We start from the raw sequence: 70916 nt of genomic DNA, 5'->3' as shown, positions 1-70916 counted from the left end.
AATTTATTTTTCAATCTGCCCATATACGTCATTCATTGGATATGAATTCAACCTCACATTATCAGAAAATGATGCAGTGAAATAAGTTGAAAATCACTACAGTGGTAGCTGGGGACATGTAGAACACGAATCTGGTGGAGTTTGCAGAAAACAATTTGATTTTGTTTATTTAATTATTTTTTTAATCTGCCCATATACATCATTCATTGGATATGAATTCAACATCACATTTTCAGAAAGTGATGCAGTGAAATAAATTGAAAATCCCCACAGTGGTAGCTGTAGAGTATGCGGAAAACAATTTGATTCTTTTCTTAATTAAGTTTTCAAATCTGACTATGCAGAAATGAGTTGGATTCTGAATATGCTTCAATAATTATGTTCTGTCACTTAGTTTTAATCATTAAATAGAATGTAGTAAAATAACAACAAAGTAATTACTGATATATGTATTTCAACAAGTGAAAATAAGAAGAAAAATATAGACTTCCGAGTTTGCGGGATGCACCATAAAACCGCTCAAACGCTTTACCGTCCGATGCGATGTAGACGGGCACTTGATTTTCAAGTGTAGATAGCGCGACCGTGCCTCGCCGAAGCGCAGATGGCGTGACTGCAGTGAAATGGGAAAGGTCTACCAGACCTTGTGATGAAATAACAAATCGTCTTTGTGCAGGGCATCCATCGTCTTCTAATGATCCTGTTGCCTTCTGGGTCGACCCTGAGGAATGCATTTAATAAGGTGAGTTCCTCAGCAAAATAAATGGCATGTCACAGTGTCTGATCTAATTATTGACCCTTATGATTCAAATCCCCCCTCTCCCCCCTTTTGTGCAGCATTAGCTAACCCCAGTTTGATGAACACTCAGTAGACATTTGAAATCTGGTTACATGGTCCAGATGAGTTTTGAGGTGAAGGGGAGGACACTCTTGAACAAACTTTTAATGATTTGCCTTGGAAAACATCTACTGCTGTCCTTGAACTCAAGCGTGAAAGACCTTTTGAAATATTAAAGTCAGTAAAATTGCATGAAAATGCTTTAGGATTGGGTGGTTTCAGTCTTTCTGGATTACAACTGTATACTAGAAATATAGCTATAAAGTATAACAAATATTTGTAATCAACATTCTCCATTAAAATAACACAGACTTCCTTGTAACTTGGCTCTATCCACATTCAAGATTATGCTTATTAATTATTGCCAAAAAAATATTTGCTCCTATTCAAGCCTGATGCAGAGTTTGGTTGGGGTTCTCTGCAATGCCACCATTCAAATCAGTTGGTTAATCTTGTTTATTTTCAATAAACTCCTCCTAAGGAAGTAGGTAGGTTGTACCTTACAGATGAGCTGTTAATGCTTTATTTTAAGCGAAACGATACTTGTGGTACAGAGAACGGATACAGTCTCTGTTATCGCTATCATTTTGTTATTGAGCTCCGGACATGATGCATAAAAATTTCTGAGTACCAATGAAGGTCTTATTCATACTGTCTGATCGAGAGCTCCTGCAAAGGCAACTGCTTATGGCCCATTAGTTGATGACCACTGATCTGACATGTGTTCCCAACGCCCCTGCTCCTCTTGTTCCTCTCTAGGCACCCTGATCACTACTACTGCCTGCAAAGGAGAGAGCTGTATGCATGGCCTCAGCTGCTGCCCCGTATTTGCCACTGCCTCATCTCACAACTACAACATCTGAGAGGTCTACACCTTTTTCAGACCCCACATATCCAGCAGTGTTCAGGTAGGTAGCTCATAACTGGATGTGGGAGGACATGTGTATAGTTCACCAAGTCAGAATTAAACGGATCTTGTGTCTGGACATGATGACAAACCCAGCTCATTGATTCACAATGATACCTTAAGTTCCTATTATTTCTGATCCAGATTTGTCAAGACTGTGTTAGGCTGTGTGTCAGTATTGGTATTGTTTTGGGATATCGACACCTACTGGTGACACAGAGGTTAAAAATAAAAAGGTCTACCAGATGTGATTAAATAACAAATCATCTTTGTGCAGGGCATCATTGTCTTCTATCTTCGGGGTCAACCCTGAGAATAACTTGAGAGATGCATTTAATGAGGTGAGTTCCCCAGCAAAACAAATGACATATCACAGATAAACATCCTGATCTGATTATTGACTCTTTTAATTTAAACTTTAAGTCCAAGAAGTGTGATAGTTTGCTATAAGGGAGGCACTTCTCTAACAACAAACCCTCATTAAAGCCAGCCCACATAAAAGTGAATTGTGCTTCAAGCTCCTCTGGCATGCTGGTTGTATCAGGGCAAAATATGGACAAATATGTACTCCACACATGCACACACAAACACACAGGTAACTTTATGTTATTACAGTTACAGATACACTCACGAAGAGTAGTAGGATGTACAAACATGCGCGGAAAAGCGTGCATTACTTTCTCGCACACAGGCTAACTGTAAGCTAACTTTGCTAACTGTGGGACATGTGGGTTGACTGAACTAAATGTGCTAACTGTAAGCTAACTGTGCTAAACGTGAGTTAAATGTTCTAACTGCAGGTTAACTGTGCTCACTGTAAGCTAACTGTGCTAACCATAAGCTAATTGTGCTAAATGTAGGCAAAGTGTGCTAATTCCCATGTTGGCAGAGACCGTACCCCCGGCATTAGCTCCCGTATCCCCTTCAAAATTTCCCGGAGGGAATTTTCTAGTTTTCAATAAACTCCTCCTAAGGAAGTAGGCAGGTTGTACCTTACAGATGAGCTGTTAATGCTTTATTTTAAGCGAAACGATACTTGTGGTACAGAGAACGGATACAGTCTCTGTTATCGCTATCATTTTGTTATTGAGCTCCGGACATGATGCATAAAAATTTCTGAGTACCAATGAAGGTCTTATTCATACTGTCTGATCGAGAGCTCCTGCAAAGGCAACTGCTTATAGCCCATTAGTTGATGACCACTGATCTGACATGTGTTCCCAACGCCCCTGCTCCTCTTGTTCCTCTCTAGGCACCCTGATCACTACTACTGCCTGCAAAGGAGAGAGCTGTATGCATGGCCTCAGCTGCTGCCCCGTATTTGCCACTGCCTCATCTCACAACTACAACATCTGAGAGGTCTACACCTTTTTCAGACCCCACATATCCAGCAGTGTTCAGGTAGGTAGCTCATAACTGGATGTGGGAGGACATGTGTATAGTTCACCAAGTCAGAATTAAACGGATCTTGTGTCTGGACATGATGACAAACCCAGCTCATTGATTCACAATGATACCTTAAGTTCCTATTATTTCTGATCCAGATTTGTCAAGACTGTGTTAGGCTGTGTGTCAGTATTGGTATTGTTTTGGGATATCGACACCTACTGGTGACACAGAGGTTAAAAATAAAAAGGTCTACCAGATGTGATGAAATAACAAATCATCTTTGTGCAGGGCATCATTGTCTTCTATCTTCGGGGTCAACCCTGAGAATAACTTGAGAGATGCATTTAATGAGGTGAGTTCCCCAGCAAAACAAATGACATATCACAGATAAACATCCTGATCTGATTATTAACTCTTGTAATTTAAACTGACTCATGTGCTGTGCCAACTTACCACACTCTTTGATGCACTAGGGTTGCATGATAAATCATTGAAAAATCGCAGTCTCGATTCACACATAGACGTGATCTGATTTTGAAACGATTCTTAAGCATTTTATTTCACGAGCAGCATCACAAAGAATTTTTCAAGAGCCCCTAAAGGCAGCACTGCTGCTGACTCCTCCCTCAACCTATGGTAAAGTGTTTTTACAACACGTGATTCTGTCAGTGGGGGAATCTTGCCTGCAGTTGAGTGTGTGGAAACAGTGAGGGAGAGAAGCAGAGAGAAGTCAGCGGTAAAGAGAGTTAAATGGATGGCGAGAGTCACCCACAGACCCGAACTAAACTCGTGCCCAAAGAGTTATGCTCTACTTGAATGACCATTTGATAGTTTCTTTTTGTTTTATTATAGTTCATCAGTGCAATAAACATTTTGTAAAACAAGTAAACATGCCAAAGAATCGTGATCTCAATTCTAAGCAAAAAAATCATGATTCACATATTTTCCGGAATCATGCAGCCCTATGATGAACACTCACTAGCATTCCAAATCTGATCACACCGTGCACTTTTGAGAAGTGTGATAGTTTGATAAGAGAGGCAAAGACAATATTTGCCATTTCTCATTAGTTCTTGCTTGATCTATTCTAAATATGGCAAATGTGCATATTTGGTTTACCCAAATTTCACTCGTCTTACAAGTCAGTTCTTTGTCTTGTTCTTGTGTTCTTTTTGTGTTGTCAGCATATGAGGGTTCTAAACAGTGAAGGTTTATGTTACTGGAGGACTGGATTGACTGTTGCACGCCCTACATTTACAGTATTATTCAGGTAAGTGTTGGGCAATTGCCATGAAACATGTTGATACTTGACCAATTCAGAATTGAGCAGAACTTGCGTCTGGACATGATGACAAACCCAGCTCATTGATTCACAATGATACCTTAAGTTCCTATTGCTTCTGATCCAGATTTGCCAAGTCTGTGTTAGGCTATGTATCAATGGTGGTATTGTTTAGGGATATCGACACATTAAAAATACCAGATTTGATTAAATAACAAATCATATTTGTGCAGGGCGTCATTGTCTTCTATCTTCAGGGTCAACCCTGAGAATGACCTGAGAGATGCATCTAATGAGGTGAGTTCCTCAGCAAAACAAATGACATGTCACAGATTAACATCCTGATCTGATTATTGACTCTTGTAATTTAAACTTTGCTCCTGATGTGCAGTGCTAGCTCACCACACTCTTTGATGAATACTCACTAGACATTCGAAATCTGATCACATGGTGCAGATGAACTTTGAGTCTGAGAAGTGTGATAGTTGGCTGTAAGGGAGGCAAAGGCAAAATATTTACAGAAAGGCATCATACAGGGTTACTTACCATAGTTGATGATATGCATGTCCAGTCAACGTTTGGTTCGACCACTCATGCTCAAGTTTTATTCTCCTTTCTTCTGCATCACAGGACAAGTTTCCGATTTGAGATAACTTTCCAGTGCTCAAAGCTGCCCCCCACCCGGGTGTTTTTGTTGTCCTCCTAACCAGTCAACCAGCTACGCAGACACACCCTTCAGATCCTTAAAAGACAGCCAGAATTTTACATCACCTCATTCTTTGTGTGTGTTGGTGTTTTCTATTTCCATTTAAGTAGGATTCATATTATTTGTTCCATCAAGCTGCCAAATGAGAGCATCTTCTGTGATACACTTTTTTGTATTATGCTGGAGTCTAACTTCCAGAATTGCCAAATTCTAAATCAGTAGAATATTTTTTTTTTAATTGGATAATATAATTCAGAAATGCATAGAAATTATGAATGGATTAAAGTAACAATAAATGTTACAGTGTTAGATAATCAAATAAATTGTAATTAATAATAAATTTATTTTATAGTAAGAATATATAAAGTAATGTAAAGCTTCAATTAATAATTATTAAAAAAATAAAGAAATAACAAAACAGACATTATGCAAAACAATTATAGTGATAATAATCACTATAATGGAGGGATGGGGAAGGCAAATCTCTTGAGACTTTTACAAGGTGTCAAGCCCCTGCCAACCCACTGGGGACCGGCCTAAGACTCCCCACACTCTCCAACCTCCACCCCCAGATGCAGAGCACATGTGGCATTATGTCTTTTTGTTTGTTTGTTTTTTGTTTTGGTCAATAAATGTGGTGCGTTAAAAAGATTTGGGTTGCCATGTACTTTTGTTTGTTGGGTTGCTTGTAGTTTCCTGATTTTTGTTCCGTTGATGAAGAATAGTAGTGGTGTGCAATGTGCCACACGAGAGCAGTCCGGGGCAGACGAGGAGGACAAGAGGCCAGCAGGGGCAAGGAGACCCCAGGCAAGGGTCTACTGGGTGCAGCCCCACAGGGGCCCGAGGCCTTGGTATTAGAAGATAGCAGCAGTTCCAATAATAATAACCATCATAGTTGTATCTGTCATCCGTTCTTTTGATGTTTATAGGGTTAGTTGGTTACAATAATAGCATTATCAATGACAACAGCAAGAAATGTTTGGAAAAGGGCAGTGGAGGACAGATTGCTCTTTGTAATACCGTAACACTTTGGGTTGGAGCTGCTGTAATTAAAAGTAATTTCCCCCTGGGATCAATAAAGTGATTCTGCTTCTGATAAGCAAATTATAACTAAAAGGAGAGGAACACTGTAATTCATTATTTAGGATACTATCTATATAATATGACAATTATGATGCTACAAGTATATTTTATGTCAATGATATTGTGGCTATTATAATGAGGTGCAAAGACTAGTGTGACATGTAATGATATTGATGCTTCTAGTGGAATTGGCTCTGGGACATCATGAAGAACTGTTTTGTGAGGAGAAAATAAGTGGTGACCAAATAGAGAAGGGTTCCCTTGCAAGCTGTTTGAAGTTTTCCATTGAGATGTAGTCTGTTAAAAGATTCATCCAGTTAGTCCATGGGCCAGACCAGATTTTGGTATCACTCAAAGGGAATTTAGGGACCGAATTCCATATATATTTATTATTCCACATATTTTTTTAAGTACAGACTATTAAGCTTGGCTGCTGTCGGGGAAACCAAAGAGCAGTCCCATAGAAACTAAACAAAGCAACCATGTTGCCATGGTCGGAAGAATTTTTAATCTCGTTAGTGTTGAGATATGGTATGTTGAGTGTGAGCCTTGAGCTCATACATGAATTTACATCAGATCCTGCAGTACTTGAATACGACGGGTTCTTACAATTGAACACCTTAACACTTGCACTCAACATATAAAAAATGTGTAGTTTGGGGAAGGGTTGGGTGGTGATTGTGTGAGATTATTGGCAAGATAAAACACAATTGATATATATGGAGACAAAGTGACCTGGCTCTGCATCTGTCAGTGTTCATTTTCTGAATGGCATTTGTGGCTGGTGTAGATCTGTGTGGTCTTTCCTCAGTAGTGCAATAAACCTTTGTTTAATCAGTATGCTCTTTACTCAGATTTCAGATTATGCACATACTGTACGTGTTTGGGTTTTGGAGTCACTGATTAGTAATGTACAAAAAAATATATTCTTGTAAAACAAAGTAATCTCTCTTAAACACCCCAAACATTGTTTATCTGTGCAGATTTGTTTATCTGAAACAAGCCTCTTCTTTTTTTCTTTTTTTTCCTTTTTCTTTTTTTTTTTTGCTGCAAATCCTTCGCCCAAGGGCGGCCAATGGTGGAATTTTGCACATAAGATGGAGGACTTATGATATGGTTGAACTCAGGGCATCTTTGTCGATTCTGGTTCTGGTTTGTGTTGGACCTGTGATAAACCAGCGACCTGGTCAGGTTGTATCCCACTTCTCACCCTACAACAGGCTCCACCAGCACACACCCCACGACCCTAGTTAGGATAAACAGCAGTGGCGATTTTGTAAAATCTTATGATGCAGTCCAGAAATAGTCTAATTAGCTGTCATCATTTCTTACACCACTGCTAAATGAGAGGCATGTGTCTGATACACAAAGTAAATATTCTTAAAGTAAATCTTCTCTGCAAGTCTGTAATTCTGTTCATAGACACTCAAAACACTTATATCTGGGTTGTGAACATTAAAACTTTAATTTCACTTCTGAACCAAAGCCCACAAAAACCTCTGTACAGTAGTAAATGTACAGGAGATGAGTAAAACTTACATCTAGAAAAACATTATTTAATCACTTGATATACAGACAGAGGTTACTTTGTTCATGAAAAAAAAGTTGTTAGTTTTAAAACTTCTGTACTCAAAAGACACGGGCCTTAACAGTGTGCATTTAGAGTTAAAAAACTATTTTACCTTTACAACATAAGAGCTCTGTATATTTCTGGAGTAGGTAGTGCAGTCCAGAATAGGATCTGATATGTACATGAGGTCTCCCAAGAAGTTTCACTACACCACTCTTAAATTCTAGCCAGAACAGAAAAAGGGAAACAGGGAAACGTCTTCTGACACTCAAATTGTTGAGTGATTTAAGCATCTTCCGTGAGCCTGCGCCCCGTTTATAATAAATACAGTGAAGCTGAATTAGTAGTTGTAAAAAAAAAAAATCCCTCCACAGTGCATAAGCACAAAATCAAAATCCTTGGTAAACTTAAACACTTCAGAAACCCAAGTAAGTATAAGAGATAAAATATAAATTTTACTGTATATGTGTGTGTGTGTGTGTGTATATATATACACACATATATAGATGCCCCTTCCTTGTTCCAACTCATTATATATCTTATCTGTTTGGTTTTCGACTGACATGGACATATATTGCATATGCACAATATTCAGTTATTTGACCCACACACACACTCACCCTCACATCCCCACCCCAAAACACACACACGCAAACAAAAACCTACTCACACAGAAGACTACTCCACCCTGATTAAAGAACGAGCTGCTATAAAGACTGGAGGATTGTAGGTGTCATAACACTTCCAAAGGGGTGATTTTACTGTTCATGTTAATTGAACCTGATTGAATTGATAGTCAGTTATGCTGACAGTTCGTGTCTACTAATGGCTTGGTTGTTTCTTTAGTGTTTTCTTCCTCTTGTTGCTTCATGGCCTGGATCACAGCAATCTCTTTGGCCTCCTTCTTCTTGTTCCTTGCTTCAAATAGCAGCCTTGATCACACAAATGATATACAGTATGCCATATCACAATTTATTGTATTGCTTATTTAAAAAATAGCCATTAATGTCCAATTTGTTACCTTATAAAACTATGAATGTAAGGACATGTACAGTATATTTATGATAAATGCAGATTTTTTAAAACCTGTTTTTGATTATCCTTTGCACAATGGCATCAGTAGTGAGGCTGTTCCCACTGTCAACAGAACGCAAGATTCCTTTCCTTCTGGGCACCTAGGTAGAAAGAAAAATTTCCAAATCAGACTCTTGAAGAGTTACTGCATAACGTGGCTATGACTGAAGTCTTACAGCATAAGGGTCAAATCCATCCTTATCGAGGCATTTTACTGTCCTGCCATGGCAAACAAGATCCACCTGTGAACACAAAATCATGTATGAGGGGTTTTTATACATATATATATATATACAGTGGGGGAAATAAGTATTTGATCCCCTGCTAAATTTGTAAGTTTGCCCACTTCCATAGAAATGATCAGACTCTGGTTTTTATGGTTGTTTACTGGTTATGGGTATAGACAGAATATCAGTCGAAAATGCATAAAAAACACACAATCTAAAAGTTATAAATTGTTATGTATTTTATTAAGGGAAATAAGTATTTGATCCCCAAGCACAACACAAGTCAGTACTTTGTAGAGAAACCTTTGTTGGCAAGCACAGCGATGAGACGTTTCTTGTAGTTGGTCACCAGGTTTGCACACAGCGCAGGAGGGATTTTGGCCCATTCATCTTTACAGACAGTCTCTAAATCCTTCAAGTTTCTTGGCTGAGCTTCAGCTCCCTCCACAGGTTTTCGATCGGGTTAAGGTCTGGAGACTGACTAGGCCACTCCATGACCTTAATATGCTTCTTCTTGAGCCACTCCTTTGTTGTCCTGGCAGTATGTTTTGGGTCATTGTCATGTTGGAAAACCCACCCACGAGGCATCTTCAGTGTTCTTGCTGAGGAAAGAAGGTTTTGTCCAAGATGTTACAGTACATGGCTGCATTCATTGGCCCCATAATGCGGTGAAGTTGCCCTGTACCCTTTGCTGAAAAACAGCCCCAAAACATGATTTTCCACCTCCATGCTTAACCGTGGGTATGGTGTTCTTTGGTCATACTCACGTTTTTTCATCCTCCAAACACGGCGGGTCGAGTTAATGCCAAATAGCTCAACTTTGGTTTCGTCAGACCACAGCACTTTCTCCCAAGCCTTCTCTGAGTCATTTAGATGTTCACTGGCAAACTTAAGGCGGGCCTGTACATGTGCCTTCTTGAGCAGGGGGACCTTGCGGGCACTGCAAGAGTTCAATCCATAACGGCGCAGTGTGTTGCCAACTGTTTTCTTGGTGACGGAGGTCCCAACTGCTTCCAGATCATTAACAAGCTCCTGCCGTGTTGTTTTAGGCTGCTCCCTCACCTTTCTCATCATCATCCTCACTCCATGAGGCGAGATTTTGCTGGAGCTCCAGACCGAGGACAGTTGATGGTCCTTTTATGGGTCTTCCACTTGCGAATAATGGCACCAATAGTTGTCACCTTCTCACCAAGCCTTTTGCTGATGGTTTTGTAACCTATACCAGCCTTGTGCGATCTACAATCTTGTCCCTGACATCTTTTGACAGCTCTTTGGTCTTGCCCATGGTGCTGTAGAAGTTGGAATGTAAGAAACTGATTCTTAGAGCAGGTGTGCTTTATATACATGACGAGTTAAGATCAGGAGTATTGGTAATTAGTTGACTGAGCACAGCTGTGTGCCACATGCGCACCAGCCAATCTGTAGGAGCCTGAATTCTAAGTGAATTGTTGGGGATCAAATACTTATTTCCCTTAATAAAATACATAACAATTTATAACTTTTAGATTGTGTGTTTTTTATGCATTTTCGACTGATATTCTGTCTTAACCCATAACCAGTAAACAACCATAAAAACCAGAGTCTGATCATTTCTATGGAAGTGGGCAAACTTACAAATTCAGCAGGGGATCAAATACTTATTTCCCCCACTGTATATATATATATATTTATATATATTATTTAATATTTACTGTCTTACCTTGAAGTGTTCTAGCAAGTCTTTTGTTACAGCAAAAGGTGCACCAATCACTACTTCAGACACGTACTGTGAAAAGGCAAATAATAATCAATGTACATGTGGACAAAATTGCTGGTACCCTTACATTAAAGCCCAGGCCAGTTTCATTAGTTTCATTTTTTAAAATGATTCTGTTGAACTGCAATTCAAAATCAATGTCTGATTTTTATTAGAATTTATAGTAAATTTTTATTTATTATTACTTTTGTCTGTTCCAAGTTATTTTAGTGATCAACGTGGGTTTTTATTCTTTAACGGAAGGGTGCCAACAATTTTGTCCACATCCGTATTTGAGCTTATTGAACTAATATTATATAAAGCCTAAGAACACACTCGGCAAGCAAGGACACTGAGCGTTCTCTCATGGATATTCATGATGGGGTAGTTTTTCCCTTTGTAACGATTCACCTCCTGAAAAATATGAAAAGATGTGTTTAAAAATGCACACAACACTCAAATCAGGGAGGTGGTAAATATCTCACACAGACTCACCTGATCAAAATGCAACCCCACTATAATGTATGACTTTTGTGCAAGCTTATGCACTGCTTCCAGGAAGTCCACATGGCCAATATCTGACAAGAACTTGTCAGGAATGACTGTACATTTCAAAAACTTTGAACAACCATATTGTAGCAACACTTCTTAGAATAATAATTTGCACCATTCACACCTAAATAACAGTTGTACATGATTTCTGAATAAAATGTAAACATGTAAAATATAGCAATTTTTTGTGACTTTAAAAAAGGTTACGGAAGAGGTCGAACGCTCCTGCCACATAGAAGATAGTGTCTCCAGGTTGAGGTTCCTGGCCTGAAGCAAACTGGATGATCTTCTGAGAAGTCTGTAAGAACTGGGACACACCTGTCCAGGGACTGTGGCCTTGCTGACCCCCCTCCCACACACACACACACACAACCCACATGCATACAAAGTTAGTAATGGTCATCAGCTAACTCAAAGGTTTATACAAGCCTGGTTAAATCTGTAGGATTAGTCCTCCAAGCTGTTGAAATGACGAGACCCTTTACTGCTACTTAGTTGTTTGCCAGTAAGATAAGTGAGGAGCAAGGCATCAAACTAAGCTGGAAACAAATGAGGTACTTACCTTTCCAAAGTTGTCTGCATGCTTCTGATAGTCTGAACTATTCTAGAAAGAAGAGAGGAGAATATTAGGTTTGTGCTCTGATCTAAGGGCATGTAGAGAGTGTTAGAGAGTACTCACAATGTTGCTGTGGTGTGCTTTGGTCATCAGCAGCATCCTCCCAACCAGGTCTGTGGTTGAAACTCCCTGGGTTCTATTACACTCCCTGTCACAACATTATGCACTATGTAACTTAATTAGTACACACATTTGTTAGTATCATCTGCATATTTGAACAAGAAAGCCCACCTGTACCGTCCTGACTTCTTCACCTCCTCATATGTATCTTTCCCATCCACAGTTAGTGTTATATCATCTGAAACAACAGTTCAGTTGGCGTAGTTCAGGTGGTAAATCAAATATCTAAGTATTACAAATGATCTAATATTACTAATTTGTCAAAACAAAGACATGGGGTGTTGAAACATTGTACCTCCATGTACACAAAAGTCACAGTTGTACTTGTCTAGGGTCTCAAGGGTGGTCACATAAGGAGCTCCTTCCACCACCTCATCTACCCATTTTATGGCCTGCACCATCTTGTATCTTTCTCCCTGAGTGAAGACTGGTGGACCCTTGTGCTTTGCAATCTCACCTTGAAATGTAAAAAAATACACAGATATGATATTTTTGACACAAAGATAATGTAGACTGAGATTAAAAGAACACTGAGACTGAATCACCAGTGTGCGTGACATTCTCATTGAATTGAAACACTGCATGGGGTTATTAAGTCCTATAAGTATGTGCCTTGCAGGTGTATTCAAAAGGCAATGGTAAGATCATACACTGCAAAGAGTAATAGGAGAACTGGGAATGAAAAGTCAAGATCAGTACAAATGAACTTGACTTTAGGTAAGGAAAAAGTGGAAGAGAGATTGAGGTGACGATGTCTATGTCATAAACTTACTGTCTCTATGTACTCCTACAATGAGGTAATCTCCCATGGCCTTGGCCTGGCGTAGCTGGTTGGAATGGCCATAATGCAGCATGTCATAACTATGAAAGAAAAACATAATAATATAATAATATTACAATACAATAGCACCGAACCCCAATTGGTAGCCCGTGGGCCACATCTGGCCTGCAGAAGCCAAATGTCTGGCCCATGTATTGTCATAACATGTGACATAATAATGTGCAATATGCACTGGCATTATAATACATGACATACATGACATGACACACTGTAGTTGTATATGCTCTTTAACTAGTTCAGCTGCCTGTGAACTTATCAATATCAGAAGTGACCACCACGCAAAGACCCAGTTCAAAGTTTTAACTGCAGCTACTTCAGAGGATCACTTCTACTCCTTGTCAGTCCTCTCACTGATTGGTTAAAGAAAGTCGATTTATTTTGGAGCATTGGTAATTCTTATTGTGGTATGATGATAATTACAACAACAACACTACCACAAATAATAATTTAATAATTTGTAAACTTCAAATACTTGTATTTGGCCCTTGTATTGTATTTGGAGATTGATTATCTTATCAACTGGTTTCTTTGGATGGCATTACCTTAGCCTCCAGTACTACTGTGAAAAACCTTGGTGTCACATTTGACCAGGATATGTCTTTTAATTCTCACATAAAGTAGATGACCAGGATTGCTTTCTTTCACCTGCGTAATATTGTTAAAATTAGGAACATCCTGTCTCAGGGCTTTTTTAGCTTCTCTTCAATGGCTCCCTTTAAAATCTAGAATTGAATTTAAAATCCTCCTCCTTACATATAAGGCCTTGAAAGGCCTAGCTCCATCATATCTGAAAATACCTCATAGTACCATACTGTCCCAACAGATCACTACGATCTCTAAGTAAAGGTCTACTTGTGATTCCCGGAGTTTCTAAAAGTAGTATGGGAGGTAGAGCCTTCAGCTATCAGGCTCCTCTCCTGTGGAACCAGCTCTCAGTTTGGGTTCGGGAGGCAGACACTGTCTCTACTTTTAAGGTCAGGCTTAATAATTTCCTTTTTGACAAAGATTATTTCAATTTCAACTTATTTATCGAATTAGGACAATGCACATTCATCAACACTAATGCGTTCAGCATGGGTGTAAATGTGCCGTTCGTAGCATGACTGTTAAATTTCAGCCATAGTACCAAGGCAGGTTCCTGGTTAACAAACAGTGGACAATTTTAAAAACCACACAAGACATCATACAATGGACAATTACAACACAGAACACAAACAAACAATATCAAGGCAAGACAGACACAGACAGACAAATAAAGACAAACAATTTTACCCCACAGTTGCAGAACAATATACTAAAAGCCCCGGGAACAGGCAACAGATTAAGAGGAAGCTGTATGGTTACGTGTCTGGTTTGTTTTTAACCAATGTTTGAGATTTTTTTTAAAGAGTGAGTAATTGTCACAATTTCTGATGTGTGCTGGTAAATTATTCCATGACTGTGTTCCTCTTATAGAAACAACCATGTGACAAAATTTTGTTCTACGCCTTGGTACACTACAGTCACCTCTTGTTAAAGCTCTGGTTCTTTGTCTTTCGTTGTTTTTGTTTTTTTGAATTCCTTCAGAAATATTTTTAAAACATTACAGTAACGAAAGTGAAAAGGGGGTTAAAAACATGAGCTCTGTTGACACTGGCTCTCCTGCATGGTCACCCCACCGGTAAATATTCTGGCATTCCAAATATCCTGCAACATTCCACCAAACCAAAGATAGGCAGCCACAACTTAACTTGGGGAACTCTAAAGTAAACCAGCACAATCCTGGAAACACATCATAATCCTGGCCTTCATACACAGAGATTCAAAACATCTATTCTTCCACACCAGCACTAAGTCAACAAGGTATTTTTCCCCATGGGCATTAATGAATTGCCTGATCATTTTCTCAGTTATTTGTTTTTATCTTTAATATTAAAGGTTGGATGATAATCTAAAATGCCTAGCTCAAGGGCACGTTGTGGAGGGGATTTGAACCAGTGATCTCTACAGTCACTTATCAAGCCATTATTCCACAGTATTTTACAGTAACACATTAATATAGCTTGTTTTATTCAACCAACCCAGAGATACTATTGACATTACATATGGTAGTTGTATAACAACAACTACCATGAGGTCCTTAGGGAAATGTTTCTGTTAGCCGACTCATCATTGCTGCTCCTGTCAGCTCATACAAAAAGTTCCAAGTGCAAGCACTAACACAGCCCTATGACTGTAATGCCTAACCAGGAGAGAACACAGCTGGAGAAAGTAAGAAAGTCAGTAGGCCCAGACCATGTAAATCTGTCCTGGCTCAGCTGAGACCCCTGGTGGCCCCCGTCTTGGACCCACTTCAGTTCACGTATTAGCCTCATGTTGGTGTGGATGATGCTGTTTTCTACAGTGGGGCAAAAACGTATTTAGTTAGCCACCAATTGTGTAAGTTCTCCCACTTAAAAAGATGAGAGGCCTGTAATTTTCATCATAGGTATACCTCAACTATAAGAGACAAAATGAGAAAGAAAAAAAAAAAAAAGAAAAAATCCAGAAAATCACATTGTCTGATTTTTAAAGAATGTATTTGCAAATTATGGTGGAAAATAAGTATTTGGTCAATAACTAAAGTTCACCTCAATACTTTGTTATATACCCTTTGTTGGCAATGGCAGAGGTCAAACGTTTTCTGTAAATCTTCACAAGGTTTTCACACACTGTTGCTGGTATTTTTGCCCATTCCTCCACGCAGATCTCCACTAGTGAAGTGATGTTTTGGGGCTGTCGGTGGGCAACACAGACTTTCAATTCCCTCCCAAAGATTTTTTATGGGGTTGAGATCAGGAGACTGGCTAGGCCACTCCAGGACCTTGAAATGCGTCTTACGAAGCCACTCCTTCATTGCCCGGGCAGTGTGTTTGGGATCATTGCCATGCTGAAAGACCCAGCCACGTTTCACCTTCAATGTCCTTGCTGATAGAAGGAGGTTTTCACTCAAAATCTCACGATACATGGCTCCATTCATTCTTTCCTTTACACGGATCAGTCGTCCTGGTCCCTTTGCAGCCCCGAAGCATGATGTTCCCACCCCCATGCATCACAGTAGGTATGGCGTTCTTTGGATGCAACTCAGCATGACAAGTTGAGTTTTTACAAAAAAGTTCCATTTTAGTTTCATCTGACCATATGACATTCTCTCAGTCCTCTTCTGGATCAACCAAATACTCTCTAGCAAACTTCAGACAGGCCTGGCCATGTACTGGCTTAAGCAGGGGGACACGTCTGGCACTGCAGGAATTGAGTCCTGGCGACGTAGTATGTTACTGATGGTAGCCTTTGTAACTTTGGTCCCAGCTTTCTGCAGGTCATTCACTAGGTTCTCCCGTGTGGTCCCAGAGGTCTTGTATGTCTTCCATTTTCTAATAATTGCTCCCACAGTTGATTTCTTCACATCAAGCTGCTTACGTATTGCAGATTCAGTCTTCGCAGCCTGGTGCAGGTCTACAATTTTGTTTCTAGTGTCCTTTGACAGCTCTTTGGTCTTGGCCATAGTGGAGTTTGGAGTGTGACAGTTTGAGAATGTGGACAGGTGTCTTTTATACTGATAACAATTTCAAACAGGTGCCAATCATACAGGTAACGAGTGGAGGACAGAGGAGCCTCTTAAAGAAGAAGTTACAGGTCTGTGAGAGCCAGAAGTCTTGCTTGTTTGTAGGTGACCACCTACCCTACCACCAAACCACCTACTCCTGAATGTGGACAAGACCAAGGAGCTGGTCACTGACTTAAGAGGAAGAGGACATCCCCATCCAGGACCTGGAGGTACCTGGACAACAGATTGGACTCGAGTGACGCTGTGTACAAGAATGGCCTGAGTAGACTCTACTTTCTCAGGAAGCTCAGGTCTTTCAGTGTGTGCAGTGAGTTACTAGAGACGTTCTACCAGTCTGTTGTAGTGAGTGCTCGGTACTTTGCTGTGGATTGTTGGGGGAGTAGTACCAGCAAAAAAGACATCATTAGGATGAACAAATTGTTCCAAAAGGCTGGGCATGTGAGTGGTAGGGAGTTGGAATTGTCTGTCTCACTGAGGGACAGGGGGATACTGGATAAACTGCTCTCCATTATGGAAAATCCATCCCATCCACTACACTAAAGATAAGAGGGACAGAGGAGCTCATTCTAGAGCTAAATGATTCAGATTCCACTGCCATAGTGAACGGAACTTCTTTTATTCCCTACTCTATCCCGCTGTATAACAGCTCATCTTTTTGTAACACTTAAGCTACTACGACCAAGCAATTATCCTTGAGGATCATTAAAGTCCAAGTCTAAGTCTTGCTAACCCTCCAGTTCGTGACAACCTGCTCTATCTATCATCCTATGTATCAAGCCAAAGCTGTGACTTTGGTGTTGACTTGACTTACATCGCATCACAGACTTAAAAAAAAAACAAAAAAAAAAACAAGTTCACCCACAGTGGGTGAGTCAGCTGTGCTGTGAAGCCCAACTTTGCTTACGCTAACTGAATCTGAGCAGGGATACGCTTCAGAGTTCGGCTCATGGCTTTAGTCATGACGAAGAATTATGAGAATTATCAAGACACTACACAGTAAAATCAGCATACCCAAATTAACACTGTAAGAGCTGATATTAACACATGTGTCTATATGGGTCCACACCTCAGAGTGTTAATTTAACACTTTTTCCTTTTTCGAGTGTTGGTACCTTTATACCAAGTTAGTGTAAATTTGACTCTTCTTGTACTTAAATTTAACACTGCCTAATACCAACCAGTGTTTTTTTTATAACACTTCTATGTAGTGTTAGCAGTTAACTCTCTATTTCCTTACTACGCAAGTGTTACCCCCATGACACTTAAAAGGTGTCAATATAATTCTTATATAATTCTACAAAAAATACTTGGAAAATAAACTTTACTAAAATAAAAAGGTAGCCATGTTTGGTAGTTCAAAAACATTTATTTTCAAACTTGCACCACAAATATTAGAACATGCAACGGTAAGGCACAGTGTAGCGTTAGCACCACTTTAGCACGCCAGCTAGCAACTCTGAACCATAAGTATCATCTTATCACGTTTTATGAAAACATTTATTTTCAAACTTAAATACAGGATCAGAGTTTAGAGTAAGAAGTTCGGAGTTAATATTTAAACATTTACACCTAGAGGTTTGATTTAGTGACACTTTTACACTCGGTTTTGACAACAACTATTGAGAGTTAATTATAATGGATTAACTCTACCCAGAGTATAATTAACTCTACTAGTGTAGTTTAACACCAAGAATTCAACTCTTCTCAATTTGCTGTGTATACTGCAAATAGCATAAAAATATTTTAAAGAAAACAGCTAATCATATACATATACTGTATATATAGGAGCATGTACATATGAGCAAACTGGGCACGTGGGCTTGGGCATACGGTTTCAAGCCGATCACTGCAGCAGACAGGCAAAGGAGTGGAATCTTCTACAAAGGTCAATGGTAAAAACTACTGTACTACTCTTTGTCCTATTTGAATTGCTATCACGAGTGGATCTCTGTAGGATTTTGTGCAAGTGTGGATCATTTCGAAGGAGGGGTCAATGTTCCATAATTATTTTTTTGACTTACTAGGTCTGCAGAGGCAGATGAAACACTTCAAAACAACTTCCGACATATGCTACCTGCATAATAAATGAAAACATATTACACATGACCATGAAACTGCTTTTGTCTAATTAATTAGTGTCTAATTATCTGTTTGTTCCTTCACATTATTCCGACACCATATTAAACCTCCACTGATCTATGTTACTACCCTGCTCAACAATATTTATTACTAATATTTAATTACATCATACTGAAAGATGAAACATTGTTTATAAAAGTGTCAAAGTTATGAGAGGAATTCCAAGAGACAATTCAGGCTTCTGTGTAAGGATCTTTATCCATCCCTTTCTCCTTTAATGACTTATTGCTTATGAAAATATAAAACTTTAAAAATAACATTAGTAATAGCTTTTCAGTTGCCCCATGAAGTCCAGAGTGGAATTCAGGCCATTATCTTTTTTTTTTTAATTTTTTTTATTTTTTTTATCATTTATACCAGAGGTTATAACGGGTGACAGGTCAAAATGTCTTCCATGAAAAAGCCTTTTAGATGTAAATAGAAAACTATGGAGTAAACTCCATTTTTCCTAAAATTAAGACAAATTCTTTTTTTTCTGTCTGTCTTTCTATTGTCTGTTACTGTAGGGAAATTCTACACAAACTACAGCAGGAATATTATTTTTTTATATGTATATGAAAAACACATTTAAAGCACACATTTTAATGCATTAATTCCACTCAATAATATTATTTCTACTAGCCTATACAAAAGTCTGGCCATGTTTAGTAGTAAACATGTGCCTGTTGAGAAGAAAATGGAAACAAGGAATCCCCAGTAATGCACTGCAAAGTAAAGATGGTGTGTGGTGTACCGTAGAGCAGGCCAGACCGGTGGCAAGTGGAAAAAATAAATAAATAAATAAAATTCTGGCAAACATGCTAGATGCGAAGAAGTATGGATATAGTTATCCTTGTTTTTTTACAGTTATTGTTATCATTTACAAATAACTCACCACCCATCGCACCACACCCGGATTCTTCGCCTCTTCTTCTCGGGACTGCGCGCTGCAGCGCCGGGGGTTGTCCCTGCGTCTTTCCCGGCTGCTGTGTTCCCGTGGTGGTTTCCGTTCTTGAACATCTTCAGGCTGCAAAGTAGCCGCTATCAAAATGCTACCTACGACTTCAGATCGACTTTATTCAAGCGACGGGGGTACCGGACTGCTTTTTGCCCCGTACCGTGTGTACGTTGATGTGTGAGCATCAGCGGAGCGTGGCGGAGGCAGCAGTGTTTTGTTACGTCAACGCCTCGTCTACCGACAACGTTCGACGTCAGTTGCGTTGAATTAGTTACAGAAAGCAGGCAAATCACAATAAACATTCGCTTTTTCATTCAATTCAGTGAGAAAGCGTGTCCAAACTACTGGCCGGTACTGTATAGCTATACAGTGGAAATGTGCGGTTAATGTAATCCACTTCTCTTGTCAGTGGTTTTAATGTTGTGGCTAAGGGATGATTGTTGGGGTGAGACACATACTAGTTTGAAGACATAATACTACACACACACACACACACACACACACACACACACACACACACACACATCAAAATATATATGTACACACAGGCAGCAAAAACAGCATACCTAAATCAACAAGATAGAGTGTAAAGTGTCTATATGGATCCACACCACAGAGTGTTAATTTGACTCTTTTTGAAGTGTTGCTCCTACTGACTCTGGATGCTTGGCAAGGGGCATTATTTTGCTGAAACATCCAGTTTCAGCTTCGACAGAACAGTGCATTCAGCGAAGGGAGCATGTGGGTTTGGAGAATAGCACAATGTTTGGCAGAGTTCAGTGTGTCATCACAGGCAGTGAGAGGAACAACACCAGCAGCACTCATGCATCTCCAAACCATGATACTGCCTCCACCATGCCTGACAGTAAGTATTGTACTTGCTGGAAATAATGCTTCGCCTGGCCTTCTGTGTATGCTCACATTAGCAGGAGGAAGATAAAGCTAGAAACTGGACTCATTTGATGACAGAATCTTCTTCCAGTCCAGTGCTTGCGTGCTTGGGCCCAGCGTAGCTAAGCTAACCTCTGTCTCTCATTGATCAGGGACTCCTTGATAACCTTGTAGGGCCTTAAGCCATAATCTAATATTTGACCACGTACAGTGTAGATGGAACACTGGACACCATTTTGGTTTGACCACTGCTGTTGGAGCTCCTGTGATGTCATTCGGTGGTTTTCTTTACATATGTAGATCAGGATGCGGCCATTTCATGCTGAAGAAACCCTTGGATGCCCAGATCTCGGATTGTCTTCCAAGCTGTTGGTTTGTCTGTATTCCTGCAGAGTAGATCCAGCTGCTCAAGCACTGCATCTGCACTTCCTGGTGATCTGGTGGCAGCGGTACCCTTCCTGGCTGAGAATCTGTATTTTCAGGTGTGTTTCCTGTGTTAGGTTCCTTGTTTTAGCCATTTTTGTCTCTAAAGAACTTACAAGTCTAGTGGTTTTATTCAAAAAAAGAACGGCCTTCATTAATGGATCACTGCTACCAAAATGACCCAATACTCAAAATTTCTCGTGTACTTTCATGGAACCAATCAATTTTAAATTTTTAATGGCTGTTTTAGTATTTGTTTAGTATTTCGTCTGTGACTGAACTAAAAGAAGTTGCACTTGAAAACTTAAGAGTGATTCTTAATGTAATATTTCACAATGGCGTTTTTGGTGGGGATATAACCCCAGCTCATCACAAGCTATTGTGTTTTGTGTGTATGCACACACACTCACAGTATTGTGCAAAAGTTTTAGGAAGGTGTGTAAAAATGCTGTAAACTGCTTTCAAAAATGGAAGTGTTCATAGTTTATTTTCATCAATTAACAAAATTCAATGAACAGAAGAGAAATTTAAGTCAAATCAATATTTGCTATGAGCTGCCTTCAAAACAGCATCAATCCTTCTATGTACATTTGCACACAGTTTTTGGAGGAACTCAGCTGGTAGGTTCACTGTTGCCTGCAGATGCTCATTATTGTACCACTCTCCAGCCCTTTGGCTAACTGTCTTGGCTTTGGCTACAGCCAAATATTTCAAATTTTGACTCATCAGTCCAGAGCACCTGCTACCATTTTTCTACACCCCAGTTCCTATGTTTTCATGCATAGTTGAGTCTTGGCCTTATTTCCATGTCAGAGGTTTGGATTTTTGGCTGTAACTCTTCCATGAAGATCATTTCTAGACAGACAGCAGATAACTGTACCTGTGTCCCACTGGTTTCTGCCAGTTTTGAGCCGAGGGTACAGCTGGACATCTTCCAATGTCAAACTGAAATAATCTTGATGTGATTTTCATCTGTTTCTTTGGTTGACTACTGCATTTACAATCCTACAAAATCCCTGACTTTGGGCAAGTGTACTGTGTAGGACTGATGCTGGTAATATTGATGTGACTTATATTTTTCTCTTGTAAAGGAGGTAGCTTTGCATTTTATTAATTGAACTGAAGCTGAGGCTAGTCCTCTTTTCCAAATCCGTAGTAGTTCGTATGGATCATCGTAGAGTCCATTTGATCGGATAATCCACATTTCTCTTGGCCTCGCTGTATTTACTGATACATTTCACTGTGTTTTGTCACTCGGGGGGGTGGGGGGAGGCAGTGACATCACTGCATACCCTCTGTTGCTTGATGTTTTGCATTAAATACAGACATACACTCACTTGCCACTTTATTCGGTACACCTGTTCAATTGTTTGTTAACACAAATACCTAATCAGCCAATTACATAGCTGCAATTCGGTGCATTTAGGCATGTAAGGGTGATCAAGACAACTTGCTGAAGTTCAAACGGACCATCAGAATGGGGAAGAAAGAGGATTTAAATGACTTTGAACATGGTATAGTTGTTGGTACAAGACGGGCTGGTCTGAGTACTTCAGAAACTGCTGATCTACTGGGATTTTCATTCACAACCATCTCTAGGGTTTGCAGAGAATGGTCCGAAAAAGAGAAAATATCCAGTTGTGTGGACAAAAATGCCTTGTCGATGTGAGAGGTCAGAGGAGAATGAGCAAACTGGTTCGAGATGATAGAAAGGCAACATTAAATCAAATAATCATTCGTTATAGCCAAGGAATGCAGAATACCACCTCTGAATGCACAACACATTGAACTTTGAAGAAGATGGGCTACAGCACCAGAAGACCACACCGTGTGCCACTCCTGTCAGCTAAGAACAGGAAACTGAGGCTATAGTTCACACAGGCTCGACAAAATTGGACAGTAGAAGATTGGAAAAATTTGCCTGGTCTGACGAGTCTCGATTTCAACTGCAACATTCGCATGGCAGGGTCAGAATTTAGTGTAAACAACATGAAAGTATGGATGCATCCTGCCTTGTATCAATGGTTCAGGCTGGTGGTGGTGGTATAATGGTGTGGGTGATATTTTCTTGCCACACTTTGTTGCTGACCATGTCCATCCCTTTATTACCATAGTGTACCCATCTTCTGATGGCTACTTCCAGCAGATGCGACATGTCACAAAGATCATATCATCTCAAGCTAGTTTCTTGAACATGATAATGAGTTCACTGTACTCCACTGGCCTCCACAGTCACCAGATCTCAATCCAATGGAGCACCTTTGGGATGTGGTGAAACGGGAGATTTGCATCATAGATGTGCAGCCGACAAATCTGCAGCAAGTGCATGACTGTGATGATGATTTGGTGCTTGTGGGTGACAGTGGGGGTGACTGTGGCTCAATAGGTAGAGCGGTTAGTGGCTCGATCCCCAGAATGTACCACATGTCAGAGTATCCTTGAGCAAGACATGGAACCTCCAGTTGCTCCCAGTGACTGACACTGGTGTGTGAGAATGTGTGTGTTTGTGTGGGTAGATGCGTCTGTGACTGTAAAGTGCTTTCAGTACCAATAGGTAGAAAAGCACTATATAAAGCATGACCATTTACTATTACCAATGGACAGTAGTCTGAATTAGTGAGCTAACAGACAAATGCTAACATGAGAGAATCTGACCGCAGATGTCGAAATACTAATATAACGTAATGGAATAATCTCCCAGTCAAACTCCGCTTCCCAAAAGTTACAGGCAGTACTCACCATGGAAGATACGTTTAGAGGCCAAGATAAAGGAAACACAGAGAGAAGTTAGTCAGCTAGCAGAGCTGCAGATAGGCAACATGATGGGGTACCCAAGAAGTACAACAGGTCTCCATACCAGAAGCACTGGAAACTGCCAAACAGAGACTAATAGTGCTGGCCACATTGCTGAAAAGATACACCAAGGAGGCAGAGGCCAGAAGAATAAGACCAAGATGTTCTCCACTGAACTCTCAGTGGCAGGGAAATAACAAGTCAGACCCACCAAGAGCTGAGGTGGAAGAATACTGGAAGAACATATAAGAACTGACCACAGCAACGTCCCAGAACAAGAACCAGTAACCATCTCAGTGGCAGACATCCAACAAAGAGTGTCAAAGATGAAGAGCTGGACAGCACCGGGCAGCGATATGGTCCATACGTACTGGCTGAAGAAGCTAACTGCACTCCATGAGCACCTAGCAGCATGGATGAACCAGCATCTGAGGGATAAGACCCACCCAGTGTGGCTAACCCAGGGCAAGACAGTCCTAATCCTGAAGGACACGCAGAAGAGACCCATCCAACTATCGGCCAATAACCTGTCTCTGCACAACATGGAAGGCCCTGTCAGGCATCATTGTGGCTAAGATAAATAAGCGTGTTTCTCAATACACAAGAAGGGCTTAGAAGGGAATTGGCAGTAACACCTGAGGAGCCAAGCACTAGCTACTGGTCTATAAAGCAGTCTCCCTTCACTTGAAAGCCCACGATTCAATGCCACACATGGACACTGGAACCGTATAATATCAACAGGAACCTAAGGGCCTTCATCCAGAACTTAATAGAAATGTAGAAGACAACCCTAGAGGCCAGCTCAAAGCCAATTACCCAAATCAACTCAAAGCCGATTGCCCAAATCAACATCAAGTGCAGTATACTGGATACCAAAGAGATGTGCTATCACCATTGCTGTTTTGCATAGACCTGAACTCCCTCAGTCAGATCATCACAAAGAGTGGCTATGGGTACCAATTCATTCCAGTGGAGCAACAAACAGCCATCTGCTCTATATGAATGGATGGTAACACTTTCTATGAAGGTTGTATTTATAATGCATTATAAATACAACCTTCATAGAAAGTGTTACCGAAAGGGGAGAGGACATGTCCTCAGTGCATCGTCCCCCTGCAGCCTAGGCTTATAGCGGCATAACTAAGGGATGGTTAAGCCAGCCCTAACTATAACCTTTGTCAAAAAGAAAGGTCCTAAACCTGACCTTAAACGTAGAGACGGTGTCTGCCTCCCGAACCCAAACTGGGAGCTGGTCCACAGGAGAGGAGCCTGATAGCCTTTATGTCTTTTTTTTTTTTTCATATATATTTTTTATTGGATTATCAAAATACAACACATTTCCTTTAGTGAGGATACATTTCACCCATTTTTCCCCCTTTCAGAACCCCCCCCCCCCCCCCCCACACACACACACAAATAAGAGAGTTACATTCACAAACCATGAGCAAAATGCAATGAGTAATGCTGACAATGAGCAAACACGACTCTCTCCTCCTCAAAGAGAAACAGGAGGGGTGAACAATTACCAAACCAACAAACAACAACAACAACAAAAATAATAATAATAATAATTAAAAAAAATAATAATAATAATAACAATGATATAAATAACAAAAAGGGACATTTAGAGGAGGGATCCAAAATGCTTGGAAAACAAATTTAAAAATTTAACTATCACAATTTGTACACGTTGTGCTTAAAGTTCAACCATCAACTCATCAAAACAACCCCTGGCCCCTCTCAAAAAAAAGAGTTACATCAGTGTATCTCAGTCAGAACCATCCACTTTAATCATCTAAGGAGGGAATTGAATCAATTAAGGAGAGAAAGGGATTCCAAGTTTTATAAAATTTATCGGCACACCCCCTAATACTGTATTTGATTTTTTCTAAGTGTAGGAATGACATTAGATCCTTCAGCCAAGAGTTAGGAGAGGGGGGATTCTTATCCTTCCACTGGAGTAAAATACGTCTGCGTGCAACCAGAGATGTGAAAGCAATAACATTATTTTCCCTGTTGGTGAAGTGTGTGAATTCTTCAGGCACACCAAAGATAGAGGTTAACGGACTCCTGAGCACTGGTTTGTTTAGAGCTTTTGAAAGAGTATTGTAGAAAGAGGACCAGAATGAGTTTAACTTCGGACAGGAGAAAAACATGTGCGTGTGACTGGCTGGGACCAAAGAACATCTATCACATGAATCACTTGTATTAAAAAGTTTTTTAAGTTTAGCTTTGGAATAATGTATCCTGTGTAGGACCTTAAACTGAATTAATGTCAGACCGGCACAAGATGAGGTGGAGTTAACCCTGTCAAGGGCCCTCACCCACCATTCGTCTGACATGGAACAACCTAGCTCCCTTTCCCATGAATGTCTAGTCGCCAGTGGGGATGATAGTGATGACATGATCAATTTCACCACAACTGAGATAAATCCACGAGCCGTGGGGAGAGAAAGAATTACATCAAAGAGGGTGCAAGGTGGTTTATGGGGGAAATTGGGAAAATTACCATGAACAAAATCTCTGGCTTGAAAATATCTAAATAGATGAGCTTGTGGAAGGGTAAACTTAGTTCGGAGGTTATCAAAGGAGATAAAAATGTCCTTGTCATAAAGTTGATCAAAATTCACCAGCCCTTTGTCTTTCCACAGAGAGAAAGTTGAATCAAGTGCTGCGGGTGGAAATAAATAGTTTTCCCAGAAGGGCATTAGTGGGGAAAGAGAGGTGATTTTGAAGTGCCGTTTAAACTGCTTCAGGATTTTCATAGTAGACAGTACAATCGGGTTGGAAGTGACTTTAGTAGGGTATGCATTTAGAGGGGAACATATTAAAGCTGGTAAAGAGACAGGGTTGCATGAGTAAGCTTCCATCTGACACCAGTCTGTATTGGGGAAATTGTACCAGGTATAGACTTTTTGAATATTGGCTGCCCAATAGTATGCCCTGAAATCCGGCACAGCGAGGCCTCCCTCCTCCTTGGATCTTTGCAAAACTGAGTACCTTGCCCTTGGAGTCTTTCCCGCCCAGATGAAATGTGAAACAATTTTATCCAATTCGTTGAAAAACGCTTTGGGCAAGTAAATAGGTAAACACTGAAAAAGAAATAGAAATTTTGGTAGAACATTCATTTTGATAGAGTTGATTCTACCTAGAAGCGACAATGGGAGGTTATTCCAGCGTAATAAATCCAATTTCACCTTTCTGACCAGTTCCACAATGTTATTTTTATGTAATAAAGGGAGACTATTCAAGATATTAATGCCTAAATATTGAAATCTAGAAAAGGCTAAGCGAAACGGTAGTGTTTGAGCTGGAATCTGTCTTGCTGTATTATTAAGAGGGAAGCATTCACTTTTTGTAATGTTCAATTTATAACCAGAAAAGGAGCCAAAAGTATGTAAAATGTCCAGAATTCTGTCCATGCAGACAGTGGGATTTGAGACATAGAGTAAAAGGTCATCGGCATAAAGTGATACTCTGTGCTCAGTCCCGTTCCTATATACACCGGTAAAGAGCGGTGAGCTCCTAAGGGCAATACAAAGCGGTTCAATCGCAACGGCGAACAACAATGGTGATAGCGGACAACCTTGGCGGCAGCCACGTGTTAAAGGAAAGAAGTTGGACTGTGTTGAATTAGTTCTTACACTGGCAATTGGGGCATTGTATAGCAATTTAATCCACAAGATAAAATTTTGGCCAAAACCGAACCTATTTAAAACTGAAAATAAATAATTCCACTCGACTCTGTCAAAAGCTTTTTCCACATCCATAGAGATTACCATTTCAGGGTCTTGTGTTTCAGGTTTGGACAGTATTATGTTGAGCAGACGGCGTACATTTGAGGATAATTGCCTGCCCCTTATAAAACCAGTTTGGTCTTTTGAGATGACATCTGGTAGACAGGGGTCGAGGCAGCCGGCGAGGGTCTTAGCCAATAGCTTAACGTCACTATTGAGTAAACTAACAGGTCGCCAGCTGCTGCAATCTTTGAGGTCTTTATTTTTCTTGGGGATGAGTGATATTGATGCCTGAGTTAAAGTCAAAGGAAGGGTGCCAAGTTCAAAGGAGTCATTAAACATGTCCAATAATAAGGGAGCAAGTTGGTCAGAAAATTTCTTGTAAAATTCGGAAGGAAAGCCGTCTGGGCCTGGTGCCTTGCCGCTTTGCATTAATTTAAGATTGGCTTTCACCTCCTCCAAGCTGAGAGGGGCTTCTAGAGTGTTTTTGGAATTAATATCAACTGAGGGGAAGACTATATTATCTAAGAATCAGTTCATTGAGGTAGTGTCTGATGGGGCTTCTGATTTATATAAATCAGAGTAATATGAAGCAAAAATATCGTTTATCTCGGTTGGGTCTGTAACTAAAGTCTGGGGGTTCTTATGAATTTGAGCAATGAATTGGGAAGAGGATTGCTGTTTTAGTTGCCTTGCTAGTAACCGGCTAGCCTTGTTTCCATATTCATAACAAGTGCCCTTTGTACGCCTTAAAAGGAACTCTGCCTTGTTTGTGGAAATAAGGTCAAATTCGGTCTGTAATTTGAGTCTCTCCAACTGGAGAGTAGGATTGGCTGAGGTGGAGTGTTGTCTATCAATTTGAAGAATTGCTTCCATCAGTTCAAGTTGCCTTTGCTTTTCACCCTTTCGAATCCTGGCGCTATATGAGATAATCTCTCCTCGAATTACTGCTTTGAGGGTTTCCCACAGAAGAGAGGGTGAAGTAGAGTCAGATTTATTGTTTTCGAGAAAACGTGAAATCTTGTCAGATATAAATTCACAGAATTTGTTGGACGATAAAAGCCCAGTGTTTAATCTCCAGGTTGAATGGCATTTGGTTTTAGGGGCTAGTTCCAAGTCTAATAGAAGGGGGGCATGGTCTGAAATAACTATCGATGAGTATTCACATTGTTTCACTGAGGGTAGTAAAATCTTATCAAGAAAAAAGTAATCTATTCGAGAGTATGTTTGATGAACTTGAGAATAAAATGAAAACTCCTTTGTTGTTGGGTGGTAAAAACGCCACACGTCTACACTGCCAATTTGATCTGTGAATACAGACAAACACTTAGCTGCTTTGGATTGAATTAATTTTCTTGAACAGGATCTGTCAAGCGTGGGATTGATAGATAAGTTAAGATCCCCTCCAAAAATGAGATGGTGTGTATCTAGGCACGGAATGGATGAGAATAGGGAAGACATGAAATTAGGGCAGTCCCAGTTGGGGGCATAAACACAAACCATAATGACAGGAGTTTGAAACAGCATACCAACAACAATAATATACCGGCCATAGCCTTTATGTCTTTAAGGCATGCTTGGAGTTTAACCAGCAGATTAGTTTCATCTGGTTTCATGGATAAATATAGATGGGTATCATCTGCATAGGTAGATATGGAGGAGATCATTGGTAACTTTAACCAGAGCCATTTCTGTACTATGATGAACTCTAAAACCTGACTGACTCTTCAAACAAACCATCCCTGTTTAAATTATCAACCAACTGATTGGCAACAACCATTCCTAAAACTTTAGAGATAAAAGGAAGGTTGGAAATTTGCCTATAGTTGGCTAAATCATCTGGGTCAAGAGTGTTTTTTTTTTTTTTTTTTTTTTTTTTTTTTTTTTTATTACAGCAGTTTTGAAAGACAGGGGCACATATCCTGTTAATAAAGATAAGTGTATCTGATTTAATATGGAGGTATTAATTAATGGAAAAACCTCCTTGAGCAACTTAGTCGGGATGAGGTCTAGAAGACAAGTCGATGGTTTAGATGCTGTAATAACTGTGAGCTCAGGAAGATCAATTAGAAAGAAAGAATCCAAATATTGACTAGGACCTACAGAGGTTTCTAATGCCACTTTACTTACATCTTTGACAGTTGTGTTTTGACCTTCAGAAACACTGCAACAATGTAAAAAAGAGTTGCTTAGAATCACACAAAGTCTTTACACTAATGCGCCACCAGAGGGATATCCAAGCCAACATGTTGCTATACAGGAGCAAGGAAACTTCCTGAGCAACAGACATGTTGCACGTATACCTTTTTTGTTGCAACCTTTCCGTGCACCACAACAGCTCCAAGTGACTCAGATAACTGATGATGTGTACAAGAAGAATACATCTATTGCCCTGTGTAGTTACACTGATAAACAGGCGTGCCTGAGACACACTTGCATTTGCACAGTGGAGCTTCATGCCAAGCTTGACAGGGCGTATGTGGTTAATGTACAGCCTTGCGGATGTAGATGGCAACATTAATTATATAGCAGGTTATGGTGTGAGAACTGGGGCAGGTACCTGCTTCAAAAGTGTGTGCGGATGAAAAATGCTGTCCTAGATTGTGCACCAGCTTGCCCTGAACCAACCGGCCAAATTAATCAACTCTTCAGAGGCCATTCAGTTGTCTGGAGCAGTCATCCAAGGAAGAACAAGAGCCTGTCTGAAGGCACAGGACACAAAGACCTGTAGAAGCCTCTGCTATTTAAGAGACAGAAAGAACAATTGAGCTGAGGCCCCGGGGTTTACACTTACCAAGATAAAGTGGTAGAATGTAACTCTTCAGTCATCTGCCTTATAATATCTGTATGTTGTCAGGGATTAAAACGCTACTGAGAAGGCTGACATTTGATGAGGTGCACTGATAGAGTGAGGGTTAGTCAGGGAGCATAGATGACAAATTTACTAGTCCCTTTTAATCTAGGACAAGCACACCTAGACAGCTTTCATGCATCTAATGTTTTACTCGTGTCAGGTCAAAAATGTGTCCACTGTGGTTAGCCAAAGTGGGTCACCCAATGGCTTTTTTTGGATCACAGAAAAGGAAATTGTGTCATCTAAATGACTGCTGTCTTCTAAAACCCACCCTGGACAGCAAAAAGTATTAAATTGGGTCAGTGTGGCCATAGTATATGACAAGACCCAAATTCAACAGTATTTTTTAGAAAATGACAAAATAGTTAAAATGATTTCCTGAAATATTTTATTATAGTCTTATATAAAATAATGTAAGCTGTAAGCATAATATATAAATCATTAACTTAGACACATCAGAGAATCTCTTTTGGAGTCGTAGTTACTACTGCACATATTATACATAGAGTGTATCTACAGAGCAATAGTTTATTAATAGTAACAATTAACTATTGTCTGCTTTCATAAAAAGTACTGCATTTTATTTATTATTAAAACACATTAAGAAAAATAACAAATCAGGTAATTAACTTTGTTTTCCTCACACCAAAGACCCGTCCAGTAAAATGCTTATAAAGCATAAGTCCATGATACAAGCCAATTGTCTTGAGCACTATTAAATCAACTGCCACACAAGTGTTGCAAGTTACTACTCTTCTCTAACATGATGCTTGTAAGAAAAACACAAGAAAAAGCCTTAATAAATTCAAAAAATTAATTAAGTGAATTTCAAATACACAACATGTAACACAAACACTAATGCAATAGTTGATGCAAAACATTACTGACTAGTGTAGCAGCAGAGGATCCTTAATCATACAAACACTCACATACACACAAAATATATTGCAAGTGACCCTTTTGACAGAATGAATTGTCAAATCAACTGCACTTTGTGCACAAACATCAATATCTTTGCAGTATCTTTCAGTCTGTATCTATGTAATTACAACTAATTTAAGACCAGAGTAAATGAGTCAGACCGGATTGCATTAGTCCCATGATTAAAACATTTTCCACTGTTACAGTTTTAACATGTTATTTGGACCAACAATGACCAATTACACTTCTATGTAGGGACTTGAAATCTGAGGTAAAAAAATAAATAAATAAATAAATTAAATTTAAAAAATCCTAATATAAAACAACAACAAAAAACAACAAATAAGGAACAAATCGAACAATAGCAAGAATTATTAAATAACACCCCATAGTAACTTTGACAATACTGATTATTCTTACATCTACTTTTTTCCTTTCCACTGAGTTTGCATATCAAGGGTTGTTTCACAATAATTATTGACACCTAATGTGGCAATAATACAATGCACTTGTATTTGTGATAAAGAGAGAGATTAGTCAGTACTGCCACGCAAACACATTAAAGACGCCTCAAACTGAAACGTTTCATTCCACAAGATAGCTACAGCTTCATTGCTAACATCAATATTAGGCTATGCCAAGAGTTAGACATATTTTTGTTGTGGTGAACAAGTCAATGCAAATAGCTAAGTATGTTGACTAATCTAAGTCTGGATTTTCCTACACAAAGTACAACCATTACAACTATTACCTCTGGCAAGGAGTTTTGGTCAGTCATAGTTTTGAAGGTAATTGTACCTTCTCATTCAATTCAGTGAGTGTGTCCAAATGTTTCACTGGTAGTGCATATCAACAACACTCAAATATGTGAGATGGTCAGCAGGAGGGGAAGATCTGGATGAAGTGTATTCTGTTAATAGCACTACACATCAGCTTTCACCTTGAGGTATGGAAGAGAGGAAACAATGCAACTCTAGGCACTAGATTTGTTGTTAATTGTTCTCTTTTGTGGTCGTGCTAGAGCAAAGCCCTGCAGTGCAGGGTAGAGAAAAGTACAACTGCCATCCTTGTCTCCTTGCTTCTTGTGTGCAATGGTTTGTTCATTTTTAATGATCTGTTTATCCTGAGTAAAATATGCAAATCACATGCACAAGGAAAGCCTCAATCAAACCATACCAAACTTAATCTAACGCTCACTGTTAAATTTATTAGTTCAATTTATAAAAGAGACAGTTCACTGATGCTGTCCTATAGTTACCATCTTAAGAAACAGCAACATATGTCAACGAGAATTACAGGTACAAAAAAAGCTTTTTAGTTGGTCAAAAGATTAATTTTAAGGCTTATTTATCTGATTGCTACTAGCTCATTCAGATCAGGATAGCACAGTGGTGTAGCACTGATGCATCTCAGTAATATGGTTGTGGGTGTGAATCCATCAGTTGACTTAGGTTTTCTGTGGGGACTTTGCATGCTTATGTCTGCATGGGTTTTCTCTGGCTGCTTCAGCTTCCTCCCACCGGAGGTTAGGTTAGGTTAATTGGTGATTGCAAATAGGCTGTAGGATATGAGCATGACTGTTTGTCTGTCTTTCAGTGTCAGTGTCTGTCTGCAATGATGACCTGTCCAGGGTGTACCCAACCGCACACCCAATGACAGCAGGGAAAGGTTCCAGGGAACCTCTAGACAAGCAGTTACAGGCCAAATAAGTGGTTATATATGAGTCATGAAATCTTTGTGATAATAATAAATCAATTTACGTTTACCAGCACAACTATTCAGTATCACTATAAACTTTAATAGTCTTTTGAGTTTTTTCTTCTTTTTTTTTATCATGCTATTTCACCAAATTCTGTCTAACAGGGCTAAAAAATGGTTCATTCTTAATGGCAATATGATTTGTACTCAACACAAAAGGAGCAGGGGATATCATAGATGGAAATATGCACAGAGACAGTTTACACCATTGAGTTCAGCTCTACACATTTGTTTTAAATAGTAAGAAGCATTAGTAGCGATGACACCAACTGATGACCACTACCCCAGAAAAGGAGCCTAATCACTAGAAAAGCTATCAGACTTCAATATTAGGCCACTGTCGGTACAACTGCTAAAAAAGATATGACAAGATTTTTTTCTTTTTCTGTATTCCTATAAACAAAGGAATCTACTTCATGATAAAATGTAAGACGTCAACATTAGACAAAGTTCTATACACTATATCAATTCAAACAGTAAAAGCTTGTTTAAAGATTTTGGTTTTGATTGGATTGGATTTCACTGTTCGCACAACACATGGCAATATCATTCAGGATTCAAATTTCAAATTCAGAAATTTTTGAGGAATTTTGTTATATTGGAAGCTCTGGTATAAGATCACTATAAACTGATCATTAACTTCCACATATTTCCACATAACAATATTATTGTATCCTACAAAACAACACAATAGTTGTGCCATTTTGTTTAAATACATCTTAACTTATTTGCATCCCTCAGAATTTGGGGTTATGTTATTATATTATTGTCATAGCAATACAAAGTATGTGCTGCCTCTTTTTCTTTTCTCTTCCTGCAATGTGGAGTGAATGAGGAGTAAGGTACTCAGTAATGGAAGTACCCAAAAGTAAGGACTTGTACTTGGTACCTATGCATCCTAAATTAAATACATGGTCTTATCAACTGCCTTAATTTGATGCCATTTCATAATTTTGTCTTCCTTTGTTCAGTTGGTCAGGAACAATTTGTGATATCTTAAATAACAGTATTTAATTGTATCACCCAAACACCAACCAAATGCAACATGTCTGTTGACAAGCAAGGCCTGCAGAGCCTTATTGTAAGGAAGCACACTGTTAGTTTAGTGGCAAGGATAAAATTCAACAAATTAGTTTAGTCTTGAAAATGTGCCTCCTGTCCCATTTGCTACTACCACCTAGCCTCCGCTTTGGATTTGACAATGGTTATGACACTAGTGGCAGCTACTTTACCAGGGACAAGTGGCCCTATGACAGAGGCCATAGGTCCCCTTGTTGAAGTGATAGGGTTGCGGGACACAGTCCTGGCAAAGCTCTGGAGAGCCTCATATTTTGAACGCAGAGCATCCAGCTCCAACTTCATGCTGGCATTCTCTGTGGCCAGTTTGTCCACTTCTTGCTGCAGTTCTGCCTTTTGTTTTTCTAGCTCCTCTTTCTGGGTGACACGCTTCACCCGGCAACTTGCTGCATAACCTCGATTCTTCAGTGTACGCCGCCGCTGCTTTAGCTGCAGGGTTTCATCTTTTGTCAGCCCTCGTAAATGCTGGTTCAGTTCCCGGACTGACATGGTCACCAGTTCATCGTCTGTTAGGCTGGTACCATTTTCCCCAGGCTCCCGCTTCACCTATAGACAGGGATTAGTCAATGCTGGATATTAGTCGGTGGTGCATATTATAGTCTCCACACTTTTTTCCATTGCCCAAGCTTTTACCTTTAAGGCCTTGTTTCCTTTGTTTGTAGAAGCCATTCCACAAGACCAGTACCCACAGTTTGTGCTGCTTGGTCTGTGAAAACAGAAGTCATAATTATACCAGGAAAAGTATGATGCTATAGAAACAGGACATCATGATAACTAAGAGTTGCTATAATAACAGGCAAAGCAAAGTGTAGTAATAATCAATAACGCAGCTTTGCGTGACTCCCCTTTCAGACCACACTGCACAACAGCATCAGTTTGGCTAGTGCGCAATTGCACATAGTAAGACCAGAGTCCCCTAGAATACAGGGAATGTGTACTGGGATACGAGATGAGGAGTGAGGAGTTGTAGGCTACTGGCCACCAGCAGGCATGATTTCCTGTGACGCTCTGTGGTGCATAGTGGCGTGATAAGTCTGATGCTGAAAGAACTCCTGTGTCTGTCCAGCACGTCATGGAGTGGGTTCGACTCATTGTCCAGGATGACTTTCACCTTGTGAAGCATTCTCCTGTCTGATACCACTGTCAGAGGGTCCAGCTTCACTCCCACAACATCACTGGCCTTGTGTATCAGTCTGTTCAACCTGTTGGCATCCGCTACCCTATTAGTATAAAGGATTTATCCAAACCAAGTTAATTAATGTAATTATCCCGTATATTGTTGTGTGCAAAAAAAAACTTAGTGAGAAAAGTAAAGAAAAGCACGTGAGTCATAGCTCTGAAGGGAACTAGACAGCCAAAAGGGTACTATAGGTGGACTGGTTGCCCGGGCCAAACAGAGAGGGACTTGTTAAAAAATGATCTGGATACAATACTACCAAAAGGGCAGAAAGATAACATGACTCAGATTGTGCATTTGAATTCTTGATTTTTTTCCTTCTGTTTCTGCCTACTACTTAAAAAAAGATCCTTTTCTCTGTGCAGAAGATTGTTATATAATTTATACAATTTATATATATAATTTTTAAACAGACTGATGCACTGGCTATAAATATCTGTCTGACAGTAACACCTATATTTCACTACTCTCTGTGGTGACACATTTCCACTAAGTATTTGGGACACAGATGCAAAACGTAATTAGAAGATGGTCTGCGTAATGAAACAAATAAAATGGATAAATACACAGAAAGTACAATGGCAATGACAGCCACTGGGAGGAAAGTAAAGTAATACTCAACACTGTTTACAAAAATCAGTTGGAATCTTAAAAATTCAGAGAGATAGAACATTGTTCAGCCTGTGGAAGCATATTCTGTCACAAACTGTGTAGGGTAACATAGTCATGGCTTGTCATGCTGAAAGGTCACCATGACACTGTGGAAAGACTGCACCCAGGCTGAAAGTCTCCAACACAGGTTGCTGCCAACAGATGACAGGGCATGGCAGAACAATGACACAAGGTCCAATGCACAGCTGCTCCCTTTCACTACCAAGCATGCTCACTCAAAAACACAAAAGAAGAAAAGGAGAGAAAAACACACCTAACTTTCTCTGTAAAGAATCACACAAAGCAAAAAGTACTTTCTTTTACACACCAAGTCATATTCCTTATTTGAAAATCAAATTGCAGAGCAGAATGGATGCCACCTTTAGGGTTAGCATTCTTTACAAGATCACATTCTCAACCTAGTTTGCACATCTCTGGGTGTGGAGGTTGCCTTTTAAATATACAGTACTGGGAAAATGTAGGTGGTGTTGTACATCTCATCCCTTCAAATTAATTCTGCAGCATGGCTTTAAGTCCAAAGATACAGTCAGAGTCTGTCCCTGAAGACCTTTCACTAAAATGTCTTCAACAATAGATGGTCTGACTCCAAAGTCTCACTTTTAGTGTGTGAAACATTTACATAGTGGTGTATTAAAACCACTGACAGGAGAAGTGAATAACACTGTGACATGTGACAGACCAGGTACCCCCACCAGCCATGACACTGCTTGATGGCAGCAGCCATCCCCAGCAGGACACAACAGTATTTCCCATATAATATTAATATTATGATGGCCTGCCAGGGTCTAATTTTCTTTGTCATAGTCTCATATTGAATTTGAAATACTTTTGCATGTGTCAAACAACATTGTGCTTGTGTTCTGGCCTGCCCTATTGCATGATTCTCTCCCTACCTTCCCCAAAGCCGCCTTTCCCTAGAACCCCCTCCACAAATATCCCAGTTATTTACCTGTTCTGGACTCAATTTAACCTGATGGAGAAAATGGCACGAACAGCTCACGTAATATTACAGCCGCAGTTCCACTCCCTCCCCCAAGGTTCTTTTTCAGTGGGAAAACAGGTCAAATAAGCCGCCAGACATTTTATTTTTTTCGTTGATCAGACAGGTACAGAGTGTGCTCGACTTTGGCACTAGCAATTCAGACACTGTAACATGCAACACCACGGAGAAGTCCACCATTGAGCCTTCACTAACAATGGGATGTGATGCCAAAAATAAATTACATATCCTGCCTTTAGTATAACATAAATCTGAATGCCACATATCAACAGCTTATGTCTAATATTCCTGCTGCTATTTGCCCTTAAATCCAATATCCATGTTATAATTTAACATGGACTGATAGAAAATGCATGATCTTATGTGTGTAGCATTTTTTATACTGTATAAATAATAATAGTAGGGCCCTTGAAATCGTGTGGAAAGCATTGCACACCCCATGTCAATTCTCTGATGAGTCATAACTATTTTGGAGTATATGCATCTGTTGATGTTGATTAGGAGGTGGACCGGTTTGCATAATGGAACTTGTGCACAAAGCGTCCCTTTTGAAAACATTTCACTTGTAAATTTGAGCATGTAATTGTTTCTGTTGTTTGTGCCTAATAATCAAGCATACATAGCATTCTAGCTGGCAATTTGTAAAAAACTAAAACAAAACATAAAAGACATCAACAAATATGACAGCTCAACAAATCAGAACCTGCATTCCTTGGAACAAAGTTGAACTGAATGTTTCTTATGAAGAATATTTCTGAAACCTATATGAATTTGTTGTTAAACTGCTATGAAATCTGAAGATTACTAGTCAGTCCACATTTTAGAAGAATGAAAAATTCCAAATTAATCTTATCCTAATTATTTTATGATACTGTCTTTTTTCTGGCCTCGAGCACCACAAGAGGAAAAACTTACCAATTACTCATATGGAAAAGCAGAATAATGTTTGTTCAATATTTTCAATGTTAAGAGATAAATTCTGAATGATTTCTAGTCAAGACTTAATTTTGTTCAAGTAATTCCTTTGTATTATCCTTTCAGGCATCAGTACTACATGACACCATGTGAGACATTTAGTGATTCATCCGGGACGGACAATTTTTTTTTCCATTTCAAACACTAATAGATCAAGAGAGAACCAAGTAACTGTGCGAATGATACTATTAACTAAAATGGCAAAATTATTATTATTATTATTTTGCATGTTTTCACAGCTAAATGTTACAGATCACCAAACATGTTTAAATATAAGAGAAAGCTAACACAACTAAACACAAAATGCAGGTTTTTATGATTAAGAGGGAAAAAATCCAAACTTATATGGCCCTGTATGAAAAAACGCTTGTCTCTCCTGTTAAAACATAACTTAGCTATGGTTTATCACACCTCAGTCCAAATTCTCTAGCCACACCGAGGCCTGATTACTGTCACACCTGCTCTCAATCAAGAAAACACTTAAATAGGACCTGCCAGACAAAAGCTAGACATCATGCTGGGATCCAAAGAAATTCAAATGAGAAAGAAAGTAATTGAGGTTTATCTGTCTGGAAAAGATTCTAAAGCTTTTCTAAAGTTTTGGGAGTCTAGTGAACCACAGTGCGAGCCATTATCCACAAATGGTGAAAACATGGAACAGTGGTGAATGTTAGTAGGAGTGGCAGGTCGACCAAAATTACTCTAAGAGCTCAGAGACGGCTCATCCAAAAGGTCACAAAAGACCCCACAACAACACCCAAAGAATTGCAGGCCTCACTTGTCTCAGTTAAGGTCAGTGTTCATGACTCCACCATAAGAAAGAGACTGGGCAGATATTCTAAATAGCAGATATTCCAAGATGAAAACCACTGCTGAGCAAAAAGGCTTGTCTTAGTTTAGGCAGAAGACATCTTGATAATATCCAAGATTTTTGGGAAAATACTCTGTGGAGTGACGAGAAGTTGAACTTTTTGGAAGGTGTGTGTCCCATTACATCCAATGTAAAAGTAACACCTATTCGGAAGGCATTTCAGAAAAAGAACATCATACCAACAGTAAAATCTGGTGGTGGTAGTGTGATGGTTTGGGGCTGTTTAACCAAAAAAATATTAAAGGAGAATGCTGGTTTTGTGTGTTACTTACTTGCTATTAATATTTAGTACTTTTTATGTCTGCTGTAGTTCATTCACAGAATATTGGTTGCTATAACACTGTATTTTGAAAACTGAGACTCTGACTGGCACCACATAATTAACATCCAGAGTCATTTCAAATACTATCCAACGTAAGTGCAGTTTAAACATAGCAACACGCACATATCTGCTTACCGTGCATTTTAAAATGGATTCATCATCGCAGCGGACTTTTCATCACTAAGCCTAGAAACGTAGTCCACTACAAAAAAACAAAAACAAAAAAAACGCACATTGTCGATTAGGCTGTCCATAAACGTATGGTGTTCACGGCTTAATGCTCTTGTTTGTTGACTCACTTGCACAAAAGATCGGAACTACTTCGATACAGCTCAACAATTATTGCATATAAGTGACAAACAGACCCTCATCCGCAGAGCAGACCTTTGTCCGGTGGTTCCATATTTCGGAAAGGATTCTGTGAACGTCTAAATGAATCATCGTGATTTATTTGTTTATTTATTGGATCTGATAGTAAAACAATGAGGTGCTTCACTCATTGGCTATGAAATCAGAGCAGGTCTGATTGGGCATTAACACTGTTGCCGCCGTTTCACAACAATGCCAGTCGAGGTGTCAATATGAAACGGTGGTTTGGAAGCATTTTGTGGACGATGAATTGCACAGACGCACAGGGTCCAAAACTCGTTGCTCAGATTCAAAAATCACCGTCGTCTGTAACAGAAACGTCAAGAGAAAGGGATGCAACCAACCTGGTCTCGCTGGATCGGGTCGCGGCTGATCCTTTTCCACGCCGAGGCGATGAAGCAGCAGGGTTCAACAAGAAGCGTGTGAGCTGACAAACCGCAGAGAAACAGAGGGCACAAGACGTCTGGGCAAATTACAAGCTACAGAGGTTACACTCTTTTGACGTTCCACGACTGTCTCAGCCTCTCAGTGTCTGCTCGTGGAAGTGACAAACAACTCCGCCTACAAAACATGCAAGCGAGGAAATCCCCGTCCTCAGACCGAGGGATTCCTCAACAGGGACGACTGTGGTTGGCTGCCCCACTCCACGACAACCAAAATCGGAATGGCATGTTTTAGTTAACAGTTGATGAGTGTGTGTATAAAACATGTTGTGCCATTTTACCAAAGAATGTCGGCTCGCTACTAAGCTTTTCGGGAATAACCCCATTAGCTGAGGACACTGCCAGTTTGAGCAGTGTGGAGGCTTTTGTTGAAAAACCGATTTTTGGCTTAAGTCGAACTAATTTTACGAGGAGCACAAATATAAGAATATGCACACATATGATATGATAGAGCTAACTGACAGCAACGAGGCGAAGTTATGCAAAATGAGCAGAACCACATCGAGTATGTTTGGTTTAGGATACCCACTTAGAAATAACAGTCCCTGGGATTATGGGTGTCAAAAATCCTCTTTTTGACCCCCATGCAGGAGACTAAACATTAAAGGTAAAGTTGAAGTTCACTTTCTCTAACACTACTCATCAGGGCAGTTGCTAGGAATTCTGGGCCTCCTAGAATATTGGCATGGGCCCCTTATTTTTTTTATTTTTAGGATTAACCATTGAGTATATGAGTAATTAATATAATTAATGAGTATTATTATGTACATTATCCATTATTAGTTGTCTTATTCACATTTCTCTGATTTGCATCAGGGGGAGAGGGTCAAACTCTCCTGGAGCAGCGGAGCATAAAGGTTTATTGTTCCATGAAGAACTAACGTAGTCTCGAAATATACAAAATCTAAAGGTGCTTCTCAGTACCACATCCCTGGGCAGACAGCTTCACTTTGTCATTGTATGCAGAGGTTATTGAGGGCAAGCTCTTTTGAGTAATGCAACCCTTGTCAGGCAAAAAATATTAAACCCATCCCAAAGTCAGTGTAAACTGTCCAAAATTCCAAATAGTATTTTTACTTTAACTTTGTATTGTAACATCATGATTAAGTAATTGACCCTCACCTGACACCCATGAACTTGAATGCGTCTTAATGCAATTCAGTGCAGCTTTGTAACTGAGTGGGTGCTTATGCTTTACTCAGGCACTATCTACAGAGATAATATGTGTGAAACATACAGACCGCTGCAGATAGCCTCCACTAACGTTCAGTTCAGTTTAATAAACTGGCGACTTATCAAGAGTGTAACCTGTGGGGCTGTTGTTGTAAGTATTTGTAAATATGCATTCAATCCACAAATACGTAACCAGATCCACAAATGTGGAAAAAAAAAGAAAGAAAAAGAAAAAAAAATTCACAAATGTGTAACCAGATCCACAAATGTGTAAAATTTGAAATTTGCAAATGCGTACATTAATTCAGGGCTCTCAAGTCTCACGCATTGAGTGTGACTGATGCATTCGTCAAAAAAGAACTGTAAGTGGAAGTCTGTGATCTGTTAATCATTTCTTCACTTCATTTATTATTATTATCATTATTATCATAATTATTTACAACAGTTGCTTATTACAGTCTAGGAATTATTCAGGATATTTGCTTATGTTCTACATTTGATGACAGCTTGGGTCTGATGTTCTGGGTCCCTGCTCTGGTGCTCCTGCTCCTGCCGTAACTCAAAACTTTTCTAGGGTCCAGAACTGTGTTTTTAGGGTCCATCACCTTAACTGATCTTCCTCTCTGCCTACCGGAGTTTGCTCACTTGCCCTCAAATAATTCACGTCATGAGGAAGAATAAACCGAGGACCAAAGCATTTTTAAGAAGGGACCAAGGGGGTTATTGAAAATAAAATAAAAATACTGGTGACTTTGTGGTTTTGTTTTAACTCGGATTCATTAGTATGAATATATATTTGTTTACAAATAATAATTTAGTCATGGATGCTACTGGGGGCTGTGTGGGCACTGCTATCCATGGTGCTTCTGGTTTCCAGCTCCTTCTTACAGTGGTCCCGAGATCAAAAAGTGACATCCCATGCTGGGCCATATATGGCACGCAGCTATACCGGGCATACACACAGTATATTATGCACCGCACAGAGGATGTGCTGGGCATATTGACTATGTGGTGTGCTTAATCAAGATTCAAGATTCAAAGAGTATATTGTTATGTGCAGTTTCACCTGGTGGGAAAATTTGGTGGGTGGGCTAACAAATGCGTAATACTGATTAAATAGTTAACAAAGCAGCAAAAGAAATGTCACCTACAGTACACACAGCTACGTCAATTACAGGAACACTTTACTTTTTTTAGTGCTCTACATCAGTGGTTCTCAACTGGTCTGGCTTCAGGACCCCTTAATCATTCCTTAATGACAACTGCGACCCAAATCAAAGACAATTTATTGAATGAAAAGATTGTGCATCTGAGACAGACCAAAACTAAAATGACTAGCAAGTGGTGAGGCTATTGAGGGAACTATTCTCTTTTACCCTCAATTAGCTGCAAGTGTTGTTCTCTATTCTTTCAGTTTCAAGCATTAATCATAAGGCAACTCATATATCATATATATATATGCGCGTGTGTGTATATGAAGTGCAACTTCTGGGAAATACTAACAAAAAATTCAATAATTTAATTTTGCAGCTTTAGCTGAGAATTTTCACTTATGAAACTATGACTAGCAACACTGCTGGTTAAAGTTCTGTTGGGGGCCTGGGTCAGGATCAGGGTATGTGGTCATAAGTGTTGTGAGCCAATGATAATACCTGTCACCCAGCAGAAGACCATCAAACTCACCTGAAATGTATAGAGGATACATTTTAGTGTATCAAAAGAGGAAGACAAAGGTTAAGCAAAGCTTAAGGTAGCTTACCACGGACCAGTCTGTTGCTGATGTCACACTCATGAAATATCCATGAGTTGTGAACAGACCCTGGCCACTTGGCCTTCACACTCTTGATGATGTACGCAGCATCACATATGATCTTGACAATGCAGAGATGTTAGGTGAACTACCGTAATGCATTATTTAACAGTTTGAGCCAATATACCTGCAAGTTAATGCTGTGAATGGACCTCATGTTGACATAATCCCCTGCAAGCGGTGATGGGAATGTGAGTCCCATCTATGCGCCATATCACGCTGGGGAATCACGTCTCGCAGTAGTTTGAGGTCGCAGCACAATGCAAAAAGAGTATAATCATTCATTTAAACATTTATATATCATTTACCTACAATCCTGTGGAACTCCTCCTTAATGAATCTCACTGGTTTGTGGCCAGGGAAAAACACAGAGATGCCAAAGAGTTTTAAAGCCAGGCACAACTTGCCACAAGTGTGGCAGGCAGTTGTCTTGCTGTTGCACTCGGCATCACTGATATTATACAGAAAACTGCCATTGGCAAAGAAACGTGTGTGAGCATGGTCACAGTTGGTGACATTGGTGAAGCTGGCACAGATGAGGTTGTGAATGTAAATGATAGGCCATGGAGGATAAATGCGTCTGGAAATGAAAAATGATCTAAGACAGGGTCTGATAGTGATCTGCTAACGTATGTTTAATTCACGACGAACTGTAGTCACTCCTCCACCCTTCGCAACTTCTATGTAGGCGGAGGCAAGATGCTGCTACAACTCGCTTTGATGAATGAAGCCTCACTGAAGAAAGCCATTGACTGTATATACTATGGACAAACCAAATATGGACGTAAGGGGATGTGTCGGACATTGAGACCCGCCCACTCAACTCCATGGGGCCCTAAGCAAAATTTGATTTTGGGGCCCTTTAGTTTTGCCGATTGATTGTTGATCATGCACACACCTATTATAAAGTCATTGCAGCTCTGATTATCCTATTGTCAGTCTGACAAGGGAACTGTGGTGTTTTCCTCTTTATTATCCATGCCCTGAAGAACATGTCCATTTTTGCGACGTTGTTTTGCCTGCAGCTACTGTTCGTCGCACACTGATTGATTCCAGTCGTTTGTATATGTGCCACAAGACTATATGGGTATGCCTATATAGTACAGTTCAGGTTGTACTATAATACTACTCCAGGAAAACTAACACTTTTCTGACACTTGATCAGATCTGTCATGGCGGCAGTTCAGAAGTGTCAGTTTTAATACACAATGATTTAATAAAAATCCTGTTTGCCTGAATTGTAACATATGATTGTAACATATAGGAAGTTTACCACATGACCAGATGGAGTAATGGGATACTACAAAAAAATATAAATTAAATGGGACGACAACATTACATACTGAAGGCATTTTATTTCTCAATTCTTTTTTGCTCATGCAGGTCTCATTCCAAAATTAGTTGAGAGCTCTGCACAAGCATAGCTTATGTGCTGAGTTTGTAGTTCTACTGCCTGACAAAAAAAAATCAGTTCTTCTTGGGCTTGGATTTACTGGTATTGAAGATATTGATTCCACGAGATCTGACTCCAACAGCTTCTGCAGTGACTCCTGGCTGTTGCAGCACTTTGTCCAAAGTTGTCTTCTTTATGGCAGTGGGGGAGATCTTCTCTTGATCAGCCAAACACTGAAGTTCCCTTTTAAAACAAGAAAGGGGGTGCAGAGATATTTCCAATATAGTATGCAATATATTTATTTATTACAATATAGCAGAGAAATAATATTTTTTGAAACTAGGTAGGCTTAATCCTGATACTAAATATATACATTCACTTGCCAGTTCATTAGGTACACTGAATGACAACGATTTCAAGAGTTTTATAGTACCACAAACGACATCCTCCAAATTTATCATACAGCTGAATTACCACCCTTTTGTTCCGTTTCAACCTAAACTGAACATAGTAACATTTATGAAGGGGGATCAATGTGCAACCGTTACTCCATGTTAGAATGCATTTGTTTTAACAAGTCAACTTAATGGTCTTACATTTAACACTTTACACTTTTCTACCTATTTCTACCTATTGGTCATCAATAGGTATGCATAGATCTACCCATATGTTTACGCACTGTTAGCAACCCAAGGTTCACTGTTTTGCTGAAGGACACTACAGCATGTTGTCCATGTGCTAGGGATCCAAACGCTAACGCTCTGGTCAACCCAACCATAACTCCCAGCCACAGCAACAATCCACACTAATGAATTGGCAAGTGAGTTTATATAACCAACCTTTATATATTTAAGTAAAACAACTATTTACAGATTCATTCCCTATACAGTAAATAAAATATGTCTGTTTGAGGCACACTTTTCTCATCAACCTACCTAGTCCTAACACAAGAGGCTTCTACAGCATCAATTAGAAGGCTGCGGAAGCCACCACTCTCCATGACATGTAGTGCGTGGATAGTAGCGCCCCCTGGTGAACACACATTATCCTTGAGCTGCCCAGGGTGTTGATCTGAGTCCAACAACATTCGAGCAGCACCCTTTGATGAAATACAATGGGAGATACAAGAACCATGTCATATACAGTATACTTTGTATACATCATACTCACAGATTTGGGAACCCTTAACTTATAACACAGATCAAGGGCCCTTTTTGTGGGAAAACAGATTCTCACCGCAGACTTTAATGTCCATTTATTTAGTTCACAGTGTCACCAAAGGGTGGCGCTTATTGCCCACCTGATGTATCTGTATCCATTTCAGGTCATCTCATGAAGCTACCATAACCAAAGCAATAAATGGTTACTTTGAAGAGTCAAATATATAAAACATATTCTGGTTAGTTTAACATTTTTTGTTTACTACAAAATTCCATGTGTAGTAGTTCTGAGGTCTCCAGTATTAATTCACAATGTAGAAAATAATGTACATACACCAATCAAACATAACTTTATGACATTTTAACATTATGTCCTGTGGTGTCTGGTAACAAAATGTTGTTAACCGGGCCCTTTGGGTGCCATGGGTTGAGGGGAGGAGCCTCTCTGGATCATCTCACAGATACTCAGGCCAGGTCAACACCTTGTGCTGTTGTTCATGTTTTTCTGAGTTGTTCCTAAACCATTTTTGTGTGGCTGCATCCTGCTGTTGCCATCAAGGGGTGCCATTGCTATGGGGTGGAAGTGCCTGGTCTGTTCTAGACGGTCTGGTCTATGTGTCCAAGTAACATCCACACGAATGCCATGCCTTTTGAAATGTTGGTCCAAAAGTATCCCTAGCAGAATACTGTATTGTCACAAGATTGTCGATGTTATTCACACCACACCTGTGGATTTGATGTTATGGCTGCTCGGTGCATATTTTCTATTGACTATAATAATAGAATAACCATACCATCAGGGCTTGGGCTCCAAGGCGTACAGCCAATCTCCTGGGCAGGCCCATTTTCACTCCACCATCAGCAAGAGCATCTACAGCTGTGAATGCCTGGGAATAAAGGACACAGTGATCCAAATTACTATGATGGATCTATAGGGCACATTTTCACAACTGCTACATTTGAGGCAGTACTGAAAAACATACTAGACACTGCTAAGTATAACTGACTTACATAAGCAGGGCCACTGCCGCTCAGGCCAGTGACAGCATCAATGAGATCCTCTTCAACTTCAGTACAGTAGCCAACACTGGCCATCAGCTGTTCCAGGAGCTTACCATCATCTACCTGAGCATGGGTGCCTGTAGCATAGACAGTGGCCCCTTCACGCACCCCCACTGGAGTGTTAGTCATACAACGCATTACCTTTGGGGTAGTGCGATATTGCTGCAACTTCTGTAAGAGGAACAATGCACTATTTCAGCTACAGTTGGGATGAAGAGATTAATAACATTTATAACTTCAAAGTGAAGTTTTACAATTTCTCACATTTGTTATGTTTCCAATGTGATTATGCTTCCAAATGAAGTGATCAAGGACAAAATCCACAATAATGCTTCATATTGTATAGGTCTCCCTTGTGCCTCCAAAACAGTTGTGACTCATCAGACATCAGAGAATGGACATGGGCCTCCTGAAGGTGTCTGGCAACAGAATGCTGTTAGTGGGGCCCTTTCGGTCCTATGGGTTGAGGGGAGGGGCCTCTGTGGATCAGGTTTGTTCCAGTACCTCCCACAAATATTTGATCAGTTTGGGATCTAGGGAATTTGGTGGCCATGTCAACACTCTTTGCATTTTTTTTCAAGTAAACTTTTTTCATTGTATACATAAGCATGTGAAATATCAACATACATTTGAAAAAATTACGATGGAATATATTTAAAATATTGGACTGGGTGTTTCACTTACAAACAGTGTCATGTTACAACATGTGACTGTTTTGCCTGAAGGCCTGGTGTGATCAAGTCAAAAAACACAAAAAATACAAGCAGGTTGTGAAAGTAGAAACCAACTGGGATTTGGTTTATCATAATGGTGAGCCAAACTCTACTTTAAATAATTTGCTTTGCTTTAAGGATGGGATTGTAGTTTAGTAATTCTGTTTTTATTACACTTTTACAGTGAGCAAATGACAGATAAATCTGCCTACTGGTTAGGCCCAATACTTCCTGAAAACCATGTTACCAATGTTTAACTCTACGCACACAAATTGCCTTCAAGATATTGTTAAGATTGTAACAATTAAGCTCTGTGTAAAAATATCATGTGTCAAATTGTGTTAAATTTTAAGTCATAAATCTTTGTCTTACCTTTTCTATGGAGCTTATAGTGACACCCGCAGAACAGGAAACAATAAGGTGACGGTCTTCAATATCTGGTCCAATTTCATCAAGCACAAAAGGAATGATGTGGGGCTTCACAGCCAGAAAAAGAACATCACTTTTGCTCACTGTCTCCTTGTTGCTGGTGGTGAAATTCACACCTAATTTCTGTACAAATGACATTTTTCAACACATTTATTGTAATGCGTTTACAAAATGCGGCATTTGGCTTTAATACACATTGCTGTCGACACACCCGAAGTTGCTGTACTGTGGGGAGATCGGTATCAGGCGAACTGGCTGTAATTTTGTGGATGGCAATCACACCTTGAAGTGGAAAATATTTCAAATTATTACAAAAGTATTTTGTGTCTTAACCAAAAAAAATAAAAATAAAAATTTCGTTAATGCACACGAGTAGGCTACTGTTTGCGAAACGGACTCACCTGCAGCTGTGAAGCCTTTGACCAGAGCGTGGGCCAGCTGGCCCGCTCCTATGAAACCCACACTCATGCTCTCTGTATGAAGAGCTGAAAACAGACTATTACGGATTACTGCAGTTCATCAGCAGCGAGCTCGTCTTCAAAGCTTCTGAGTGGTACTAAACGACATATTATGTTTGTAATGTCTAACGTTACAAATATAATATAAGAAAAAGGTTATACCTCTTACCTGTAAGAGGTTATAAGAAACCTCTTACAGGTAACTTGACGGTCCGACAAACAGAAAAATACGGCAATTGTTTTTCAGAAATACCTGTACATTACCACACTGTCAACGTGGCTCTGCATTCTCGCGTTAGATGGCTGGCCTTCTTTACCTGAAGACATAAAATTTGACTTACAAGAAAGGGGAGCCAATGAGCTTGCACATTTTAGGCCCTACAAAACATGTTTGACCAGTTGTAGCAACACTATCCCGGATACCCGGTAATTACCTTAAACACGACACGGGTTTGCCGCAGGGAGAATAATTTGTAGTTGCGGGTGTAAGCTCTATACAGCCATCTACTGGTGAAAAAAAGTCTGAAAGACAACGTGGGGAATGAGCTTTTAAGAACATGGATTTCTAATACTGTCTTACTGTCTTAACGTAACGTCAAGAAATGTAATGAAATGTTAATATTGACACAGATACACACAAATATATACACACACTGCTCAGACATAACATAACATTATGACCACCTGCCTAATGTTGTGTCAGCATGGACATGGGCCTTCTGGGAGTGTTCTGTGGGGCGTGTGGTGGTGGTGGTGAATAGGTGAATGTGTGAATCAATATGAATCAATCATCCTGCATCCAAATATTATAAATATATCATAGATCTGCATCTGACAAATCTGCAGCAACTGTGTGATGAAAGCAAAGGGGGGCCCAACCCTAGCAAGGTATACCTAATAAAGTGGCCGGTGAGTGTACGTGTATTTGGAAAAACAGTCCAGATCTAACTTAGGCTTTTAACTACACAGAAAATGTCTTCATTGACAACATTTGTATGAAGACTACTTTGCACAAAGAAATTGTTATGGATATCAAACATACATTTGGCCTTTTCATTGAACATCGAAATTTATTACAAACATGGCAAAATAAGAAACACTCAACAATCTGATATCGCAAATGCAAATAAGGATTATAATACAAACTAGAGAATATAGATTTAAATCAAAACTAAAACATCATATATAATGTTACTACATTATGCTGTGCATCTTTATTTTTTATATATTATCACCCCTTTTATTTTCAGTTAAATAAATTGCTTATTCTTTTTAAGACTAAACGGGTCTCTCAGATGTTCAGATACTCTTAACATTACACATTGTTATCAATCTGTAATGCATGACACCACAAAAGCTGTCAGTAGAAGTATACACTTGGTGCACAGAGGGACACATTTTGGAGGATCTCTTGTGGACTAAGACACAGATTAGCTCGCCAGTGGTGCACCCGGCAGGCTCTCCGTGGTAAGTCACCAAAAACAGAACGAAAGAAAGTGTTGTAGTATGTCTCAGGACTACATGAATACTGATAATAAAAGCTGTCTTTTACACAGACCCGGGGATGGACAGCATGCTTGATGTATCCTTTTTGTTAAGTTTTCTTTAAAAAAAGGGCCTGTGGGGTTACACGGCAGAGCTGGAGACAAAGCGAATTCTCTGGGAGTAAACGAGATCAACAAAATACATCACCAGGTTGACGTTGGTAAACACTGCCACCACCAGCTTACTATCCCAGGGACAATTTCCACGTGGGCAGTCCTCAGGACGGGTAGTGGTGCCATACTTCTTATCAAAACTGAAGATGGGCCAGATAAGTGCAGTGCTGAGGTAGAGGACAGCAGCAAAAAATGTGTAGATAATCACAAACCGATCAAATGGGATCCGCAGGGCTGAGGTCCTACCGGAGACTGTTATTATGACTACAAGTGTAGTAACAGAGAAGCACAGGCTGTAGACCACTACGCAGTACTGAGTGGCAATATAGTGAGTGTACTCACTGTCATTAGCCAGGGCCCCAAAAATGATGCACGCCACAAAACCCTGGACCACCTTGAGTAGACCTGACACAGTGGCCATGTAACCCACCACAGCTCCTGGTTTGGCTCGCGTTAGGAACACTTCCGCTCCATAGGGGAAGCAGCAGACACTGGAGCAGACAGTGACAGTGATGCGGTAGATTTGGACTTCACAGCCCTCATTAGAGCACTCTGCTTGGAGGAAGTAAACAGGGTAGACCACAGAGGCAGTGACGTACAGGAGTGTCGCCAGCATGGCATAGGCCACAGTGAAGTTATCCCAGGAAATTGGCATGCAAGTGTGGAGCTGTGTAATATCCAAGGTGAACACAACCATTGTGATAATGAAGCAGAAGCACCAAGCAAACATGCAGAAAGTTCCATAATTAGCGCTGTAGCCTGCATTGTGGGAAACCAGGGCCAATATGGTGCAGCCAAGTAGTAGCTGGCACATTCGGGCTGCACCCAAAGGTGATAGCACAGCTTCTTTGTTGAGGTAGTGTCCTCCTTGATGATCCATTGTGCACGTTGTCCTTCAGAAGCAGCTGTGTTTTACTTGGTGAGATTTTTAATGTTCCGTTCTCTGTGTTGGTGCCCTTGTCACATAGGCCTCACCCTTTCCCTGGTTTCCTTTTATAGATGGCCCTTAATTACAAATGTCTGCTTTCTTGAGCTCGCTTTGTAATTACAGCTGTACGCTTAAGATCAAGTTACATTCATACACGGTTATGTGTAAGTTTATAAAGTAACTTAGAACAATAAAAAGATTAATAAAAGATATTCAGAATAAAATATGTTTTTGTTTTTCCTTAGCTGCACAGTTCTAAAACCAAGTATAAGAAGTCTGAAAATGACATATCCAGGAGTCAGTCAGTTTTCAGTGTTTTAGAATTAGAAACAGTGTTAGAGTTGTATAGTAAAGTTGTATAGTCTTACACAAATCTGTAGTCCATGTCCCTTGAAATAAGTTTTTCTTTGTTTACTCAACAAATTGTCCGGAGTATCAAAAGATTAAAGTGTAGAAAAGTCTTCTCCTTTAAGATTTCCTTTAAAAGGTTTATCCAGAGGCCAGTCAAACAATAGCCCCTTATGCCAAACAGGTGGATGAGCTTGTTGTCGTTAAGTAAGGTCCCACCACTCATTGACTCTGTCCTTTCTTCACTGCAGGCGCTGTCAGAGTCACTCAAACTATCGGGCTGTCATTTGCTCCTTGTCTTGCTGTTTCTGCCTGCTTTTGCCTCTCAGATTTGGTCCACGACTCTTCCTATGTAACACAAACACACCCTGTTCCTCCTATGTGTACAGGGGTGGCTGTTTAAGTTAGTTTGTGAGAGCGCAGACTTACAAGACCAGTTCTATAAATAGGGGGATCTGTATTCCACAAACGCGCAAGAAGGGTAGGTGTGGTGGGCAATGTGGGAGTCGTATTTCTAGGGAGCACTCATAGAGGCTGAGTCAGAGTTCCCTGGCTAAGAGACTGGCATTTACACACAGTGTAATCACAGGGCAGAAGGCTAAGACTCCCATTACTCACATAGATTATATACAGTAGGAGGGATGGGATGATTATGTGCAGATTTGACCTGCACCTGAGAACTGAGTGGAAGTGGGTTGCCAGTTGCTAAACATATATTTCCTCATACAACACTTCAAACCTTTTAGTGCAGAATATCAGTGAAATTAAGAAATGGAGCTTTATTTCTGAGTGAAAATGATCCAGACCACTCTAGTTTATTTACATTTGGTCACACCAGCAAACTGCTATAAATCCTTGTTTGTTTTACATATAAGGTTACAGCATTTACAAGTTTATCAAGTGTAAAACTGAAATATTTAGAAAAGAAAGGAATGTAACATGACTGAACTTATCAGACATCTGTTGACTGTTGCAGTTAAATAACAACATTTCATTTATTTGGACCATTAGCTTTGGTATGGAGTCCACACCCACCACAGTTACAGTATCTATATAATGCAGTACTCAATTACCCAAAACACACCAACGACACAAACTAAACTAAAAAACGGTCAGAGACACATCCACGCATTGCACTGGGAGCAACTGGGGGTTCAGTGTCTTGCTCAAGGACACTTCGGCATATAGCACACATATACATATACACATATAGTATGGGCCATGAACCTCGTTCCAATTAGCAGTAACCAGAATGTAGTTATTAGCATAATAGCTTCCATTAAACTAAAACTATAACATACTCATTTTTGTAACAGCAAATTGTGTTAAATAATATCAAAAGCTCCAATAATACAGCTCCTATGAGGTGTCTGTTGTCAATTTCTCATACCCACTCATCAGCCATTTGAGTGAGAGCTGTGACAGTGGAGTGCTCTTCCCTTTATCTGCTGTTAGAGCCACAGAAACATACATTAGGATTCTTGGGTAATGGAAGTTTTCCATGCCTTAGGAAGAACACATTTCTTTATACTTCAATTAAAAAATAAATTTAAATTCCCTGCCTCTGCCATAATTTGATCTGATTTGATTTGATTTGATCATTCCGTGTGTGTTATCTGCTAGGCTCCTCTCACCCCTAAGTTTTTCTTATTTTATTTAGAAAATAATTATTAAGATGATTTACAGTCTCTAAAGGCTTGGTTATAAATTACCCCTCTGTTTCTAGAAATGATAGAGTAGATTTGGAGTTTCTGCCCATTATGTTATTGAAAGTATTCCATATTTTCTTGCTGTCGTGCTTTATGTTGTTAAATACGTTTTCATAATGCATTTCTTTATATTCAACTTTGTTGTTTTAATCAGGCTTTTACATGATTTTAATTCCTATTAACTCTATTTTACCACATTTGATTTTTGGTTATCTTATTTATGTTTCATTCATTTATTTTATTTCTATTTACTTACTGTTTTAGTCTTTAAGTTCTCCAGTGTTTCCTCATGGGGGCCTGCCACGCTTGGGGCTGTTCCTGTCTGCCCATGGGGGTGCCATCCCTTAAGGAGGTTCGTCTGAGAGAGGGCCTTTCTATACCGGCAACAGTGGTGGTTGCCAATTCTAATATCTCTTTCAACAAATTTTCCACAAAAGCTGGAGAGTGTTATCCTCCCATCTTTCAGCGACACCATACATTTATACGTTAGTCTGTACCTTTAGCAATTAATGCGCAGCTTTTTCCTGAACTTGAAACCCTTTTTTACACTTCTGAAATCCTGCTTAATCCTGTTACAATGTAATGCACACTATATGTGCTATTCGATTTTTGCCCAGAGGATGAAATTTTCCTTTTCAATGCATCTGAGCAGTGTTGATGGACTAAATCCTTAATAACAACTGCTGGGCTAAATGTATAAGCCATGTTGGTGGAAAATTATTTATCCAGGTCATTCAAGGTCATTCTACAGACAAAAGATACAACTAAGCTGGCTCCAGAAACCAAATAAAATGAGAGTACCTGTGCTTTTCCTCATAAAGTCCTCATTCTCTTATTGCTAAAGGTAAGGTAGGGCTAAGCTAATCTCTGGGTTAAAAGTTACATGGTCACTGTAATATCATTGTAATTGATATATTTGTTTTTTACTCTAAACTGAACGAGGCCTATTTTTATTTTTGATTGTCAGAGAGAGAGAGGAAAGAAAGAACGAAATTACTTAAACAAAGTCTTTGCAAACGAGCAGACGTTTCTAAAACGTCTGCTCTGCTCTTCTCAATTTGACATGTGCTATATAACTCCTTTTATATTCTTCTACTAGGACAGCGTTATTGCATGGAGTTTTACTAATTTAATGAACGCTCTGTATAAAGATTGTTGTTTGGGTTCAGTTAAACCAGAAATAAAACAGATAAAAAGACGATAAAGAAGAAAAACTGGCGTTCGTTGGGTTGATTGCTTCTAAAGAAGAAGTCACACTAGTTAAGGTAAACAGGATCTCATTGGTGTGACTAGCGAGTGAGAATAGCGAAAATGACCCCAAATCTACTTTTTTCTTTCTTTCTTTCTTTTTTAATGTTCCCTATTTGTATTCTTGTATTTACAATCGTCAGTGCTCACTGCCATCTAGTGGTGGTAATGAGGTGTAACATCGCGTAAAAATGTGCAAGAAGAGTTTAAAACTTTTGCCCAATACTCAGACAACGATTAAACTTAGTTTAGTTATTTAATTATTGAAGCATTGTTACTTTTGGCGCCCTGTACACACCGTCTTTTTAAACCCCACAGTTTAACAGCATCTGTTTTCTCATTTTACAGTTGCCTCCTTGTAGTTTCCAATGAGCCTCTGAACGCATTCTGGAGGGGGAGGTCTTATAAAGTTATCAGGAAGCTGACCAAGAAAACGAAACTGCTCCAACTGTGTCAAGGAGGAGATTTTCTTCTTTTAAATTCTATTTTTTAAACGTTCGTTTTTGTGAGAATGCAGAGCAGTGCGTACGGGGTGTCTCTGGCCGGTGGCGCCTTTGATTTACAGAACTTTGTGGCACAGCCTCAGACTATCCTGCGCTTCCTGAGCTGGGTAAGTGACTCGGGGGAAACGTTTATGTTAGCATCACAGTACCGAATTTATGTTAACAGATGTACGCTGCCAGGGGCCTCGCAAACCACTTGATCCTGGGTCTGGTCAGCGCTGTGTGCTGCTAACACGGGACATGAACTGCGTGTTAAGTTGAACTCCTGAATAAACTTAGAAGTGCGAAGGAATTTCTGTTGTATTCTCCTTGTTAATATTAGCTGCCCGTTACAGGGAGCTGTGACACTGCAATAACTTCCACCTGAATTTGGTGGATCCGCTTCGATTTGTTTGTATTTTTCTCTGGATTAAAACTAGACCCTTGTCTGGTAAATGTCACAGATTAGGTGACGCATTTGTCCAATGCCCTTATTGTGATATTAACTGATATATCATAAATTTAACTCAACCAGCGCCATCTGTTGAAATCCAGATGTCTGCACCTGTTAATACGCAGTGTAGACCTCAAATATGGATTAAAAGAGTTGAGTGAAGTTAACAATGTACCGCACACCAAACAGTTATAAAAGATATAAAACAACACATCATTTTTGTTCTTAATACACCTTTTTCACTCACCTTTTTCTGTTGTTATTTATTACAATTTATTATCCGCACTACCTCCGCAGTAATACGGAAATATGCATTCCCTGTAATTCCTTTTTACACTTAGCCCATCTGCACTTCATAAGCTTTATTCATACAGCCATGTTTACACCACCTATTCTCAAACATTAGAGCAGTTTACAGCAGTTTTTGTACATGTTGTGTATTGTTCTATTTTTTGTTCTTTAAATGTGTCTTGTTTTGCACATAATGTTGCTCAGAAGTGCAGTTTCCCCACAGGGACAAATAAAGTTTTATGAATGAGATTTTGATCATGTCCACATAAAACTGGTATAAAAGTTCCAGATTTGTCAGAGTAAACACAGAAAAAATAATCTGATTATTAAGCAAACGTTATTTTATGTTCGATTAATTTCTGTTTGCTAAATGATAAAACCTCTCCAAACAACTGGTGCAGTTTTCAATGCAATACCTGCTGTGTTTAAACTGGGTTAGGAATTGAAAGGGCAACATCATCTCAGGTCTACTTACCTGGATGGCTTGTCATACTGTATGTTTTATAATAAATACCAATGTTGTTTATGATGAAATCTTTTTTTTATATAATATGCATCATGCAGTCCCACAGCTGCTTGACTGAAACTATAATTGCGTGTTTTTTTGCAGATATTTTCCATTGTGGTTTTTGCCACAATTACAGCAGAAGGCTACAATAACATACATCAAGAGTCAGTGACCAGGTGCATATTCAATGGAAATGACAGCGCCTGCAGCTTCGGTGTGGGTATTGGAATCCTGGCCTTTTTGGCTTGTGTGGCGTTTCTCGTACTGGATGCCTACTTCCCACAGATCAGCAATGCTAAGGAGAGAAAATATATTGTTCTAGGAGATTTGTTCTTCTCAGGTAAGTTTCCATTCCACATAGACTGCATAGCAGAACAAATAAACTGTACCCAGTTACCTTAAAGTGTAGCCTAACTGAAGATGAAGCTGTTATTTCAACTTAATAATGTTTGTCTGCTTCAACATGTGACAGTGGCCTGGACATTTTTGTGGTTTATTTGCTTCTGTGTCCTGGCCAACCAGTGGTCCCATACCACTGCAACCTCTATCATAGCTGTTCCTGCTCAGGCTGTTGTCACCTTCTCCTTCTTCTCAATCATCACCTGGGTGAGCCTCTTGTTGTCTGTGTGTCACCAGTTGTAACCATGTGAAGACCTGTGTAATATCCACTTATTAATTGAAATTTCTATCAACAGGGTCTTTTGTCATATTTTGCATATGGAAGGTATCGCATTGGAGTGAGTGCCTTTGACCAGGAGTACAGAGACCCAGCCAACGACAACATTACCCCATACCCTCCCACCCCATACTCCAGCAGCAGTGGCCCCGAGGGCTACCAGCAATCCCCTTTCTCCCACAACCAGCAGCACCCAGGAGAGTACCAGCCACCAACTTACTGAAGGATACAGATTCAAAATGGATATATCCAACAGGGGTAGTTTTAAAGATGCTGATGATGTGCTTTCATTTACAAATCAGACTGTTCTCTGCATTGCATGTTCCTTCCTGCAGAATGTATTTGCCATATTTTCTGGTGCATTGACATGGTTTTAGTTTATTTGCTTGGGGTGTGTTTGCTGTGTTGTAACTTCCAGCAGGAGAACTCTGGGAAAAAAAAGCAATTTTTCATTAGAAGGTGACTGTCTTAATGAAAGATAATCTCACCATGCTATTTCTGTCTTGTTACCAAACAATTTTTTGTTCAGGTTTGTATCTTGATATCAAATCACCAGCTATAACCAGGTTGGGATTAGTTTTTTATTCTATAATTACGGTTTGCATTTAATATTCAAAATTTTAATGAATGTATTGTTGTTTATTACAGAAGTAGTCCTTTGTACACAAGTATTTTGTCATTAGTTTCAAATTCATGTGCAGAAGTTCAGCCATCATAATTTATTGATACAGTTCACACTGTTGTTTGACTATACAACAAACCCACATTATTTAATCAACGTTTGCTTATCTTGATAGCTTGTGTTTTTTATTTCTTTTCTTTTTTTAAAAAAAAAAACTAATAACCACAGGTAAATGTTTTTTATTTTTTTTTAAAAAAAATTGCTTCTGCTATAGTTTGATTTTACAGTTTTTTGTTTTGAATTGGCCAAACCATTCATTTATGTCATTCCCCTGTTGAAGTTTAGTGTACCTATTTTGTTTCGGTTACATTTTCTAAAATACTGCAATGTTTCAATGTTTCTGCGATAAATTTAGTTGTTTAGTTATGAACTTGTTTTATTGTAAGAATATTATATATAAGAGTCAGATGAGTTGTGCCAAATAAATACTGTTCTGGTTCGGGTAGTCTGTAACTGACATCCTCCTTTGAAGAAAAAGCCGGTAGTTTCTGTGTGTGTTCATGTGTGCTCCTTTGGTAAATATTTGAGTGGTGACTGTGTTGGTTAATGCGGAACTGCAAGGACAATTAATTGTAGAGTGTAAATGTATTGAATCATATATATTTCATGATTCATTCATGCAGTTGAATGAAATAAACTTGTTTAAACCAAAGTACTATGTGTTTGAAAACCACTTTTCATATGAACGAATTACCATCTATGATGATTGTTTTTACTGAAGGCAAGTTAAAAATAAAACCAAGCTCTGCAAGATATATAAAAGGAATTCTTGGAGCAAATGCAGTTTGATTGTTGAACACTGAAAGAGCTTGCCCTGCATTGCTGGTAAGGCTGAAATGTATTGTTTTGCTCCATTTCAGCTTCAAGTACTAAAAGACATAAGAAAATGATAAAATCTGAACAGAGTTTACAGAAAGTCCAAATGCCTTACATTGCAGAAATGAAGGTGAACTGTAAAGAAATTATTACAAGATGATGCTCATCAACTAAAGAAGCTATAACTGAATTAGGAGGGAAACTGAAATGCAATCAGATGAATGGGACTGGTGAAATGTAAATCTTGACAGTGCATTAAGTGCATTAGCTGAAGAAGCTGGGAGCAGAAATACACCTCTTGAAAAGCTGGGAGAGTAAATGATGAAGCACACAGTGCACAGAATAAAACGTCCTAACAAGTTTACAGTGCAGTACTATTATGGCATGTTTACTTAAGTGTAATTTATTGAAAAGTAAAGTGGGGTGATGTTAAAGTTAATAAGCAATGAAATGAGAAAAGAAATAAGGACAGTACGGAAAGAGAAGAGGTATAAATGGCAAGGGAGAGAAATAGGAAAACAGTTGTTTGATTTCTTAACCGATAATCAAACCAAAACACAAAAAGATCTCAATATGTAGTTTGCTTCATGAGAAATTAAATAAATCTAGATAAGGGAAGAATTTTACCAGTTCTCTCTTTGACCAAAAGAGGATATAGAACAAGAATATAGGAAAACAGTACAAAAGCACGGAAAAGGGATGTGAGATGTGAGCAAGGCAATGCATGCATGGAAGGCTATAGTCAAGTCTCTGACATAGTGTAGAAACATCTGTCCCAAGTATGAGTTGAACGTCCAAAGGTCATATGGGAGGCTCTGCCACTAATAGGGGAGAATGACGAAGTTAGGATCCTGTGGGACTTCCAAATACAGACTACTGTTAACAACAGGGCATTATGGGTGGACAGTGTTGGGTGGACAGTATGAACATCCAGTAATATTCCATTCTCACCGCACAGTCTTCAGATAGCCATATTTGCTTAGACCTCGGGACCAGCTTTTACATTCCAGTTGCAAAAAATCCATTCTGTCTAGAATAAGTTACGTTTTATTTCATCTAAACTGTCTCACAGTAGAATCTCCACGTGCATAATATGATCTTCACTGCATTTTAACTGATGGAGTCATTTAAATAGTAGACCGAACACGCGGGCGTCGGTCATGCGTACTTAGTATTTCGGGGAGAAGTACACACTCGAGGTTGGGAGTTCGGAGAAATTGGGTAAAACGTACATGAATTCGGGTATTGACACTATATTTGGTCAGGTGATACTTAGAACGGCACTTCGGCTGCAAGTAATGACGTTTTCACACTAAAGTCCAGAGAGTACTCACAAGTACAGACAAGAAAACATACTGCTAAACGCCCGTGGTGTCATAATTGACATAAGGTTTCTATATTTCCGACGGCACCTAAAGGCAGCGTTTGACAATAACTGTTACACTCACAGAGCCCAGAAACTGCTCGACGTTGTCGTCACCACATACATAGGAAGTGTTTGCCTCTAAAGGAGTAAATGGAATCGGAGAAGGGAAGCGATAAACCGACATCTCATCTACAGCCTGGACCGGGCTGAGAGCTTACAGTTCTGCGGTTAGTGTGAAGCGAAGTGAAACGGTTTCAGTTCGCTTCGAAGCGCAGACATTTTGAAAGGCAGAACGTTTGTGTGAGTCACGATACAAAAAAAAATAAAAATAAAACATTTAGCCCCAAAGTTAGACCAACGTCCCCGCCCTCAGGTGGGGCGAGGTCCGCCTCTTTTCAAAGGTTTTTTTTTTTTTTTTATAGGCTTGGCTTGGCTTGGCTTAGCTCCCTTAGATCATGGAGGACCAATTCTGCCACAATAAAAAATAATTAAATAAAAGAATAAACAATTAAACACCTACATACCATAAATGCTATTTATTTATTTATACATTTATTCATTGATGAAGGCACTTCAGCATGCACAACGAAATGTTTTGCAGAGAACAGATGACGTCGCCGCCATCTTGGACCGGTCTAAACTCAGCCTCCAGCTACAGCTACTGCGGTACTGAAGCAATAAGCTAGAGCACTCTACGGCTTCTCCTGTAAAATCAACGGACCGAACAAAACAGCACACAAGATTGAACATCGATATTGGTTGTATTTAGTCAATTCAGTAGTACTGTCCTGTAATCTGTTCAATCGTGGCTAGCTAATTAGGGGTAACTGTTTAGTACTAGTTATGAAAATTATGCTATGAAAGTTAAATCTATGAAAATTTATAAATCATGTATCTATATCACAGATGTAGATTAGAGCTGACATTATGAATGCCGTTGTAGAAATGAGCCTAGTGTGACTGGTATAACACTGACGAGTATTTTACACAGTGCTGGTTCAGAGTAAATATGCTATATATATGAATCTGCTATCTGATACAGGTGCATCCAGGATCACTTGGAGCTTCTGTTGAATTCAATCAGAGCATCATGTAGGATTCATGCTTTTCTAATTACAATGAATTCTAAAAATATATTTCATAATTTTTTTATGTACTGTATGTTTTGTATGTGTTTTCCATACAAAGGAGATAGAACAGTAATCAATCTGCACACCAGTTCCAGTCCATCAGACAAGGTAGTGGTACAGGATGACACTGTGTCCCTGCACGTAATTATATATATTATATATATTAATTATATATGGCATATATCTGTAGATATTTCTTTATTTATTTATTTAGTTTTCTCCAGGTACTCTGGTTTCCTCCCATCTTCAAAGTGTGAGTGTGAATGGTTGTTTGTCTCTGTGTTAGCCCTGCAATAGACTGGTGCCCTGTCCAGGGTGTACCTTGCCTCTCGCCCCATGACAGCTGGGACAGGCTCCAGCAACTTTAGTGTTGATAAGTGGTAGTAGAGGAGGGGATGAGATGAGATTTATTTATTAGAAGAGGTCCTCCATATTTAAAGAGCTGTCTCTTATGTCTCACAAACGACTCCCAAATGGCTCTTCATTTGGTTTCACAAGAGCCTTCTATTTTATCCTAAATTGTATGGTTTGTGTGTTGGTAAGCAATTTTTATATTTACTGTTTTCATATTTTATGCATTTTTTATTACAAAAATACAGTTACTATTACCACAGCAACCAAAAACAAGTCAAATAAATAAAGGCCAAAGTTTTAACATTATGCCACTTAAAATAAAAGTCTTTAATACAGAATGGCATTCGGAAATACCAGATGCCTTAGCTTGGATGCCCAGTTTTAACTCATTTCTGTACCTTTTCTAGCTGTGCTTGCCTTTAAATCTGATTTCTCTGTCACTCTGTGTGTACCTGACCTGTCCGACTACCTTGCTGTTTTTTTTTTTATACAATGGTATGATCGTAGACTGCCCTTGCATCTGATTGGCCGCATTAAAATAAAGTCCCGGACTTGCCTGCATGGATTCTCAGCAGAGCTGAGCAGGAGCAGCTGAACCTTCAGTTCTCCAAGATGTTGGTCGGTTCTTTTCATTTGCTACAAAGAATCATGTCTTAGAGCCGGCTAGTTCACGAACAAAACATCACTACTCACTCCTCATCTAGTCTGATCTGCCAGGCTACAAAATAGTTACTTTCCTCATCAGAATACACTTAACTTGCAGACAGTTGATAATGCATCAAACTACTGAGTTGTGCTCTGATTGTGTGCAAGGCTGTGTGTGGTGAGGCCCTAAGGCAAGATGAAGTCAGGGATGGCTTTAAAATTGGTGAGGCTTAACACAACATAACACAGAGAATAACCAGACCAGAGTGTGTGTTTTGGCTGATGCAAGGAATGGGATTCATGTAGTGAACTGATATCAAAGCTTATTGTAATGTAACAATTTCTGATGTCTTCTAATTATTTACTTTTGTTGTCATATCACCCATGTCCCTCATATCATCTTGCTGATTAATTTCTCATGCTCTTAACACCTTTTTTAAACTAAAATCCAGAAAGAGTTGATCAGTTATTAACAAATGTTGGCTTATTGCAAGTCAAAGTTCTATGCTTCAGGAACTCCAGGTTCAGCTCACTGTGTAACTGCTCTGTTGTTGTAAACTGTCACTTATTTACAGTATTCAGAATACCGATTGCATCACATGAATGCCTTGTAGAATATGTGTAAAATTATTTGGATGGTAGTAAGTGTTTTTCTAACCCATCTTACCTGTTTAATGGTAACTTAATGAGTTACGTTTGTCTCCTGTTGAATTTGCCCTTTGGACTGGATCGTAATCCTCCAAGTGTATGTAAAGTTCACTAGCTTTGCAACAACCCCCAGTAACGGTTGTAGTGCAAAGACACCATGAGCAGGCAGAGAGTTTAAAGCTTAGGCCTGATTGTATAGCTCTAGCAAAATCAGTTTAATGACAGAGGTTCAGTATTTTGACAGGAGGAGACGAAGGGGTAAGTCATATCTGCCTTTTTTCATAGAAAGTAACATACAGTTTCATATCAATTTATCAGTCATCCGTTATCAGTGCATTACATCGCAGAGACTTCAGAGTGTAAGTCATGATGTTGCTACCATAATGGACTGCTGAGCAGCTCATGGCTCTCTTATGAAAGCATGTTTAAGCCGCTGATTTTCTTTGAGAAAAGGTGGAGCTAAACATGGGGCTAAGTTGGCATGCTGAGGCCGTGTTAAATATGCTGCTGTTACTTGATTGACAGACTCTTTCAGTGTGCCTCCTTGTTATTGTGTATGTTAACAGACTGGTGTTTAGCTGTGGTGGTATTGAGCATAAATAATGGTAAAATCAATGAAATGTAGGTAAATTACGTTTGATGATGTTTGAATAAAAAACAAAACAAACAAACAAAAAAAACTCCATCACAGCTCTCCATTAGCAGATTTTCATTTTATTTTTTACAAAAAGGTTGACGAGTCATTCTCTCAGTGACAGCCTCAGATTGTTTCTTAGGGTGCCGATCCCTCTTCAGTGTACTGTATGAAGGGAGAGACAAGAGAAATAGGGGATATAGATATTTCAGGCTTATTATACAAATGAATTATTGATCTTGTTAACACGTCAGAGATGTAACGATATGAAAATTTCAAATCACGGTTATTGTGACCAAAATTATCACGGTTATCGATATTATCATGGTATTGTTAGATGTGTTCAAAATGTTCAAAAAGTACTGAACACACACACTGAAATCTTTTAACTACGTTTTATTTTAAAAAAAGAATACTTTTCTTTACATTCACTGCTCAAGACTAGATCTAGTCTCACATATTAAGAGGGGGAGCGCAGGTGCCTTCAGCCATGTTTTCGCAGGACAGACAGTGCAAACTGCGCATGCGCGCCCGCAGGATCGCGTGCCGTTCAGGTGCTGCTGCTTCTCCAGGAAATGAGCAGTATCAACGTGAGTTTTTCGGTAATCAGTTGTATAATTAAAATGTGAAACGGTAGTACTAACTGTCGGGAATTTTACCGCGGTTTATCGTCGTTAATCGTTACATTTCTACAATTAACGTTTATTAAAAATGATCAACTGAAATTGACTGATTTAAGTTATGATTTAAGTTTATTAACTAATCAATTCAATTCAATTTTATTTATATAGCGTCAATAACAATACAAATTGTCTCATTGTCAACATCAAATTTAGAAGAAAACATTTGGAGTCAGGGGTGAAGGAGCAGAGGAGTGAGTAATCATTAGTGACGTGTCTCTTTTATTGATCACATCATTTACACATGCACGGACAGCTGCTGAATAAAGAAAATGCCGACTCCAAATAATTTTGGCGCACCCTGTAGGTGACACGGAAAACTATTTGAAACTGTTGCCAGGGAAATATGGTAAGATTGTTATTCATTTTTACATTAACAACACCCAGTTAAGTCAGAGGAAATTAATCTGTGATCCCTGTGTAACTTGCTTAAACAACAATGACTAGTTTAACCTCATGTCATCATTCCACAACTGAGTGTCAAAGCTTGGGTCCTGCTAATGGCGCTTTTAGGGTAGGCCTTTTGTGGGACCGAAACGCTGTGACCTAGACATGTAAACACTAACACTAGTGGACGATATGGGCAATAACTTTTGCCATTTCAACACTAGTGGACGATATGGGCAATAACTTTTGCCATTTCCTTGATAACAATAAAAATCATGATAAAAATATTGTAATTCCCATCCATGTCTTTGACTCAATCTGTCTCTACATTCTGTCTTGAGAGCTCAAGATCATACCATTTATAGTCAAATAAGCTGCTTAACTCCAGGTGTATGGAGTTTATGTAGTTTTATGTATGTAAAACTATAAACAACAAAAATGCATTCCCTTCGGCGCTATCTTTCCATTTTTATTTATTTATTTTTTTAATCTTTAATTTACCATGAGGTGACCAGATTTCTGGAATGAAATGTGGGGACATTTATAACGGAAGACAGAAAAGAATTCAATTTTATCAGGATGAAATGAAGAAATAGGAAGAATTACGGTTTCATTTATTTTGACATACCTGTTCACATTCAACCATATCTAAACTGCTATGTCTGTAATGTCAATAGCAGCACAACTGGCTACTGTAATAAATGCTGTTGCAGTCTATGTGCAACATTCATAAGCGCTAAAATTGGCTTTTCAAATATCTTTTTTTTGCAAACCTTGCATATGGGATGAGTTTGATATTTGAGCCAGTTCCATATTATTGATGAGGCACCTTGTTTAGCCTTTAGCCTTAGGTGAGCTATGGCAGCAAGCAGCAGGATGTCGAGTACACGCCTAATCATCAACTTATAAAAATGTGCCGGAAATGTGATAAACAACATTGATAAACAACATTTATCACATAAACAACGTTTATCACATTTATAAGATGACAAATTCTTATCATGGGGACTGTTTTTGGTGGTATATCGTGTACGATAAGTTCACCCATTCACACCATTCCTACCTGTGTGAGCCATTTGTAATTGTCCACTCGTCAGTCCGACTCGCTCTGTAACAATGTCACCCAAATGCTAGTCTGTTGTTTTTGCCATCGGGTTAATTTTTGTTTGTGTTCTGCTTCACTTTCAACAGTGGCGAGTGAAACTGAAAAACATTTTGTCGAATATAAGTCATACAAATGTTTCTCCGAACCTCCTCAGTTATCCACTCTCTGTTTTGCCACATGCGCAGTTACATTTCTGGGGAGGTGCACGTCAGTTATGGCGCTAGGGTCTGCCTAGGGGTCTGCGCTGTCGAAATTGCTTCTACAGATACATCCTCTTTCAGAGGCTTTGTCTGCGCCCAGATTTTACTTTTTTTTTCTTTCTAAATAACAATAAAAGATAGGTGACATATCATAATATGAGATGTGTATATGTGTATTGTCTACATGTCTCTTGGCAGCATCTTGGTGAATATGTATTTTAAATGAATCAATCTCCCTGGTAACAATAATTGTCAGATTCCTTAAAATGTAATCCAGGGAGGAGTGGCAGCATTCTTCAGCTCTGATTTATGAATTACTCCCAAACTTAAAATTATATATAGATCAACTTAACTCCCTCCCAGATACCCAAACCTGAAAAAGTCTTCTCATAACACCCAGTACTTTTTTTCTACAGATTACTGGAACTGCTCAAAATATGACTGGCCTCCAGTGTCAGAACAGTGAGTCCTGGCATATATGCTATTAGGTACAGCAGTCCACTCCCGTATTCTCTTATCATAAGAACAAGATACACAATCACTGCAAAGTAAGCCAGATCACTTAGGCTTGCTCTGAGTCAGGCTGATACATATAATACATGCATGTGTAACCCAAACTAGAAAAACTAGACACAGTCATTCAAAGCTCTCAGTGCTCAGGTTTTTCATGGTGGAAAATGTATTCCACTGTAGATCAAGATATGCAGTTAAGTGCAATCCAAATAAGTTAATTTACATAGAATGTGTAAATACATTGCAATTTTATGTCCAGTTCACATTTTTTATCAAAATGAATGTAAAATTAACCAGATATCTGCAAGAAACTTAAGAGAGAGGAGCTTCTGTCTTTTGAACCTTAAAACAACAAGACAGCAGGGTCACTATTTGGACAGCATGTTCAATTCAATTCAGTTCAATTCAGTTTTATTTATATAGCGCCAATAACAATACAAATTGTCTCAAGACGCTTTACAAAAACCGGCCTGCAACCTCCAGAGCAAACCTGAGGGTGACAGTGGCAAGGAAAAACTCCCTTTTAACAGGAAGAAACCTTGAGCAGAATCCAGCTCATATGGAGGGACCCATCTGCTGAAGGCCAGCCGGGTAGAAACAGATGATAGAGAGAAAAGAAGAGCAGGAGAAACAAGATAAACAAACTTCTGTCATATATACTGTTACGACCCTCTAACCATAGGTCGTCTTAAAGAAGGCCCAACATAATTAAAGATTTGGGGTTTTAACAACACAAGTCATAACAGATAAACCAAAGCTGGTGAGCTGGCCAAAAAAGAACAAAAAGAAGAGGAGACACCCAGACCAGCCCCCAAAGGGACGTAGGACCTGGGCTCTCCTCTCTAACATAAAATACACATAACCAGTGATGGGAGTAATGGCGTTAAAATACATGGCGTTACTAACGGTGTTACTATTTTCAGTAACGGGGTAATCTTACTAATAACTGTTTCCATCTTTATAATGCAGTCGTTACTGAAAATTAAATGGGGCGCGTTACTTGGTTCTCAGCCACGGGAGCCTCGAAGCTGTTTTTGGCGAGGAGAGGAGGGAGGGGCGAGACAACCACATAGGTGATGATGATTGGCTAAGGTGGAGTAGGCTTTCACGATAAGCCAATCACAGACAGTGCTCAGTTTATACACAAATCACACCCAACTAGCAGAGGAAAGCGGCAACAGTGCTGAATGTAGAATGCCTGATAGACTGTATCATTATAGAAGCTTCAGCTCGAAAACAAGTCTTGATCTACTCCCATAAAGTCTGACCTCTGAAGGGCAGAGATTGTTGTTCTTTTTTTTTCAATCAAACAAATCAAATTTGTTGTTACACGGTCGTTAATGGAAGAGCATAGTTGAATGGCGACTGTGCGACTGTGTTTATATACAGCTTGTATATCGATCTCCCACTTTAACGATCATGGCAGCGCTCTGCATCCGGGGAAAGGGGAGATTTGGTGGCAGATATCGGGCTCTGTACAGGACACAATGATTTATTCTAACAACAGCAGCCTTTTGAAAGAGTGGGGGGTTGACAGGTCCAATCTTCAGGTTACCAACAATTGTATCTTTATCTGCAATGTATGCAATGACGTATGAGGGAGGAAAAAACAGGCTGTTTTGCCTGTGTGAAAGCAGTATGTCTATCGGTTGGGGTCTGAGGTGCAATAAATATTCAAAGATCTGTGTAAGTATGTGTCTATGCAATTCTACTCTATGCAACTGCCTTGTGAAACTGGCTGAAGTGTAACGCAGGAAGAGTAACGCAGTAGTTACTTTCCCGGTAACTAGTTACTTTTATAGTGGAGTACTTCAGTTACTAACTCAGTTACCTTTTGGTAGAAGTAACTAGTAACTATAACTAAGTACTTTTTAAAAGTAACGTGCCCAACACTGCACATAACTAACCTAACGAAATAAAGCCACGAAAAAAAAAGACTACCAGACTCACCCAACTAAGATATTACAAAGTTAAAATATACCATCTTGTCAGGATTAACTGTTCAGGAACCTACTGGGTCCAGACGCGACAATGTGTCAGCCAGAACATTATCCCTGCCACAGATGTGTCTGACTTCAACATTGAAGGCCTGTAACCGCAAACTCCAACTCATCAAACGTCTATTCTTATTGCGCATCCTATGCAAAAACACAAGTGGATTACGATCCTTATAGAGAAGCACTAGAGCGCTCTAGATAGATAGATGGATAGATCTATCTATCTATCTATCTATCTATCTATCTATCTATCTATCTATCTATCTATCTATCTATCTATCTATCGAAAAATTAAAGAAATGGGCAGCAAACTAATAAAGCTTGATCATAGCATAGAAAAAGACAAACACTAAGTCTCTCTTCAGTCTCTGTTGGTGGACAAATGAGGACTGAAACAAGTGAACAATGTCCCAAATAGACAACCAAGAGCACGGCCCAAGCTACTATTAAAGGTTAGGAGATAAAATAGAAAATGCTCACAGATCACTGCAGATTAGTATCCCTTTTTATGTACAGTGTTTGTATGTAAAAGAGATCAAAACAGTAGGCCACTGTAGATAAAACGAGCCTTTTTAACAGCGGACTTTGCTTACCGTCTGTGTTTCTGTAGGTCACTCCAGGCCTCTGTCCTCGATGCCTCGTATCCCAGGTTCATCTCACCCGGAGCAGGACAACTCTATGGACGAAGGAGGCCTCCCCATATTGGCCTCCATGGCCAGTACCACTGACACTCGTTTCTGGCTGAAGTGGAGGCCCATTGACGCAGTCATTGTCTCCCTTGTCTCGATCTTTCTGCTCTTCATGCTCTTGAGCTCAGGTTTGCACCATTGCTCTGGCAGCGCACACTGCTGGAGTGAAAGTCGGAGCAATACCCAGTCTTATTCCCGTTACAACACTACCTACCCTCTCAGTCCTCCTGAACACACACCAGAGGGTACTCGCTATCGCATTGGGGTCATCGCAGACCTGGACACAAACTCTCGTATTGACAATAAGCTGACATGGTTCAGCTACATGCGGCGGGGACACCTACTATTGTCCAGAAGTGGTGACAAGGTGGCAGTTGAATGGGATGCTGACAAAGTATTGCTAGAAAGCCACCTGTCAGAGAAAGGGAGGGGTATGGAGTTGTCTGAGCTGGTGGTGTTCAACGGGAAGCTGTACAGTGTCGATGACAGAACAGGTGTAGTCTACCATATAGATGAGGACAAGGCTGTGCCTTGGGTCATCTTACCTGATGGTGACGGCTGTGTTGCCAAAGGTTGGTATTACCCTGACCTTTAACATTCAAAACGTTTACTTGTAACTGAGCATTTTCCAAATGATTGAATTCTCCCTTTATTGGATTTTCTTGTGAGGGTTTAAAGCTGAGTGGCTGGCAGTGAAGGATGAACAACTGTATATTGGTAGTCTGGGGAAAGAGTGGACCACCACTGAAGGCGAGTTTGTCAATAACAACCCAGAATGGGTGAAGGTAGTGGGCTTCAAAGGAGATGTACAACATAAGAACTGGATTTCCAATTACAAATCTCTTAAGTCTGCTGCAGGGATAGAACCACCAGGTGAGGATGTTGACACAGTCTTGCTACTGGATGCTTCTTTTCTTTCTCTATGCTTTACTCTTTACCGTATTCCCTTAAATCTCCACAGGTTATTTTATCCATGAGTCAGCAGCGTGGAGCAACACTCTGCAGCGCTGGTTTTTCCTCCCTCGCCGTGCAAGCAAGGAGTGCTATGAGGAAGTAGCAGATGAGCATCGTGGTACAAACCTTGTCCTTAGCTGCTCGCCAGATTTCAAAGACATTATAATAAGTCGAGTGGGTCCACTTAACCCTACTCATGGTTTTTCCTCCTTCAAGTTTGTCCCCCAGACAAATGATCAAATCATTCTCGCCCTCAAGTCAGAGGAAGATGATGGAAAGATAGCCACATACATCATGGCATTTACTTTGGATGGACAGATCCTTTTACCTGAAAGCAAGATTGGGGATGTGAAATATGAAGGCCTGGAGTTCATATAGAGGGCTCAGAGAGAGGTAGAGACTCGCTTAAAATATTCTTAATGGTCAATCTGGAAAATCTCAAACATTAATTTATTATATTATATTATATTATATTATATTATATTATATTATATTATATTATATTATATTATATATTTAAAATAATGATATGTTATGTCATTCATATAGATAATCAATTAAAACACAATATATACGCCTAATCTAATTTAAAGTATTAATATATACTTATATATACTATAATAATATATTGAAAAAGTTAAATAAATGAATGAATGAAGTAAGCTGCTTTTTTCAGCTTCATTGTTAGTATACAGTAATAGAGTGTTGTCAAGGTCCTTTCTCTGCCTTTTTTTCCCTCTCTCTCACTGTGTCTCATTGCAAGTTTGTAATTAATTACAAGTTAACTGGAGTCATTGAACTCTATTCAAAGCCCTTTTTAGAACCAAATGTTCATTGAAGAGGGGAATTAAAAAGGTATGGGAAAATGTGTTAATGAAATTGGGTTATTAAGTCTTTGGGTTAGTTGCTGCTGTTTCTGGTGCATCTGCTTCTCTTGCCACCAATGGGTAACTAATTGCCCATTTTTATTTGTCCTTTTTTATTTGTTTTTATTTGTAAGTTCTTTTTAGATGTTCATTGCAAGTGAATCAACACGTGGTTGGTCTGTACTTGAACTTCCATCACTACCTGTCATTCTAATAAAAGAGAAATAGTCAGTATGCAGTGTTGTAGATTGTGCTGACCCAAGTGACGTTGCTGTACTAACTGTCAACCAGCTATCATGCCACTTAGATAGATCATTATTACTACGAGAATGCAAATGGGGAAAAAAACTTGAAGGTATGTAGTTCACAGAGGATTATTTTGATCATTACACAGCTATATTGAATACCTGATTAAGATTCATCTCTCATTCCATGATCAGGTATTTCTCTATAGCAGACCACAGCTACATACGACAAATGCTATGGACGTTCTGGAGGACCACATTGGCAAACTGTGGTGTGTCATCATCCTTGGGTCAACTAACACCAAATTATCCACCAGAAAACATCATGAAAAATGTTTTTGACTTTATTTTGGAGTGCTTTTGATTCATTGTTTATGACTGGACTCTCAACAGTAAAGAAAATATAAGTATGACATCAAACAAGAATGAAGATATCAATGAAGATATATTGGATTAAGCAAATCGTTTTCATGTCTGTGCATAAACATTGATGACAGATCTTCAAAGATACCAGTCAGGACATTGATGCCATCACTGTACACTGTTCTATGCTCAGCAGTGTGTGGAGCTACCCTGGAAACTATGGAGTGGTCTGCTAGAGTAGCAGTATCTCAATGACA

General features: G+C 39.4%; 6 protein-coding genes across 11 annotated transcripts; 2 read left to right on the top strand and 4 right to left on the bottom strand.

Annotated features, from left to right (window-relative positions):
* Positions 1–7647: 7647 nt before the first annotated feature.
* LOC124997710 (ethanolamine-phosphate cytidylyltransferase-like) lies at positions 7648–19813 on the bottom strand. 2 transcript variants are annotated; one of them, XM_047571643.1, is made up of 13 exons: positions 19540–19813; positions 12872–12960; positions 12395–12556; positions 12211–12277; positions 12043–12127; positions 11926–11967; positions 11571–11712; positions 11307–11389; positions 11148–11225; positions 10776–10841; positions 9026–9091; positions 8862–8950; positions 7648–8707 (listed from the first exon to the last, which is right to left on the bottom strand). In XM_047571643.1, exons 1-13 carry the CDS (start codon positions 19662–19664, stop codon positions 8572–8574), a joined length of 1230 nt encoding a protein of 409 aa, XP_047427599.1. In that variant the 5' UTR covers positions 19665–19813; the 3' UTR covers positions 7648–8571. The 2 variants fall into 2 exon arrangements, with proteins under 2 accessions (XP_047427599.1, XP_047427600.1); XM_047571644.1 differs by having other exon boundaries at positions 11571–11703.
* Positions 19814–31100: 11287 nt separating this feature from the next.
* Positions 31101–40287, bottom strand: LOC124997389 (transcription factor MafG). Its single transcript, XM_047571054.1, has 3 exons — positions 39787–40287; positions 34690–34762; positions 31101–34602 (listed from the first exon to the last, which is right to left on the bottom strand). Exons 2-3 carry the CDS (start codon positions 34723–34725, stop codon positions 34150–34152), a joined length of 489 nt encoding a protein of 162 aa, XP_047427010.1. The 5' UTR covers positions 34726–34762; positions 39787–40287; the 3' UTR covers positions 31101–34149.
* Positions 40288–44203: 3916 nt separating this feature from the next.
* LOC124997292 (pyrroline-5-carboxylate reductase 1, mitochondrial-like) lies at positions 44204–48480 on the bottom strand. Of its 4 annotated transcripts, none has more exons than XM_047570883.1 (8): positions 48246–48480; positions 48027–48121; positions 47837–47907; positions 47569–47748; positions 46433–46654; positions 46216–46308; positions 45197–45360; positions 44204–44504 (listed from the first exon to the last, which is right to left on the bottom strand). In XM_047570883.1, the coding sequence occupies exons 2-8, from the start codon at positions 48091–48093 to the stop codon at positions 44336–44338; spliced, it is 966 nt and encodes a 321-aa protein (XP_047426839.1). In that variant the 5' UTR covers positions 48094–48121; positions 48246–48480; the 3' UTR covers positions 44204–44335. The 4 variants fall into 4 exon arrangements, with proteins under 4 accessions (XP_047426839.1, XP_047426838.1, XP_047426840.1 ...); XM_047570882.1 differs by having other exon boundaries at positions 48027–48110; XM_047570884.1 differs by having other exon boundaries at positions 48027–48110; positions 48337–48470.
* Positions 48481–48931: 451 nt separating this feature from the next.
* Positions 48932–51425, bottom strand: LOC124997905 (myeloid-associated differentiation marker-like protein 2). The gene has a single exon (XM_047571943.1). It carries the CDS (start codon positions 50619–50621, stop codon positions 49710–49712), a length of 912 nt encoding a protein of 303 aa, XP_047427899.1. The 5' UTR covers positions 50622–51425; the 3' UTR covers positions 48932–49709.
* A 2945-nt stretch (positions 51426–54370) lies between these two features.
* syngr2a (synaptogyrin 2a) lies at positions 54371–57719 on the top strand. Its single transcript, XM_047570809.1, has 4 exons — positions 54371–54584; positions 55812–56049; positions 56182–56315; positions 56405–57719. Exons 1-4 carry the CDS (start codon positions 54486–54488, stop codon positions 56606–56608), a joined length of 675 nt encoding a protein of 224 aa, XP_047426765.1. The 5' UTR covers positions 54371–54485; the 3' UTR covers positions 56609–57719.
* Positions 57720–62126: 4407 nt separating this feature from the next.
* LOC124997248 (soluble calcium-activated nucleotidase 1-like) lies at positions 62127–70285 on the top strand. Of its 2 annotated transcripts, none has more exons than XM_047570818.1 (4): positions 62127–62284; positions 68153–68803; positions 68910–69104; positions 69193–70285. In XM_047570818.1, exons 1-4 carry the CDS (start codon positions 62245–62247, stop codon positions 69561–69563), a joined length of 1257 nt encoding a protein of 418 aa, XP_047426774.1. In that variant the 5' UTR covers positions 62127–62244; the 3' UTR covers positions 69564–70285. The 2 variants fall into 2 exon arrangements, with proteins under 2 accessions (XP_047426774.1, XP_047426773.1); XM_047570817.1 differs by having other exon boundaries at positions 68901–69104.
* Positions 70286–70916: the final 631 nt, after the last annotated feature.

Source organism: Mugil cephalus, chromosome 20, assembly GCF_022458985.1.
Source record: "Mugil cephalus isolate CIBA_MC_2020 chromosome 20, CIBA_Mcephalus_1.1, whole genome shotgun sequence".
In the NCBI taxonomy this organism is placed as follows: Eukaryota; Metazoa; Chordata; class Actinopteri; order Mugiliformes; family Mugilidae; genus Mugil; species Mugil cephalus.
Note: the sequence above shows the minus strand (reverse complement) of the source record. Positions and strands in the feature narration are given on the sequence as shown.

What these genes read in the sequence shown, in the direction of transcription:
- LOC124997389 (XM_047571054.1), bottom strand. Translation starts at nt 34,725, where the DNA reads ATGGCTTCTACAAACAAAGGAAACAAGGCCTTAAAG. An exon ending in AAGGAAACAAGGCCTTAAAG is followed by an intron (nt 34,603 to 34,689) that starts GTAAAAGCTTGG and finishes CCCTGTCTATAG; the next exon opens with GTGAAGCGGGAGCCTGGGGA.
- LOC124997905 (XM_047571943.1), bottom strand. Translation starts at nt 50,621, where the DNA reads ATGGATCATCAAGGAGGACACTACCTCAACAAAGAAGCTGTGCTATCA.
- LOC124997248 (XM_047570817.1), top strand. Translation starts at nt 62,245, where the DNA reads ATGACAGAGGTTCAGTATTTTGACAGGAGGAGACGAAGGG. An exon ending in TGACAGGAGGAGACGAAGGG is followed by an intron (nt 62,285 to 68,152) that starts GTAAGTCATATC and finishes GTGTTTCTGTAG; the next exon opens with GTCACTCCAGGCCTCTGTCC. An exon ending in TGCAGGGATAGAACCACCAG is followed by an intron (nt 69,105 to 69,192) that starts GTGAGGATGTTG and finishes AAATCTCCACAG; the next exon opens with GTTATTTTATCCATGAGTCA.
- syngr2a (XM_047570809.1), top strand. Translation starts at nt 54,486, where the DNA reads ATGCAGAGCAGTGCGTACGGGGTGTCTCTGGCCGGTGGCGCCTTTGAT. An exon ending in TCCTGCGCTTCCTGAGCTGG is followed by an intron (nt 54,585 to 55,811) that starts GTAAGTGACTCG and finishes GTTTTTTTGCAG; the next exon opens with ATATTTTCCATTGTGGTTTT. An exon ending in TCTTCTCAATCATCACCTGG is followed by an intron (nt 56,316 to 56,404) that starts GTGAGCCTCTTG and finishes TTCTATCAACAG; the next exon opens with GGTCTTTTGTCATATTTTGC.
- LOC124997292 (XM_047570881.1), bottom strand. Translation starts at nt 48,371, where the DNA reads ATGCAGAGCCACGTTGACAGTGTGGTAATGTACAG. An exon ending in CAAAGGCTTCACAGCTGCAG is followed by an intron (nt 47,908 to 48,026) that starts GTGAGTCCGTTT and finishes TTCCACTTCAAG; the next exon opens with GTGTGATTGCCATCCACAAA. An exon ending in GCCTCTTGTGTTAGGACTAG is followed by an intron (nt 44,505 to 45,196) that starts GTAGGTTGATGA and finishes TTGTTTTAAAAG; the next exon opens with GGAACTTCAGTGTTTGGCTG.
- LOC124997710 (XM_047571643.1), bottom strand. Translation starts at nt 19,664, where the DNA reads ATGTTCAAGAACGGAAACCACCACGGGAACACAGCAGCCGGGAAAGAC. An exon ending in AAGAAGTCAGGACGGTACAG is followed by an intron (nt 12,128 to 12,210) that starts GTGGGCTTTCTT and finishes ATGTTGTGACAG; the next exon opens with GGAGTGTAATAGAACCCAGG. An exon ending in TCAGTGTCCTTGCTTGCCGA is followed by an intron (nt 10,842 to 11,147) that starts GTGTGTTCTTAG and finishes GCCTTTTCACAG; the next exon opens with TACGTGTCTGAAGTAGTGAT.